This window comes from Solanum lycopersicum, chromosome 8 (genome assembly GCF_036512215.1).
Source record: "Solanum lycopersicum chromosome 8, SLM_r2.1".
Taxonomy (NCBI): domain Eukaryota; kingdom Viridiplantae; phylum Streptophyta; class Magnoliopsida; order Solanales; family Solanaceae; genus Solanum; species Solanum lycopersicum.
In genome coordinates, this window is record NC_090807.1 from 44,825,171 (window position 1) to 44,897,259 (window position 72,089).

Genomic DNA, 72,089 nt, shown 5'->3' on the forward strand with positions numbered 1-72,089 from the left:
TGTGATGCTTTTCATTTTTGATATGTTTTTGTATTATTGTAGGATAATAATGTTATATCCTATTTGTCACGCTACTTGAAGGTTCATGAGAGAAATTATCCAACACATGATTTGAAGTTGGCGGCAATGATATTTCCTTCTATGATCTGGCGGCATTATCTTTATGGTGTTATGTTTGAGGTATTTACTGATCATCATAGTTTGCAACATTTGTTCACTAAAACAGATCTGAATATGAGAAAACAAAGATAGATGGAGTCACTCAAGGATTATGGTGTGACCAGGTAAGGTTAATGTTGTGGAGGACGCTTTAAGTTGAAATATTGTTAGCATGGGTAGCTTAGCCTACTTGAGTATAACAAAGAGACCTTTGACCAAAGAAATTTAGACCGTAGAGTGAAAATTCATGCAATTGGGCATCTCAGAAAGTGGCGGGGAGTTGGCTAGTATTTAAATTAAGTCCACGTTTTTTTGAGGATATCAAGGACAAACAATTCAAGGATGAAAACATGAACAAACTCAAGGAGAAAAAGGTGAAAAATAAGGCAAAATACACAAATCTTGACAAGGTGTACTCAGCGTTACAAGGTAGGATTTTTGTTGCTCGAGTTGATGAATTGATTAAAAAATTGTTTGATTCAAAAATTTAATATATTCTATTTATTTGTGTGTGACAAAGGCGTATAGAGTTGTTAAAAAAATATTGGTGGTCGTTCAAGAAGAAAGACATACCTGTGTTTGTGTCTAAGTAACTAAATTTGTTAATAAATGAAGTTTGTGCATAAAAGGCCTGTAGGCTTACTTCCCAAAATGTCAATTCCAGATTAAAGTGGGAAATAATAGTTATAGATTATGTGGTTAGTCTTCCAATGACTTTGGGGAAGAAAGATTTTATTTGGGTATTAGTTGATACATTGACCAAGTCAGACAATTTTATTCCGGTAAGAATAGATTATAATGTTGTTGAGATTGCTAAAATTTTTGTAAAAAAAAATAGTGAGGCTTCAAGGAGTATGCCATCATATCATGTTAGATGATGGTACCCAATTCACCTCCATTTTTTTGAGGAAGTAACATGATGAATTGGACACACAACTCACTTATAGTAGAACTTTCATCTGCACACGGATAGACAATCTGAGAAGACTATTATAGTGTTGGAAGACATTTTGAGGGCATGCGTGATTTATTTTGGAGCGCATTGGGATAATTCATACATTTGTGTGAGTTGTCATATAATAGTTATCACTCAAGATTTGATATGGTTAAAACTGAGGCATTCTATGGGAGTGGATGTAGATCACCCATAGGTTGGTTTGAGTCTAGAATGTGAAACCTTTGGGGGTTGATTTAGTGAAAGATTCTCAAGATAAGTTGATAAATATTAAAGATAATTTTCTATAATCCTAGAGTAGACTACTGATGTATGCATATCATAAGGTAAGTGATATGGAATTTCATACTTGTGAAAACGTTCTTCTAAAGGTATCACCCATTAAAGGGGTGATGAGATTGGTAATAAAGGGAAGTTATGTCCGTGATATATTCGTCTATTAGAGGTTTTTAAATGTGTAGGAACAGGGGAATATTAAATCACTCTACCCCTTAATGTATTTGGTGTTCATATGGTATTTCATGTGTCTATGCTGAAGCGATATCCTGGTGGTAGAGATTATATATTTAACAGGGATAGAATTGTTATATACAAAGACCTCTAATATGAGGAGGAATTGATTACTATTCTTTATCTTTATGTTCGTGAGTGGAGGATGTAATGAGTAAGAATTTACCCCTAGGTGTCACACGGATTACTCGAGCTCTATGAGGTCTTATACAAACCCTTAGACATCTTTCAACGCATAGACATAAAATAACAGAAAAATTAAAACTCTTCCATACCATAACACAAGACTTAAAGTCATCTTATTTAAAACATTTTAAAAATACAATAGAAGTATTAAGTCCCTATGTAGCCATTACAACTCGACTACAACACAAAAGGGACACAACTCTTATAATACAAAAGCAACTACTATCTAGTACATGAACTGAAAGAAAACTCTTGACATAAAGTTCATTGAGTCTTTAAGAACACACCTGAAAATAGGAATAGTAATCCAATCTCTTCATACTATTAAAGGTCCATAAATCTCCACCACCTACACTTTGTATAAAATGATGAAGAAGAATTTTGTTAGTACAAGACTACACTAGGTATAATAAATATGCAAAAACATGCTTTAAAGAGGAAATTTAGTTGGAAATCATGTATCATGACATCATAGAAACACTTCATGAACATTGATACAATAGGAACAACACAGACCATATACATCATCATACACATGGAATCCATTTATCACATTCAAGGTATAATCAATCCACAAACATTACCTTCTTTTATATCCTAACTCCTTTCCTTAAATAAACCTCAAGTAATACTTAGTGCAATGTATAACCTTAAAGTCACAAAAGATGAAATTTCATATAGGCTTCATCAATAAAACGACATATATTTATTAAGTAATAAGAACATCATAACCTTCACATAAGAAGAATCACCTAAGACAACCCCAAATCACACTAGTGCAATTTGCAAGTAACATTCCATCATACCACTTACACCAAGTGTTCCTAGAAGCCACGCTAGACTAGGCTCATTACATTCAACAAGTCATAGCATCTTCATTTAACATTAGAAATAAAGTCAACGTACTTCATTAATGTTAACAACCCTACAAAAACATACTTGTGCAATGGACAGATGGAGTCTTATACGTCTAAATCTACTAAACAAACCTATTAGAGGTTGTAAGTGTAATTTAGATGCATAATAATAATTTGTATATTTTCATAAGGAAAGCAACCTTAACATGCATTCATATTAATAACACTTAAACTTAAGTATTTGTTTCATAAGAGACTGTAACACTATCCTCTCTTAAAGTCCAGTTTTTCTATGCATGGATAGGGTCCATAGTCCTACCTATACTACGTAAATTTCTCAAGGAGTTATGATTAGAGTTTAGATTATTATATTAGTTCATTTCTTCAGTTTCGAGCCATGTGAACTACATGGAATCGGGTGTTCTACTGCCACACTGAAAAGAGAGGGTACTACTTGACAAGGTAGGAATTTCATACATAATAGCTATCTAGTGGATCCACAAAGCTACGACCTACGAGGGAAGTTAGTAATGGAACAAGAAGATTTTTACTGGAAACATTGACTTACTAGACCTAGAGGTTTCCATCTCATGAGACAACATCTATGTTGGGAACAAGGTCTTAGTAGATGTGAAGGTTCTCTTGCGGGAATCCGGACATGCTAAATGTCAAGCTCCCAACTATCATATTTTAAGCTCTTCCGGTGCTATTATCAAACTTTGTTTTTAAGCATCTTTAAGCCTTAATATAACATTAGTTAATAAGGTAGGCTTTAGGAAATTAATTTCATATACATCATGTAGCTTAAACGTCGCTAAATGAGAATGACCTTTCATTATAGAACCTACATTTTATGAGAGTTCTCTTTTACATAATCAGTTCATATTCATAACATAGTCTACATTAAAGTAAAATTCAGGAAACTTTTCAATAGATACACTTTCACTAGATTATTGTCAACCTTATTCATTTATTCATTCTTTAGTGTGTCCATATGTGAGAAGAAAACAACTTACATAAAAACCATTGACAAGTAGTCATATACTTTTCATGCATGAGAAGGCATAAGGCACATATGAGAATTAATCTTTCAATTGACACCATAAACATATAATATTCTTAACTATGCATGAAGTGTGAGTGTGTACATATTGGTCCTGACAATGATATAATAGAAGCAACATTAGTATTGAGCGAAACGTCCCTTCAAAGGAACACAATGCAACAACAACATTGGTATTGAGCGAAACTTCGCTTCGAAGGACCACAACGCACTTACAATATCAACATGTCATGAACAACTAACGTATAGAGAATTTTTGTGCTTCTAGACCACACAGCCACATTTCATAATTCAATACAAGAGTACATTTAAACATATGAATAGATAACTTCTAACATGCAAAAAATCACATATTCACATAGGAATTATATAGGGAGGGTTAATTTTAAAAAATTACTTATCACAATGAAGCATGTAGACCTTACCTTACCCTCACATTCTCATACAAATTATACTCACATTATGAATAAATCCTAATCATGATACTAACATTAAGGTCTACATAAATAACATGCATGGCACACCTCCATACACACATGTTCATCAACATAAAAATTCACTTTAAATCTATTTCCCTCAAGGACATTATCACAACATGAGCGGATAGATAAGAAGTAAATACCGCCACCATAAGTGGATCAAACCACAAAATATTAATTCACAAATAATAGATTATAAGTTTGGCCGCTTACCAACTCTCCATGTCAAGATCAATGTAGATCAATCCTCCATAATTCATGATCAATTCATAAATATAGTAATAAAATCTAACAACCCAATCCAACCAAAGTACAATTCATTAACATAACGGTCATATTCATAAAGACCCACAACATAGGCTGAATTTCGAGAATTAGGAGGTTCACGGGATCTCCAAGAATTTCCTTAGAAAATTATCATAAAAAAAATAATTAATCATTTGTTCTTCATTACAATCACTTAGAAAATTGTTTCACAAGGAACCCATGCTTAGGTTGAAAACTGGGAATTTAAGTGTTTGAATCACTTTTGGGAATCTTTGATAGAACTCGTTGAATGTAAGTTTTTCAAGAATCAAGAGTTACCATACCTTAATAATTATATACCCATGAAAATGGGAGAATACCAGTTGAGCTTGAGTTTGGACTCCGATCGAGTTTTGAGAGAAAATTCTACTTGGAAGGGGAAGGGTTTAATTTGAATAGTGAATTCTAATATGGAGTATTTATGCTTTAACCCACTTGAAATATACTAAAATAGACAGAATAAACATTTATAATAAATCTAAAAATTAATTAAAACACCCCTAAACTTAAATTTGACTTTTAGAAATGTCCAACATGGCATTTAAATAACGCAACCGATTCCGGCACATGGTTGCGCATCATGGAGGCACTTCCCAATCTTGTTCCCGGAATTTAATTTGATGTAGAATGTTACAGTACTAGACCTCAAAGAAAATCAAAATTTTCAATGTGGGGCGCATGAAGAGCGAGCACCTCCAAAAAAGTGTTGTTGCATGCTTCCTTGACAGCCTCTTTGGCAAAGCTTTGGTCCTCCTTTAGGACCCTTTGTGGTTGTATTTGGGTAGCCTTTCCCGGACTTTTAGACCCTAAAGTCAATTATCAAGACAATAGGGTAACCTCCACTGATTTTAGACTCCAAATGACACACCAAAACAAGGAAAACATCTAGAACCTACTACCACACAAAAAACTAGTTTGTGGACATCTTTGTCGTCCCTTCACATTTGACTTCGAAGCTCTTTTATAACTAACTTCAGAAGCTATTTATCACTATTATAAAAGAATAGTTACTCATAAAACTCATGTGAGAATATAGTTCATCCTATTTCATATTGGGGGTCGTTACAATATCCCCCACTTGGGAACATTCGTGCTTGAATGACACTTAAAACACTTCCAAGGATTCAATGACCCAATTAACAGCTCACAATACACAATATTATACTGATCACACCAAACTTACAAGCAAACACCAACTTTATATTACGATGCACTCAATGCAACACAAGCAAGTAAGAACTCCATCCACAAACTCATAGTATATGCATTCTTCATCATACTTATTGTCATTTAGAGGAACTACATCTCAAACTTTAGGCATGCTTATCATTTAACCATAAGTCCCAACATGTAATAACTTTAAAATGCACACATATGCATGATCAACATTTCAACTATTGAGGAAAATAAGTAACTCATACTATATGCACATAAATCATGAGCAATGAAGATCAACTACGATATTATTATTTAGACATAATACTTTCAAGGACATACATAACATTACAATGTTATTGTTATGGTCAAGGAGGGACTACTTTCTCATCGTCACAACATATATCCATAGTATCATAAAACTCATATATTGGTATTTCACAAAGGTCGATTCATTAAAGAAGAAATTATCAAATTCAAACCAAAACATTCTCATACTTCCTTTTTCATGAAGTAAAAATGGTAGACAATACAAAACACATTACAACATTAGGAAGTTATTTCACAAAATTTCAATTTGTTGTATACACTAGTTTTCATGGACATGCATCATTTTGGAAAGTTATTACAACTCATAGGTACATAACACTAAAATTTGCAAGGTACCCCATCACTCCTTGGTAAGGTACACCATCACTCCTTAAGAGCGAGTCTATGTCAAAACTTCTTAACAACACAAAGTCACAAATTCTTAAAGGGAACTAATCTTTCTTATTTTAAGTAAGCTCAACACCGCAATATGAGGCTAAAATTCCCTTAATTAAAATGTCTAATCAAGAATATTCATTAAGTAACCTAATGATGTCAAATGTGCGCTCACCATTTTAAGATTCACAACAACACATATGAGAAACATATAATTTATCAAGAGTCCCTTTTTCATGTAACAAGAATCCTTCAAAATATGCATAACATTGTGTCATCTAAGACATTCACAAAATATGGAGAGAAAAAAACATATACTCATATGCAAGACTCAAAAATCTGAACAAGCCACTAGGAACTCTTTGGTCTAAAGCATCAGTAAGAATAAAAGGAAAAAAGAGGAATATAAACCACCTCATAATTCAACTCATCAGCCTCCAGTCTTGGTAGACCCATCTAGGAGAAACTAATTGATATGCTCAAACTTACTTCTTAAAGAAGAAGTAAAGCAGTCGTGTCAAGTAAATAACCCAACTAGTGAGGTTGGGATCGTTCCAAGGAGGAAAATAGTGTAGACTTAACTTCAACCTGTTATTACTATTGTTTGGTCAATGACTTCCTTGGAAAGTAAAAACAATAAAGGGGGGTTGCTATTTCTAAATGAGTGAAAATAAATAACGAACTTGAAAGAGACACTTAACAGCTTTGACAGTTGGATTTTAATCAATTAATCAAAGTAACTAGGGTTTACGTGTAACCCAAAGGTTCATAACTTGATAATTCTAACTATAACAATTCTTTCCTAGTATCTTGCATGCAAAGTGATAAGTTATGTATTTCTAAATCTTTGGTCCGGCATCCAGAATTTCTCAATCCGCAACTTGGTCCGGCTACGTGTGTTCTTTCCTAACCCTTATCCTTACCTCATATTAAGCATCGTATTCGATATTTGACTAAGTTATTACCACGTACAAATCAATACTAGCCTATTAGATAGTATACACTATATCTATGTTAATAATCCTTTTTCTATTATCTACCTTCTTGGTCCGGCAAGTAGCATTAAGCGAGTTTTAACGTTGGCCATCCGGTAAAAAGACTTCTAAACGAAAGAATTATTAATACATACAAGACACTATTCTAGAATTGTTATTTTAGTTAGGGTTTATCGCATTACTTGTCTATGGTTCCCACCACCGTAGTTATGGAGTTTAGTTACTCATAGCAATAAACACAATATTCAAATATATTAAATACTAATTCATGTACTTACTTCAACGAGAAAGAGTAAAATCCAAAAGCTTGCTGGATTAATATCAAAAAATCACTTGCAAGAATCTCAAAATCCAACACTAATACACAAAGTCTAAAAATCTGATGTCTAATCTCACAGAGTCTAACCTCAAAAATGGGTTTTTTCAAACTATTTATAAAAAAACAAAAACCTAATTAAACAAGGATTCTAATTGCTGGAAATCTACCAAAATGCGGCTTGTTCGACGGACCTCGCGACGGACCGTCGTGGACTCCGTCGTCCCATACTTGTGAAATTTCTTCCGCTGCTCTCTTCATTCCCCTCGACGACAAGTATGACGGACTGTCATAGGCACAACGGTCAGTCGAGGGTCTTCGTTCTAAAACACTTCAACTCTTGGAATCTGGGTACAGGGATCACTTCTTTGAACTTCACAACGAACCTGCAGGATGGACCGTCAGAGTCACGAGGACTGTCACAAGCTTCTTAATCCCACACTTGGTCAGACTTCCCCATATTCCTTCAGCAGCTGCACTACGCTGCGACCTATGGACAGTCACAAGCACGACGGACCGTCATAAGCTCCGTAGGTGGTCTCTTCTGCATTTCTTCGTTCAAAATCTCCGCATTCATCTTGGACAGATTTCCTACAAAACAAAGAGAAACTTATATTAAAATTAGAACAACAAGTTTTTTGGACACACGAAACTTCAGTAAAAAGTATTAATAATACCGTGAAACCACAATATATCAACACCCTCAACTTAAATTCGTTTTTTGTCCCTCAAGCGACACACTATGACTCACTACACAATCTTTGTACAATAGTATTCCATGTCTTATCCTTTGCAATAATTTGGCTATCAATCCTGATTAATCATATCAAATCTATGCATGCTATCACTATTAGGCTTTAATTTTCTGGGATCAGAACATGACACAAACTCACAGTGCACTAACACCTATCCTCTTCAATTTCTCACCGAGGTGCTAACAATTTTGTTATTGCAACTAGTGTCCTCACATTAAAACAAAATCCTGTTTTTTCACAAAATGATATCAGTTTGAGTATAAGGATTACTTTTCAACACTCACTCTAACAACAAAGTCACACTCATTCATACCTTTTGCCATAAGCTTACCCTTATTTTCACTACCTTACGTTCGCTATACAACCCTTAGGATCACGATAAGACTTTTTTAGATAGTAACATAGTCTCGGGGACAGGTAAGGTATATTTTGGTATACTTTACTGACTTTTTGCCCTCCATGACATATCGGCTATACCTTCTACTGTCTCTCATTTTATCTCGCCCAGTTTCTCATATTCTTTCACCTTGGTATTTTCTCTTCTTTCTTCATTTGTGTAAGTGACTCTCTTCTTTTCTTGCTTGTATTTCTTGTGTATTTTTCTTTTTCTTTACTTTTCTTTTCATCTAATTCTTGAGTCACTTTACTTTTGTTATTTATCTCTCTTTATTCTTTCAACCCCACTTTCCAAGGCATTCCTCATAGTAGCCACCCTCAACTCATGGCTTTGCCATGAGTCAAGGTACAAAATACCCTAAGTTAGGTCAGGGCCGTAATGAAGGTTGTTTATGCAATAGCCATCATCAAGTTATGCTTTTGGCATTAGCTGAGGTGCACATGTCCAAGGAGGGACCAGGGCCAACACATTGTTCATAGAAAACATTCAGTTGGGGTGAAAAAGAAAGGTCTAATTTTATACTCAGATAATTTGGATCAAAGAAGGATAAGTTTCATTTGGTTACTTTTATTTAGGCTACAAATGGGCTATATTGAATAAGGGTCTATAATCCTTTCCTAATTGTCTATTGCAACTTACTTTTAGAAGGACTAACCAGGCAAGTTCTAGCTCAGTACCAATAGTGGACTATTCAAATTTCCTCACAGTCACTTGACATCTCATCACTAAACTAGATTATCAGACACCTAGTTTCAATTTAAGACTTAGGGTAATGTAATGGTGTAACTCTATTTCATGCTTAGGGCCACACAATTATAAGTTACTATGCCTAGTCATGCATTATTTTCCAGTTTATCAGGATATAATATTAGCAATCATTCTTCAAAATTAAACTATGTACAAAATATATAAACATGCCGGTTCAACAGAAAAAGTAATCAGTCTTTTGGGGAAAAAGAACACAAGCAAGAAAGCCCCAAAAGAGGATAGTGAATTGGGATACTCAGAGTTCACCCTAACACCCATTATCCATTTACCCCACCCCCAACAAAAAAGCATGCAACTGTAATGACCTGTTTAGTCGTTTTGAGCAACAGACTTCAATTCTGGAAAAACTGGCAGAAGCGATGGACCCCACGACGAACCGTCAAGGGCACGACAGACCGTCGCAGGGTCTCGTTTCAAAACACTTAGAAAAACTGAAAATTGGGTACTGAAATCGACTCTCTGAACTTCGTAACGGAATGGCAGGACGGACCGTCACAGGTGTGACGGACCGTCACAGATTCTTCAGAGAAATTGATTCTCTGAACTCTGTGATGGGCAGCAGGACGGACCGTCGCAGGCGCGACGGGCCGTCACAGCTTGCGTAATCCCAGTTTGAGTCGGATTTTTTGTGAAGTTTTAAAGGAGCGTTTTGGACTATTCCTGCTATAATTATATATTTCGTGGGTTTATATTAATAACTCAAATTCTTGGGGGTTAAAAGAGGTAACCTTAAGTTAATTAGTGGGGTATTATTGTCATCTTTTATTCTTAATTATATACTAATTTGGGTAAAAGAAAGAGGGTTTGAATAAGAAAACAGAAAGAACAAGAAGGGAGAGAGAAAAACGATCTAGAGAAGAGGAAAGCACCAAGCTTTGAGGATTAACTTGCTTGATTTCAATTCTTCGGTTGAGGTAGGTTATGGTTTTCATGCTATTCGTAGTAAACTCTTAATAGCGAATGATATGTGTTAGTAGTACTGTAAACCTTCTATATGCTTAATTGTATGCTTGCATGAATGATGTGATTATGTAATTGTGAACAAATAAGCATGATGAAGCTATTGAATCCCAAATCTTGAAAAGAAACCCTAATCTACTTTGTTAATGATGATGCCTTGGTATAAAAGAAGGCTTGATGAACAAAAGTGGTGAGATTAGGGGATCGGGTGCCACGTTCCGGTACCAGGATAGAATATGGATCGGGTGTCACGTTCCGACACCAGGATAGAATATGGATCGGGTGCCACGTTCCGATACCAGGATAGAATATGGATCGGGTGTCACGTTCCGACACCAGGATAGAATATGGATCGAGTGCCACGTTATGGTACCAGGATAGAATATGGATTGGGTTTCACGTTTCGACACCAGGATAGAATATGGATCGGGTGCCACGTTACGGTACCAGGATAGTATATGAGGATCGGAGTGTCACGTTTCGACACCAGGATAGAATATGGATTGGGTGCCACGTTCCGGTAGCAGGATAGAATGAGGATCGGAGTGTCACGTTCCGACACCAGGATAGTATATTAAGGAGCGGAGTGTCACGTACCGACACGAGAGGAATAAAGATAATGAATCTTGAAATATGTTAATATATCCAATCTAATGAACTAAATTCCCAATGAGTATGATGAGGAGGTGTGAGTCCTCATTGATGTGCTTGGTGTTGTAACCAAGGGTTTTGGTAACTGTAAATGCTGCATGCTAAGGATATTAGTTGATTTTATGATATTGCTTAATACATACGGTTTTCTATTTTGAGTTGGCCGATGATATCTACTCAGTACCCGTGTTTTGTACTGACCCCTACTTTTATTGTTTTCTTCTTGTTTATTTGTGGAGTGCAGCAAACGTGCCGTCATCTTCGGCTCAACAGTAACTCAAGCCAGTCTTACTACATCGGAAGTTCAGGGTGAGCTAATGCTTCTAGCTTGGACTGGATCTTCTTCTTCAAGTCTTGATGCCTTGAACTTCCGGCATGGACTAGCTTCTTATGTATTTTTAGCTTCTTAGAATACTCTTAGTTTACTAATTTGATTATAGATGTTCTTGTGATGATGACTTCCAGATTTTGGGGATAATAATAGTTATTGATTTTATTAATGAGTTTAAGTTTTCCGCATTACTTTATGTTGATATTACATTGAAATGTTAAGGTTTAGATGGGTTGGCTCCCTCACATAGGAGGGTAAGTGTGGGTTCCAGTCGCGGCCCGGATTTGGGTCATGACAAACTTGGTATCAGAGCATTAGGTTCGTTGGTTTCATCACACAAGAACAGGTCTAGTAGAGTCTTAAGGAACGGTAGGGGGACGCCTTTACTTTTCCTTTAGAGGCTATAAGACTTTAGGAAAATTTCACTCTTTCATTCTTTCTTTCGTGCTACTACTTTAGTCTAATTGGTATCTAGGCGATACGAATTTGTATCTGACCATCTTCACTCTCTTTCGCAGATGGTTAGAACTAGAGCAACGACTACGCCCACACCAACACCGGCCAGACAAGAAACAACTGAGCCAGCCACTGGGGCTGTGGCTCGAGGAAGAACAGCGGCAAGGGGCCATGGTAGAGGTCGCGGGAGGACGTCCTCTAGGGGAAGAGGACGAACGCCTAGTCCATCTGATACTAGGGCAGTGACTCCTCCACCGACTGAGGAGGTAATAAGAGAAGGGGAGGATGGGGAAAATGAACAAGTGCAGAATGAGGAAATGCCACCCTAACCTACCCCAGAGATGATCGATCAGGTTCTGGCTTATCTTAGCGGGTTATCTTATCAGGGCCAGACACCCCTAGTGTTTTCTGCACCACCACCTCAGGCTCCGGAGGTACAACATGCGGCTACTATGGCTCCCCGCATGGATGTTCCATTTGAAATAGGCACGTTTCAACGTCTGACTACTGGGCCTATAATGACAAATGATCAGCATGAACTTTTCAGTATGTTCTTGAAATTAAAACCTCCAGCCTTCAAGGGTGCGGAATCTGAGGATGCTTACGATTTTCCGGTTGACTGTCATGAGCTACTACACAAGATGGGTATAGTAGAACGGTTTGGTGTTGAGTTCGTGAGTTATCAGTTTCAAGGGAATGCCAAAATGTGGTGGCGATCACATATTGAGTGTCAACCAACAGAGGCACCACCTATGACTTGGGCCTCATTCTCTAGCTTGGTTATGGAGAAGTATATCCCCCGAACTTTGAGGGAGAGGAAAAGGGATGAGTTCTTGAGCGTTGAGCAAGGCAGGATGTCGGTCAATGCATGTGAGGCTATGTTCCGTGCACTATCCAGATATGCCACACCACTTTGTTTCAGTCCACAAGAGAGGATTCGCCGGTTTGTGAAGGGGTTGAGATCAGAGTTATGGATTTCGGCCTTACAGGTAGCGGCTACAGCAAAATCCTTCCAAGAAGTGGTAGACTTCGTGATAGAGGTGGAAGGAGTGAAGCCCGATGACTTCACCTGGACATCGACATCAAAAAGGTTTCGAAAGGGAGGTGAGTTTAATGGTTCTTACTCTAGAGGAAAAGGTTACGGAGGTTACGCAGTTCGAACCATTCAGTCGTCACTACAGACTGTAGTTGGGGGTCCACCTCCGACCGGTCAACACTTCTCTGAAAGACCTATGCATGAACCCAGAGAGTGCTATGGATGTGGGGAGATTTGACATATTAAGAGATATTGTCAAAAACAGAGTTACAGACATTCAAATGTTAGAGGTAGAGGTGGTCATGGAAGAGGCCGTTATTCTGGAGGACGTGGTGGTCGAGGAAATGGTGGTCACCAAAACGGCCGAGGTGATGGGCAAACTGGAGCCACTACATCACAACATGGTAGGGGCAATGGACAGACAATCAATACGGCCCATTGTTACGCTTTCCCTGGGCGGTCTGTAGCAGAGGCATCTGATGCTGTCATCACAGGTAATCTTCTGGTTTGGGTGCAGTACTAATGCAAGAGAAGAGTATGATTGCTTATGCTTCAAGGCAATTAAAGGTGCATGAACGTAACTATCCAACTCATGATTTGGATTTGGCTACGGTAGTGTTTGCATTAAAACAATGGAGACACTATTTATATGGGGTTAAGTGTGAGGTCTACACGGATCATCGTAGCCTTCAGTATGTCTTTACTCAGAATGATTTGAACTTGAGATAGAGGAGATGGATGGAACTACTGAAGGACTACGACATCACTATTTTGTATCATCTGGGGAAGGCGAATGTTGTAGCGGATGCTTTAAGTAGAAAGGCGGGAAGCATGGGAAGTCTAGCTCACTTGCAAGCTTCTAGACGCCCACTGGCTAGAGAGGTTCAAACTCTAGCTAATGACTTGATGAGATTAGAAGTAAATGAGAAGGGAGGGTTGTTGGCTTTTGTGGAGGCATGATCTTCCTTTCTTGAAAAGATTAAGGGAAGACAGTCTGATGATGAGAAACTGCGCAGAATTCAAGATAAGGTATTGCGAGGAGAGGCTAAGGAAGCACAAATTGATGAGGAAGGTGTTTTGAGGATAAAGGGAAGGGTATGTGTACCCCGCGTTGATGGTTTGATCAACACTATTCTAATAGAGGCTCATAGTTCAAGGTATTCTATACATCCGGGCGCAACCAAGATGTATCGTGTCCTAAAGCAACACTTTTGGTGGAGTAGAATGAAGCGTGATATTGTTGACATTATTGCCAAGTGTCCAAGCTGTGAACAAGTAAAGTATGAACACCAGAGGCCCGGAGGAACACTTCAGAGAATGCCCATTCCTGAATGGAAGTGGGAGAGAATTGCAATGGACTTTGTGGTTGGTCTTCCCAAGACATTGGGAAAGTTTGATTCTATTTGGGTAATTGTTGATAGGTTAACTAAGTCTGCTCACTTCATTCCGGTCAAGGTGACTTACAATGCAGAGAAGTTAGCCAAACTTTACATCTCGGAAGTGGTGCGATTGCATGGGGTTCCACTAGCCATCATATCGGATAGAGGTACGCAGTTTACTTCTATGTTTTGGAAAACATTGCATGCGGAATTGGGTACTATGTTGGACCTTAGTACTGCGTTCCATCCTCAGACCGATGGTCAGTCCGAGAGAACGATTCAAGTGTTGGAAGATATGCTTCGTGCATTTGTGATAGAGTTTGGTGGCCATTGGGATAGCTTCCTACCCTTAGCGGAGTTTTCATACAATAATAGCTATCACTCAAGCATTGATATGGCTCCATTTGAAGCATTGTATGGTAGGAGATGTAGGTCTCCCATTGGTTGGTTTGATGCGTTCGAGGTTAGACCTTGGGGTACTGATCTCTTGAGGGATTCGATGGAAAAAGTGAAGTCTATTCAAGAAAAGCTTCTAGCGGCGCAAAGTAGACAAAAAGAATATGCAGATCGAAGGTTAGAGACTTAGAGTTCATGGAGGGTGAACAAGTCTTGTTGAAAGTTTCACCAATGAAAGGGGTGATGCGGTTTGGAAAAAGGGGTAAACTAAGTCCAAGGTACATTGGACCATTTGAAGTACTTAAGAGAGTAGGGGAGATGGCTTATAAGTTAGCCTTGCCTCCAGGGCTGTCCGGAGTTCATCCGGTATTCCATGTGTCGATGTTGAAAAGATACCATGGGGATGGAAACTACATTATCCGTTGGGATTCAGTCTGGCTTGATGAGAACTTGTCTTATGAGGAGGAGCCTGTTGCTATTCTAGATAGAGAAGTTCGCAAGTTGAGGTCAAGAGAGAATGCATCCATCAAGGTTCAATGGAAGAATCGACCGGTTGAAGAAGCCACTTGGGAGAAGGAGGCAGATATGCAAGAAAGATACCCACATCTGTTTACAGATTCAGGTACTCCTTTTCTCCCTTGTTTTCCTTCTTGTGATCGTTCGGGGACGAACGATGGGTAAATTGGTATCTATTGTAACGACCTATTTAGTCGTTTTGAGCAACAGACTTCAATTCTGGAAAAACTGGCAGAAGCGACGGACCCCACGACGGACCATCGCAGGGTCTCATTTCAAAACACTTAGAAAAACAGAAAATTGGGTACTAAAATCGACTCTCTGAACTTCGTAACGGAATGGCAGGACGGACCGTCACAGGTTTGACGGACCGTCACAGATTCTTCAGAGAAATTGAGTCTCTGAACTCTGTGACGGGCAGCAGGACGGACCGTCGCAGGCGCGACGGGCCGTCACAGCTTGCGTAATCCCAGTTGGAGTCGGATTTCTGGTGAAGTTTTAAAGGGGCATTTTGGACTATTCCTGCTATAATTATATATTTCGTAGGTTTATATTAATAACTCAAATTCTTGGAGGTTAATAGAGGTAACCTTAAGATCATTAGTGGGGTATTATTGCCATCTTTTATTCTTAATTATATACTAATTTGGGTAAAAGAAAGAGGGTTTGAATAAGAAAACAGAAAGAACAAGAAGGGAGAGAGAGAAACGATCGAGAGAAGAGGAAAGCACCAAGCTTTGAGGATTAACTTGCTTGATTTAAATTCTTCGGTGGAGGTAGGTTTTGGTTTTCATGCTATTCGTAGTAAACTCTTAATAGCGAATGATATGTGTTAGTAGTATTGTAAACCTTCTATATGCTTAATTGTATGCTTGCATGAATGATGTGATTATGTAATTGTGAATAAATAAGCATGATGAAGCTATTGAATCCCAAATCTTGAAAAGAAACCCTAATCTACTTTTTTAATGATGATGCCTTGGTATAAAAGAAGGCTTGATGAACGAAAGTGGTGAGATTAGGGGATCGGGTGCCACATTCCGGTACCAGGATAGAATATAAATCGGGTGTCACGTTCCGACACCAGGATAGAATATGGATCGGGTGCCACGTTCCGGTACTAGGATAGAATATGGATCGGGTGTCATGTTCCGACACCAGGATAGAATATGGATCGGGTGCCACGTTCCGGTACCAGGATAGAATATGGATCGGGTGTCACGTTCCGACACCAGGATAGAATATGGATCGGGTGCCACGTTCCGGTACCAGGATAGTATATGAGGATCGGAGTGTCACGTTCCGACACCAGGAAGAATATGGATCGGGTGCCACGTTCCGGTACCAGGATAGATTGAGGATCGGAGTGTCACGTTCCGACACCAGGATAGTAAATTGAGGAGCAGAGTGTCACGTACCGACACGAGGGGAATAAAGATAATGAATCTTGAAATATGTTAATATATCCAATCTAATGAACTAAGTTCTCAATGAGTATGATGAGGAGGTGTGAGTCCTCATTGATGTGCTTGGTGTTGTAACCAAGGGTTATGGTAACTGTAAATGCTGCATGCTAAGGATATTAGTTGATTTTATGATATTGCTTAATACATACGGTTTTCTATTTTGAGTTGGCCGATGATATCTACTCAGTACCCGTGTTTTGTACTGACCCCTACTTTTATTGTTTTCCTCTTGTTTATTTGTGGAGTGCAATAAACGTGCCGTCATATTCGTCTCAACAGTAACTCAAGCCAGTCTTACTACATCGGAAATTCAGGGTGAGCTAATGCTTCTAGCTTAGACTGGATCTTCTTCTTCAAGTCTTGATGCCATGAACTTCCGGCATGGACTAGCTTCTTATGTATTTTTAGCTTCTTAGAATACTCTTAGTTTAGTAATTTAATTATAGATGTTCTTGTGATGATGACTTCCAGATTTTGGGGATAATAATAGTTATTGATTTTATTGATGAGTTTAAGTCTTCCGCATTACTTTATGTTGATATTACATTGAAATGTTAAGGTTTAGATGGGTTGCTTCGCTCACATAGGAGGGTAAGTGTGGGTGCCAGTCGTGGCCCGGATTTGGGTCGTGACAGCAACTGCCCCAATGCATAAAGATCAAAATACTAAAGGGGTAGGTGAAGCAAACCTGTGGCGCAAAACGTCGTCGATTAGCAAGATGGTGGGTCCGGTTCCCCAGAACCCATGTCCTCTGCAATTCGAACACTCTCAGGGGTGTCCTCAGCAACAGCCACACCATCAATAGTGCCTCTTGCTATATCCACAGTGCGGGAGCTAGACGTCCCAGCCGCTAACTCATATGCTCTCATTCGGTGCGCCTCCTCTTCAGCAAGGGAGGCTCTCCTTGCAGCCTCTATATCTCGGCGCTCCTTCTTCCGTGCTTGCGCCTCGTCCTCTGCTCGACCCCTACGACTTTTGGCACTCTCTTGAGGGGGAGGTGGTGGAATGTCAGAAGTAGCAAAAAGGACCACCAAAACGATGTCCTCAGTAGGTGTGATAGAAGGGGCCTCAGACTCCGGCACCCTAACCTCTAAGATCGTGTCTATGTCTGCACGAAGACTGTCGAATGCAGCCTGAAGAGTCGATACATCCACCGGAGGGGCTGGTCGGGCTAGTACACGCAACTCAAAGACGTCCTAGCGCTGGTTAACCTCAGTGATCTTCCGCTCTGTAAACTGCATAATTTTCCTCTCTAGACGCTCTTCGAACTCAGTAATCGACTTCAGTATCCACGGATGGATATGATGCAGAAGAGTGGCCATTAGTGCCTCTAGTTTTTGGACCATTGCAAGCGGGACCAGTGACGGTAGAGGGACTGTGCGGGAGGAGCTCGGGGTTGTGCTACTACCTGGGATAGACTTGGCCGGGGTAGTGTAAGTTGACGCCTGTGTAGCTGTGCGGGCCTGGGCTACCATATCAGCAAGATCATCAGCAAAAGGGGGCAGCTCTGGACGGGGCCCTCTGCGTGGAGCCAACTCCTTGGCCTCGCCTCTGTTGAGGCCGATGTCAATGGTGCCCTGCGGGGTCTTAAGCTGATCTACGTGCCATACGGGCACACCTGCGGACCTGCAAAGGGCAAAGGTCATGCATGGGAAAGGGTAGGTAGCAGTGACATTGAACGCCCTCTCGTGCATGATTGCCTGGAGAAGCCATGTGAAGTCCACCTTGAATCAGGCTATCATCGCCGCCGTCAACACTGCTCGATCCCAGGTAACGATGTTATCAGCAGTTGTGGGGGAAAGGCAGTGACGGATAAGTTGCCACAAGAACTTTTCTATGAACGTGAGGTTGTCCTTCTTGATGGACCCCTTCGGCTCAGTCACCCAATCGGCATCCTCTCCATCTTTTGACAGGTGCAGGGCAATCTACCTGTTGGTGGTCTCTCTCAGTGATGGCTCGCGCAAGAACTGGCAATCCTTAACTAACTGCCAGCGGTAGTCAAACCCGGCAACGAGGGGGTCCGAGTAGCATCAACACTCTCGCCGTATAGAAACAGGCGGATGGCTGGCAAGGAAATGTCAACCTGTACACCCCGGACTCAAACCTTCTCCAGTGGAGCCTGTTTAGCAAGGGCAGCCCGCTTATCGATCTGTGATCGGAGGGTTGCTACGTAGGATGCGTAGAACTCTCGAACTATTTCTTCGCTGTATCGTCCCAACGGACGTGCTGTCCACTCCAACCGATGTCTGGTGAAGAGGTTGTGGATCTACAACATCATCGGCAGACTCCATGTAAGTACCCGCCGCTCCAAAGTGAGTGTTCAAGTCATCACTCCTTTATTAGTCAGGAACTTGGCGTCGGAGTAGACTTGAAACTGCCCGTCGACACACCGCCAGTTGGGTTGGTCAATGGCTAGAGTGGGGACTTCAGCTGGTGAGCCGGATGTAGAGTTTGAACTGTCAGCCTCGTTAGACGAGGCCGACGCTGCAGCAGTGGCGGGTGCAGGAACCTCAGCAGAGCCAGAGGCTTCCTCGGACCATGATACTTCTAAGGAGCCAGACGCTCCTTTCTCATTTGTGGCTGATTCAGAGGGTGTGTCGGTCATTGTGCGCTCTTCATACGACTAGGAGGCAGTGACTACGCCGGACACCACCTTTTTGGGTGTGGCTTTGGGAGTAGGTGCAGCACGGAAAGGTGTGGAAGTGCCTGGGGGCACATACTCAGGGTCCTGCTCATCATCAGAGCCGATAATCATGCGTGCAGATTGGGCGAAAGACTTTGATCACCCGGGTGCGTAGATGATTCGGTCTTGCTTGGGTGCCATAGTAGATAGTACCTGAAAAGGATCAATATTAGAACTAGTAGTGGCAAACAAGACAAGCGAAACCATACGAAATAAAACATTGAAAATAGTATGTTATTGCTGTAGAAATAGTGACTCACAACGGGCCTGGTGATGGCTCGTCGTGACTATGACGGATCATAGTGAGGTACATCGTGTTTTACTTAGACTATGTATATATAGAGAACCCTGAAGGAGAGTCTCTGACTAGCATGACGGTATGTGTAGAACCTACCGTCACAGGTACGACGGTCCATCGTAGATGTCCGTCATAGGACACTTGAGAAAAAAATTGAGACCCTTAGGGGAGGGGTCTCTGACCGTCATGACGGTCATGCAGAACGGACTGTTGTGAGTACGACGGTCCATCACATGTGTCCATTAAAGGACACTTGAAAAAAAATGAGAGACCCTTAGAAACAGGGTCTCTAACAACCAAAACGGTTGTGCGAGATGGAACGTTGTGAAGACAACGGTCCATCACATGTGTCCTTTGGGGAACACTTGGGAAAAAATTAGAGACCCTTAGAAACAGGGTCTCTAACTAGCATGACGGTTGTGCAGGTCGTACCATCATGAGTACGATGATACGTCACATGTGTCTGTTGGGACAGGGGTGCTAGGAATTTTGCAACGGAGCCTACGATGGTCCGCCATCGAGCTCTCATTCCTTATAACAGTGAAGGAATTGAGGGCACCCTAAGCATCCCTGATGAACCCACATCAACCTTGTAGTGTTTTGGACCTACATGTGTCTAACCCAACTACCTAGAAATCTAGCAATACAAAAGCACCTATGTCTAGGGTGGTAAACATGGCAATTTCGAAAAGTTGTAACCTAGGTTAGACCAAATCGTCTAAAGGAAACAACATACTAAGAGCAACTAAGCATAATACTAACTAGTAAACAAAAAGGAAAGATAAATGAGTATAAATTTAGAGACACATACCTTAGAAATGGAGAAAAACAAATGCACAAGTACTCGGTGGCAAGATAGACACTCACAGCAGCAGTTTCCACTAGTAGATAACACTTTAGGGAATCGGAGAATTGTGAGAGGGCAATGATCGGTGGTTGATAGAGGAATAGATTGTGTAGGTTGAGAAGGAAAGAGAAATGGGAAATAATGAAGTAATGGGGGTGAAATAAGGGGTTGGGGAGTTTATACGGTCTGATTTTGAAAAAGGGTCCAGCCACATCAGTTCGGGTATACCTCATTAATCACGCGATGGTTCCCCGACGATGGTCCATCGCAGTTGTGACGACCTGTCGTTGGTTCCATCGTGTGTTCCCTAGTTTAAAAATAACAGAAAAACATACCTGACAACGGATGCATACGACGGTCCGTTGTAGGCGCAACGGTCTGTCGATGTGTCCGTCAGTGACTGTTGCAGAGTAATTTTCTGCAGAATTTCCTGGTGATGTGCCTGCAAATTTAAAAACCCATTAGTAGAAAAATGCTACCATTACTAAAAAGACGATAAGTATTGGGTTGTCTCAACAAGCGCCTGATTTAATGTCGCGGCACTACAGGGGACCATTGATTACTTAGACTTCATCAAGATGGTATGCCTCTATCACTTCATTCCCCGATGTTTTATGCTTACAATAGAGTTTTATTCTATATCTATTCCTCTGAAACCGCATTCCCTCCTTGGCTTTTAACACAACTGCTCCATGAGGGAATACTTGGGTAATCAGGTAAGGGCCAGTGCATTTGGACTTGAGCTTGCCCGCAAGACAAGGCACCACAGAACTTTCTACAAGCACCAAATCCCCAACCATAAACTCTTGTTTTACATTTTTCTGTTCAGTCTCCTCCTTCATGTTTTCTTTGTGGGACAAACGAAATGTCATTTGTCCCTTTTCCATATCAACTAATGCTCTACCTGTAGCAAGGAATGGCCTCCCAAGAATAATAGGCACTTCAAAATCGACCTCCCAATCAAGAATATAAAAATCAGCCGGAAAGATGAATGACTCCACTTTTACTAGCACATCATGGAGTATCCCTATGGGCCGTTTCACTATCCGATCAGCCATCAGTAGATGCATCGCAGTGGGTTTTGGATCCCCCTAACCCAATTTCTTGTAAATCGAGAGGGGCATGAGATTTATGCTTGCCCCCAAATCACATAATGCTTTCGCAAAATGTAATGACCCAATTGTACAAGGAATAGTGAACGCACCCGGATCTTATTTCTTTTGTACGAGGGATCTTGTAGCAATAGCACTACAATGCTGCTGTCTATCATCATCCTCAAAAGTGACTGATCTTTTCTTGGTTAACAGATCTTTCTTAAATTTGGCATAACCGGGAATTTGCTCTAGACCTTATACCAAAGGGACACTGATAGAAAGCCGCTTCAACATTGTAATGAAACGCCGGTATTTACCATCCTCGGTCTTTTTCACTAATCTTTGAGGGAAGGGTGGTTGTTGCCTAGGTATGGGAATTACCTTTGTAGGTACTTTTGCATTTTTTCCATTAGTTCGCTCTGCTTCACCACTACCCTTTACCACATTGTCATAATCCTTTCTCCCATTTTCCCCAGTAGATGGCATAGGTGGGTCAATGGTTTGACTACCACCCCGAGTAGTGATTTCCATACAGTGCGCATCATTCTTTGGATTTTGGACAGTATTGCTAGGAAGAGTGCCCGGTTGCCGTGTCTTCACTGTCGCAGATAATTGGGCAACTTTCAATTCGATCTGTTTAATCGAAATTGCATATGTATCGATTTTTTGCCCAATACTAGCTAAATCACACCTCAACTCTTTAATGTGTTCATCACTAGTGTCGAACCTCCTCATCATTTTATGCAACATATCCTCAACTCGCGCCATACTATCTCCACCATCCCTAGGAGTAACTTCACGATTTTGAGGAGGAACATAGGGCCCATTCCTGTCGTTTCTATTAGCATAGTTACCCCTATTAATGTTGTTGTCGCGGTTGTAGTTTCCATCTTGGACATAATGACCCTCACGGTTGTAGATACCATAGTTGCGACCTTGGTTCCCTTGACCTTGGTGCCAAATATCCTTATTTGAGCCTTGGGCGCTTGGTCTGAAACCCCCCGTCTGCTCATTTACTACAAAAGTGTCCTCCGCATAATAGCACTCATCATTAGGAGGTTGTGGTTTAGCCAAGTACTTGATGGTATTTATCTTTACTGCACCACCTTTGACATGTTTTAGTACCAACCCAAGCTCAGTTCTCATCTGAGCCATTTCCTCCCGAATCTCATGTGTGGCTGGGTTGTGAGTGGACTGCACTGCAAAGGTGTTTCCCCTATATCAGACTTCCTAGTACTCCAAGCTTTGTTATTTCGGGAGATTTTCTCTAATTTTTCAGCAATCTCAGCATAAGGTTATTCTCCATAAGATCCACCTGCTATAGTGTTGGGTCCAACACTGCTTTGTTGTCATCATCCTGTCCCCGATAAAAGTATTCCTTCAGTGACTCAAATCTATATGGTGATTTGTAACACTTCTCAAGAATGAGGTGAATCTATCCGAAGAACTACTAACTAACTCTCCTTGTAGTGCCACAATGTTGTTCACTCTGTCTTTGAGGTTTAGTTTCTTGGAGACTGGATAGTAGCGTGCCAAGAAAACATCCCTTAATTGGTTCCAAGTGAAGATTAAGTTGTATGCAAGCTCAGTGAACCATATAGCAGCCTTTCCCATCAGTAAGAGAGGAAACACTCTGAGCCCTATTACATCTAGATCCAAATCAGGCCTCCCCACACAACTTTTACACACTGCCCTTACCTTAGCTATATGTGCATATGGATCCTTAGAAGGTACCCCTGAAAATAAACCTCTGGCAGTGAGCATTTGCATCAGGCTACTAGTTACCACAAAAGTGTGGCCTCTGGGTAGAGGGGGCAAGACAAGTGGCCCATCCGAGTCTGCTATGTTATCATACCCTCTATAGTATGCTTTGGGCCGTGGAGCGGGATTTGGTCCCCTCTGTTGATGTTCATCCGGAGCGTCAGGTAAGATCTGACCATGAACATCAACCGATGCTAGGATGTTCTGCTTCGGATCCTCATCATTTATTCCCAAGTTTCGATTTATATTGCGCAGTGTACGCTCTAACTCGTGATCATAGGGAAACAAGGTTTGTCTTCCCTTCCGTGTATTTGGCATACAAGGAGGATAGTTCTGAAAAGAAATTAAAAACAATAAAACAAAGTAAAATCAAGCAAATATTAACTAAGCTATAGTAATAGGTTCAAGTTAATCTAAAGTTATAATCCCCGGCTGCGGCACCAAAATTTGATACGCTCAAACTTACTTCTGAAATAAGAAGTAAAGCGGTCGTGTCAAGTAAATAACCCAACTAGTGAGGTTGGGATCGTTCCCATGAGGAAAATAGTTTAGACTTAACTTCAACCTGTTATTACTATTGTTTTGTCAATGATTTCCATAGAAAGTAAAAACAATAAAAGGGGGTTTCTATTTCTAAATGAGTGAAAATAAAAAACGAACTTAAAAGAGAAACTTAACATCTTTGACAGTTGGATTTTAATCAATTAATCAAAGTTACTAGGGTTTACATGTTCCCCACAGGTTCCTAAAGTGATAATTCTAACTATAACAATTCTTTCCTAGTATCTTGCATGCAAAGTGATAAGTTATGTATTTCTAAATCCTTGGTCCGGCATCCAGAAAATCTCACTCCGCACCTTGGTCCGGCTACGTGTGTTGCTATCTGAACCCATATCCGTACCTCATATTAAGCATCGTATTCGATATTTGACTAAGTTATTACCTCATACCAATCAATACTAGCCTACTATATAGTATACACTAAATCTATGTTAATAATTCTTTTTCAATTATCTACCTCCTTGGTCCGGCAAGTAGCATTAAGGCAAGTTCTAATGTTGGCCATCCGTTAAAAAGACTTCTAAACGAATGAATTATTAATACATGCAAGACACTATTCTAGAATTGTTATTTTAGTTAGGGTTTATCTCATTATTTGCATATGGTTCCCACAACCCTAGTTATGGAGTTTAGTTACTCATAGCCATAAACACAATATTCAAATATATTAAATACGAATTCATGTACTTACTTTAATGAGAAAGAGTAAAATCAAAAAGTTTGCTTGATTAATATCGAAAAATCACTTGCAAGAATCTAAAAATCCAACACTAATACACAAAGTCTAAAAATCTGATGTCTAATCTCATAGAGTCTAACCTCAAAAACGAGGTTTTTCGAACTATTTATAAAAAAACAAAAACCTAATTAAAAAAGGATTCGAATTGCTAGAAATCTGCCAAAACGCAGCTGGGTCGATGGACCTCACGACGGACCGTCATGGACTCCGTCGTCCCATACTTGTGCAATTTCTTCTGCTGCTCTCTTCATTCCCCTCGACGGCAAGTATGACGGACCGTAATAGACACAATGGTCCGTCGAGGGTCTTCGTTCTAAAACACTTCAACTCTTTGAATCTGGGTACTGGGATCACTTCTCTGAACTTCACAACAAACCTGCAGGACGTACCGTCAGAGCCACGACGGACCGTCACAAGCTTCGTAATCCCACACTTGGTCAAACTTCCCCATCTTCCTTCAACAGCTGCACTACGCTGCCACCTACGGACCGTCACAAGCACGTCAGACCGTCAAAAGCTCCGTAGGTGGTCTCTTCTGCATTTCTTCGCTCAAAATCTCCTCATTCAGCTTTGGACAGATTTCCTGCAAAACAAAGAGAAACTTACATAAAAATTAGAACAAAAAGGCTTTTGGACACACTAAACTTAAGGAAAAAGTATTAATAATACCGTGAAACCACGGTATATCACTTATCTTATCCAAAAGAACTTTAGCTTACCAATATTACAAATCAATCACAACATCCACCTTTGTAGATCACGTTTATGCAAACCTTCTTAAGCATCACATCACTCCATTCTGAGGGACGTACAATTTCTCACTAAATTTTCACTAAACTACATTAGATCAGGATTTCAAGAATCCCAAAAATGTGTATCTATCTAACTCGACATCATATCAATCAACTAAGGTATTCATCATCATAGAGAAACTCAAGGATGTTCAATGTAGGAATATTAAGGTCACGCAAAATATTACAATCTAGGCACATTATCCTCCCCGCCCCTCACTTTGGGTGAGCTTAATAAACTCTTTATCACATTATATCCTTATCATCACCCTTGTTAGAATTTTGTAACGAACCATCCGCAGGTATCATCTGAGCACTATCTTCGAATGACCATCTTAGGATCAATCATAGTAGACATCTAACTTATTTAAAGTTGATCAACATAAATTCTTTTCTTGTCCCTATGAACTAAGGGGTACATGCATCTCTCTAAGTCAATCCTTAAAGAAAAACACAATCCCCACTTATGGAATAAAACTCCTTCTTCCATTTTCCTACTGTTAGGATAGGTTCATATGGAAAGTAATCAATTAGTCATACGGGTTCTTCAACTAACTAGCATACTTCACAATTACCTTTCAAGGTAAACACACTATCTTCCCTTCTTAGGGGTAAGCCCTACACAATAACTCCTATCCAACATAAGGACAACTATTTAGCATTACTCATATAAAAAGAGAAACTTTCAAATTTTACCATACATATATATAAAAATACTCAAATACTCCTCAAGTCTACAACATAACTTTCTACTATCATTGTGCATAAACATAAAGTAACCCATCATCCCAAGAACGATTTTATCTCACTATAACAACCCTTATCATTCTAGAACTGCATCATAACACAATTTCTCAACATAATACCTTAAAACTCATAAGTCACATATAGCCATAATTTAAATAAGCATAATATCTTCCAAATAAAACTTCACATGTACTCATTTAGTCAGAAAACCATAATAAGCATCAATAACTCACTTTTGTCTCCCTCAAGAATTGCAACATTACCCCATCAAAGCAATCACATCTAGAAGTTCACCAGAAAAGGGAAATAAGATGGACATCTTAAACAAGCCTTTAGATATCTTTTATCGCATAGACATAAAATAGCGGAAAACATAAAACTTTTTCAAACCCTAACACATTATTGAAATTCATCTTATTTAAAACCTTTTTAAAAATAAAATGGAAGTTCTAAGTCTTGATGTAGCCATCTTACAACAAGACTAAAACACAATAGGGGCACGACCCTTATAATGCGTAAGTAACTACTATATTGTACATGCACTTAATGAAAATTTTTTAGATAAAGGTCCTTGAATATTTAAAGACAAACCCAAATATGGAAATAGTAATCCTAGATTTTCATTCTATGAAATGACCATAAGCCAGCACCATCTACACCTTTTGTAAAAAAAATGAAAATAATGTTCTTAGTATAAAAATGCACTAAATATGATAACCATGCAAAAACATGATTTAAAGAGGACAGTTAGTTGGAAAACATGCATCATGACATCTTAGAAAACTTCATCAACATTGACACAAAAGGCAAAATGTAGGTCACATACATCTGCATACACATTTGAGGTATATTCAATATATACCAGACATTACCTTCCTTTTTATCTTAACTCCTTTCCTTAAATAACCCTAAAGTAATACTAAATAAAATATATTAATCCAACAACATATATTCATAAATTAATAAGCACATCATAACCTTCTGCCATGGCCCACAATTACACCGTAGAAGTTAGAGTGTCCTTGTGTCGCCACACTGCAAATGAGACTTCAAGAATTCTCATTTAAGCCTCTCATATTATTCATTGAATAATATACACCCTAAAATGAGTAAAAATTTCTAACTTTCTTTTTACAGAAAGAACTCTTCTAATAATAATTACGCAAGTGGATGACTTTCAATTAAAACATTAAAACCTTTACAACATATTCTTGAACAATATAAACCTTAGAGAATACAATACTTGGGACTAATGTCATACAATACAATAAAAATAAAGACTATTACATAAGAAACATTTGGATATTGTCCTCGAATCAATGAGGACTCACCAATACTTCTTCTTCAAGCCTTAGAAACCTATCCATCCTCGATGGTACATGAAGAATTCCATTCCCCACACTTCAGTCAAAAAGGGAAAAGAAGGGGTTAGCACATTAGGTGCACTAAGTATGAAAGTCGTGCAAAAACCAGGAAAAATAGACATTCAATAAATAGCATACTTTTCATGAATTTTGATTACAACATCATACTATATTCATAAGAACGACATTTAAAAACTTAGAAACACAGAAGAAATAATATAAGCAAATAATCAAATTTTTAGGAAATTTTACAGTGAACTTACTTCACTATATAGTAAACTCAATTCATTATAACAGTGAAGTTCTTTAGCTTCACTTTGCACACCAATTAGAATATAACTCCTTCACTAAAAACTATCGTAAGACTCACTTATGTAATACAACGAGAGACCTCCAATACACCCTCTTTAAGAACACTTAAATGATCCTTAAGACCACCCATAATGAGATCAACATACATTTACAAGACATCAACCATATCAAAATGTGAGATCCTCCTACCAAAGGTGACTCTAAGGTTCACTTGAGTGAGTTGTGAAGTGACTGCCCAAACAATCCCTTACACACACACTTAACAAAACCCTTTAGAGTACCTATGATAGAGTCATTCTCACTTAATAAATCAACACGTAAGTAATATGGCATTCTCCTTCCTAAGCCTATCAAATGACTTACATAAGTAAATAAGGAAGAGAACGTCCATGATTGACCTCTTTAAAATTACCTATGTAATCCTTAATAATACCAATGTTTTGATCATGTAACCATAAAAATTCATCTTCCCCAACTAGAGTCATTCTTAAGACTTGTCTAGGTAAGATAAGAAGTGACCATTCCTATGCACCCTTTACACCTTAACAAGATAACCCTTAACTACACTAGATAATATTTATTAAATTAGCATACTTTCTTAACCTAAGTCATTAAATTCGTTGGTTCATTAAGAGACATTCATATGATAATGGACATTCAAGTAATGTTCTTGGACAATACATAGGGACTCCCCTAACACCTTCAAAGCCTATTGTGCAATGTCTAGATATCGTCCCATACCACAACCTTTAACATCATAGAAATTATCTATTTCTTGTAGGAACACCATATGATTAGAATAGGAAATAAATGACATAGACTATTATAGAAAAGCATGGAATCCTGAGTTCTAACCTACTCCGAATAGGGTGTTCTACTTGCCAATTGTAGAACTTGGACACATCCCATGTAACATATGGTTATGAAATATGAACTACTTCCCTTACCATACTCAGTTGGTGCTAGACTTTGTTCTCATTGAGTAATTCGCATTTAAGGTTCATATAAAATGGTTCCATATCAAGTTCATAATCAAATCACATTTACCCTAACAAGTAAAGGTCCACTAGGGCTACCTCACGGTGGCGACAAGAAGTTCATCATGACTTTACTAAGGACTAATTATGATGTTATTCCAGCCAATTAACCTTAAGTATATCATTCCTTTACTTTTAAGCATACCATTACAACTTACAACTTCAACATTCATAACCTCACCACTAAGTTCAACGTTTCACATCAAGACCCTCTTAACATCATTCAAGGTAACATATCACTTACAAGACTAAGAGGATTTAGCATCCTACGTAAAGGCATAACATATTCACCTTCATAAATACATCAAGCAAGGGACACAAGTCAACTAAGAAAAAACACCACATACTTCACTTCAACTCATAATACATGTCATTCTTTAAGCCACTTAGGAATAAACATTATCATCTTTAATTCATCCTAAACACTACAATGTCATCATCAATATACCATTATAGACTCATATAGTCAAGTAGGAACAACCATGCATCAACTCTAATACTACACTTATAAGCACATAGTTATAGTCTACATGATTTCCTAACATACATTACAAGAACATATATATATATATATATATATATATAACATACAGTACGAGAACATATATATATATATATATATATGCTCATAATTCACATATATCAACTATACAAATCATCACAATACTTCAAGTTTCCTACAAAGTCATGATCATCATTTTGTATAAATAAACACCGACAAGGCCACATCAATTTCAAGAAAAGAACATAACACAACCACCATAAGTGGACCATAAAAATCACAACATAATTGAGGTCTAATAAACATAAAATAAAGTAAATAGGTCAGCTTACCACCACTCCCTTCTCAATACCTCAAACTAATGCCAAATCACCCAATTCCATATCACAAGGCCCTTACCCATGGCAATAACCAACAATTCAACATAATTATAACAATATTCATGAAAATAAGTCAATTTAATACATATACATCAATCTAATGAAACCTAGATATCATTATACTATAATTAATACATCAATCAAAAGCTTATGTGAAACTACATTAGAATTGTTAAACCTTAAGTCAATAACAATTTAATAAGCTTAATATTCAATTTATATAAGCATACACAATATTAAATTGATCAAATTGGAAAATCCTATAAACCAATAAATAATAATCTATACATAAAACAAAAGCCCATAACAATCTACACATGATTTCATCAATATCAGAGCATGATCACATAATCCATATTTTAGTTAAATTGAGAGATTTGTGAAGGTCAAGGTTTTATGGATAATTTCATTGGGAAACATCCATTATAAATCAATAATATCATATATTAATGTTTGAAAACTTTCACTTAGAGTAGAAATTGGACTTTGATCTTTTTGAAATCAATGAAAATCATCTTTGAAATTTTCTCTAAGGTGATCGCAAGCCTTACATGAAGAGCTCACATAACTTATTACAAAAACCCAATGATAATTGAATAAAAAACTCCATTGAAGAACCATCTTCAAGCTCCATCTTCACCCCGAACTCTAATTGAGGTTTTTTAAGAAACTTTGGGAGGGAATATGTTTTGATTTAGGTGTTCGGGTTTAAATGAGAGTTTACTGACTAATATACTCTTAATATACCCATAAACACTCAAAACAACATTCCTCCTATTTTATAAGATTGTATGAATTTTCCCAGGAAAAAACAAGCCTTAAAGAAACGGGCAGGAAACTCATAGAACCACCAACGCCCAACAGCGACTGTCTGTCGTCTCACACACGCCCTGTCAATGGGGTTTTGTGGTTTGTTCCTGAAGACTCTCCATCTTCATAATTTCAGGCTCCATCAACACCCCAAGTCGATCAGCCTTCGTTTCATTGATTGGACATCGTTTGGGTCGTCGTTTGGCACTGCATGAAGGCTGCCATGCAACTTCAAGTCTTAAGTTGTAGGGTCCTCCTCTAGGGCCCCTTGTGGGTCCTACATGGAGCCGTACCTGGACATTTCCAATCAAAATATGTTTGTATACAATTTTAGGACCTACCACACAAATTTCATCAATAAAAAACACGTAAAAATTGACTACACATGAATAGATATAGAAGGTCATTTAAGGGCAAACCTTTTGAACTTCATGGAAGTTTGTCCTCAAAACTTGACAAAACATTACACAATGCCTATATACACAATGATAACTCTTATAATGACCATATAACATCATTAATCACCCATAAACACTTAAAACCACATATGAGGTACATAGGTGAATTAGTCATTGAACGTCTTTGTCGTCCCTTGGCGTTTGACTTCCAATTAACCTAAACACTTATACACTGCCTCAAAACCACATTATATACTACTTAAGGAGGTTATTCAATCATGACAATCATTTTAGGTTGTAGCTTCATCTAAGTCATTTTCAGGGTCTTACACTTTCACATAAGAATCAACACCTAAGACAACCCCCAAGTCACACTAGTGCAATTTTCAAGTAACATTTCCGTCATACCAGTCACACCAAGTGTTCCTTGGAAGCCACCATAGACTAGTTACATCACATTAAACAAGTCATAACATCTTCATTTAAAATAAGAAAAAAAAATCAACTTACATAATAAATGTTCACATAAGAACTCATTCGTTCAGTTAATCATATTCTCAATTTATTTAGTTTATATCATAGGTACACTCCCCTTAACCCCTTCAAAATCTTACTTGTGCAATGTACACATTGAGTCTCGTAGTTCCAGATATATTACGTGTAATTCACAAATCATATTTTCACATAAGAAAAGTAAACCTTAAAATGCATTCATACTAATCATAGTACACCTGTGCAATACATGGGCAAAGTACATAGTCCTACCTATACTATGTAAATTTCTCAACTAGTTATCACTAGTGTTCATATTATCATCTTAGTTCATTTCATAACTTTTGGGAGACATAGCCATAACCCACATAGACCATGTGACCTACATGTAATTCGGTATTCTAATCAAACACCGAAAAGAAAGGGTATTACGTGTAAAGATAGGACCTTTATACATAATAGTTATCTAGTGGATCTACTAAGCTAAGACCGATCTGGCACTAAGTCATGGAAAAAGGAGAATTCTACTAGAAAGCATGATTTCTAGATGTGGAGGTTTCCATCTTATGAGACAACATCTATGTTCGGAATAAGGACTTGCTAAATTTGAATGTTATCTTGTGGGAAGCCGGACATACTAAACATGAAGCGCCAACACTCTTATTTCATGTTCACTCGGTGCTAAGCTTAAACTCTATTTTAAACATCTTTTAGCCTTTATTTAACATTATTTCATAAGGTAGGCTTTAGGGACTTAATTCCTCATACATTATATAGCTCACAGGTCGCTAAGATGAGAATGACCTTTCATCATAGAACCTCATTATGTGAGAATGTTCTTTCAAATAATCATATCATATTCATAACATAATCTATTTTAAAATATAATTGAGTAAATATTTCAAGAGACTTACTTTCAGTAGATTATCCTAAACCTTATTTATTCATACATTCATGTGTGTTTATACATATATTACTAAACGTTTCACATACACACAATTAGAAACATATGTTCATAATTAACTAGTCATATGCTTTTCATACATAAGAAGACATACAGGTGCATATGATAATTAACCTTTCCATTAACGCCATAGACATCTCATATTCCAAAATATGCATAGAGTGTGTGTGTGTGTGTGTGCACATATTGGTTCTCATAGGAAATAATTATATACCGTGGTTTTATGGTATTTTTAATGTTTTTTCCTTACATTTAGTGTGTGTCCAAAAGCCTTTTTGTGTTGATTTTTATGTAAGTTTCTCTTTATTTGCAGGAAATCTGTCTTAAGATTAACGTGAATGTTTTTGAGAAAGAGATGAAAAAAGGTTACCACCTATGGGGCTTGTGACGGTCCGTCGAGCTTGTGACGGCCCCTAGGTGGCATCGTAGTGAAGCTGGTAAAGGAAGATGGGGAAGTCTAACCTAAGTGTGGTGATGATCAGAGAGTAGTCCCAGTAGAAAAATTCCAAGAAGTTTAAGTGTTATGGAACGGAGACCCTCGACGGACCGTCGTGTTTGAAACGGTCTGTCATACCTGTTCGTCGAGGGTAATACACAAAGTAGCAGAAGGATTTGTAAAATATAGGATGATGGAAACCATGACGGCCCATCGTGACCATGAAGGCCCAGCGTGACCACAACAGCCCGTCACGAGATCCGTCGACTCAGACGCATTATGATAGATTTTCAGCAATTAGAGTCCTTCTTTTATTAGGTTTTTGTTTTTTTATAAGTTGTTGGAATAACCTCATTTTCGGGGTTAGACTTTTTGTTAGTAGAATCTTGGATATTAAACTTTGTAATTGTAATTGGAGAATCTTTAGTCCTCGATTAATTTCAGTAATTGATACACTTTATCTGGAATTAATTGTTCGTGTGTTTGTTGATTAATCAAGTGAACTTCTGGATTTTATTCTTTCCCATTGAAGTAAGTGCATGAATTCATATATTACGTACATGAATATTTTGATTATGACTATGGGTAACTAAACTCCACAACTAGGGTTGTGGAAACCATGGGTGAATAATGAGGAAAAATCTAACTAAAATAACAATTCTAGAATAGTGTCTTGCATGTATTGATAATTCTTTCGCTTAGAAGTCTTTTTAAAAGATGGCCAAAGTTAGAACTCTCCTTAATGCTACTTATCGGACGAAGGAGGTACATAATAGGAAAGGAATTATCAACATATATTTAGTGTATACTATCTTATAGGCTAGTATTGATTGGTACGAGGTAACAACTTAGTCAAATATCGAATACAATGCTTACTATGAGGTAAAGTTAAGGGTTAGTATAGCAACACACATAGTCGGACCAAGGTGTGGAGTGAAATTTTTTAGATGTCGGACAAAGGAATTAGAAATACATAACATATTACTTTGCATACAAGAAACTAGGAAAGAATTGTTATAGTTAGAATTATAATGTTAGGAACTGGTGGGGAACACTTAAACCCTAATTACTTTTATTAATTGATTAAACTCCAACATTTGAATATGTTAGTTTTTTATTTTGATTAAGTTAGTTATTTTCACTCATTTAGAAATAAATTCTCTCCTTTATTGTCTTTGTTTTTTAAGGAAATAATTAACTAAATAATAGTAATAATACATTAAAGTCAAGTCTGAACTATTTTCCTCATTTGAACGATCCCAACATCATTAGTTGGGTTCTTTACTTGACAAGGCCTCTTTATTTCTTATTCAAGAAGTATGTTTGAGCGTATCAAATTTTGGCACCGCTGCCGGGGATAATATCTTTTAGATTAACTTAAACTTATTACTAAAGTTTAGTCAATATTTTCTTGATTTTGCTTTTTTATTGTTTTTGATTCTGGCACAACTATCTTCCTTGTATGCCAAATACACAGAGAGGAAGAGAACCCTTGTTTCCCTATGATCACAAATTAGAGAGTACACTACGCAATATGAATCAAAACTTGGGTATTAATGATGATGATCCAAACAAGAACATCCTAGCTTTGGTTAATGTTCATGGTCAGTTATTACTTGATGATCCGGGTGAATATCAACAAAGGTACAGAATCCCACTCCACGCCCTTTGGAATACTATAGAGGCTACGATAACATAGAAGACTCTGATGGGCCACTTGTCTTTCCCCCCTACGACTAGGCCACACCTTTGTGGTAACTAGTAGTCTGATGCAAATGCTCATTGCCAGAGGTTTGTTTTCAGGGCTAATTTTTGAGGATCAAAATGCCCATATAGCTAAGGTAAGGGAAGTGTGTAAAAGGTGTGTCGGGAGGCTTAATTTGGATTTGGATGTAATAGGTCTAAGAGTCCTTTCCTCTCTCACTGATGGGAGAGACTGCTATTTGGTTCACTGAGCTCATTTATAATTCGATTTTAACTTGGACCGAACTAAGGGACGTTTTCTTAGCACGCTAATACTCGGTCTAAAAAACTATACCACAAAGATAGAGTGAACAACTTTGTGGCACTACCAGGAGAGTCAGTTAGTAGTTCCTGTGATAAATTCACCTTATTTTTGAGAAGCGTCCCCAATCACCGCATAGATTATGTGTCACTAAAGAAATACTTCTATCGGAGGTAAGATGATGATAATAAAGCAGGGTTGGATACTATAGCGTGTGGTTCTTATGGGGAGTGTCCTTATGATGAGATTTCCAAAAAGTTAGAGAAAATATCCCGGAACAATAAAGCTTGGAGTACTAGGAAGTCAGATACTGGGAGAAATACCTTCGCAGTGCAATCCATTCTCAACCCAGCCACAGATGAGATTCGTGAAGAGATGGCTCAGATGAGAACTGAGCCTGGGTTTGAATTAAAACATATTACTTGGAATGCATAAATGATAAATGGAGTTAAAAACTTGTCTAAACCACCACCACCAAATGATAAATGCTATTATAAGGAGAATTCCTATGTGGTAAATGAACAGATAGGGGGTTTCCGACCGAGTGCCCAAGTCTCAAATTAGGAGAATTGACGCCAAGGTGAAGGAAACCAAGGTCGGATCTATGGTAACCATAACCGTGGGGGTCATTATGTCAAAGATGGAAACTACAACCGTGACAACAACTTCAACAAGGGTAACTATTGTTGCAGAAATGACAAGAATGGGCCCTATGTCCCTCCTAAACATCGTGAAGTTACTCCTAGGGATGGTGGAGATAGTATGGCGCGAGTCGAAGATATGTTGCACAAAATGAAGAGGAGGTTCAATGCTAGTTATGAGTACATTAAAGAGTTAAGGAGTGATTTAGTGGGTATTGAGTAGAAAGTTGATAAACATGCAATATCGATTAAGCACATTGAGTTGCAAACGGCCCAATTATCTGTGACTGTGAACACACGGCAACCGGGCACTCTTCCTAGCAGCACTGTCCAAAATCGAAAAAATGAGGGACACTGTATGGTAATAACTACTCGAGGTGGTAAGCAGACCATTGACCCACATATGCCTTCTAAGGAAGAAAAGGTGATAAAATATAATGATAAGGTTGTAGAGGGTAGTGGTGAAGTAGAATATAACACTGGAAAAGATGATGAAGTGCCTACAAAGGTAATTCCCATGCCTAGACCACCATTACCTCTTTCCTAAAAACATAGTGAAAAACACCGAGGTTGGTAAATATCTGCAATTTATAGCAATGTTGAAGCAGATTTCTATCAATATACCTTTGGTAGACGCTCTAGAACAAATGAACGGTTATGCCAAGTTTATGAAAGATCTCGTTACAAAGAAAAGATTGGTAATTTTTGAGAATGATGATAGAATGTAGCATCGTAGATTTATTGCTACATGATCTCTCGTACATAAGAAAGAAGATCCGGGTGCGTTAACTATTACTTGAATATTCTAGGTCATTACATTTTGCAAAAGCATTTTATGATCTTGGGGCAATCATAAATCTCATTTCCCTCTCAATTTACAAGAAGTTTGGTTTGGGTGACCCAAAGCTTACTGCGTTGCAACTACTGATGGCCGATCGAACCGTTAAAAGACCTATAGGGATACTCAAACATGTGCTAGTAAAAGTGGAGTCGATCATATTTTCGACAGATTTTGTTATTCTTGATTGTGAAGTCAATTTTGAAGTTCCTATTATTCTTGGGACACAATTCCTTGTTACGAGTAAAGCCTTAGTTGATATGGAAAAGGGGCAGATGAAATTTCGGTTGAACAATGAAGAAGAAACCTTCAACATTTGTAGGTCCAAGAGGAAGAGTGGTGATATCCAATCGGTATCTGCTATATCCTACAAAGAAAAGATGAAGAAGAACCACGACCTAAAAAGTGAAAAACGAGAGTTTATGGTGGGGATTTTGTGCTTTTATATAATTCTAGGTAGCGTTGGTTTCCGGGCAAGCTCAAGTCTAAATGAACTGGACCTTATTTGATTACCCAAATATTCCCTCATGGAGCATTTGAGTTAGAAACCAAGGAGGGTGTGTGCTTGAAGGTAAATGGACAACGAATAAAACTCTATATTGGGCATGCTGAATTAGAGAATGAGGTTATCGAGGTATACCATCTTGATGAACGCTGAGTAATCAAGTGTCCTCAGTCGTGCCACAAGATTAAATTAGGCGCTGGTTGTGAGGCAACCCAATAGTTATAGTTTTTCTTTCTATTGATGGTTTAATTTTCTACTAATGGGTTTTAAATTTGTTGGCACATCACAAGGAAATTATGCAGAAAATCACACTGCAACAGTCACTGACGGATACATCGACGAACCGTCACGCTTGCGATGGACTGTCGCATGAATCCGTCAATCCAGGTATGTCTTTCATTTATTTATAAAACTATGGCACACGTGAAAGAACTAATGACGGACCGTTGCATCTGCAACAGACCGTCATCAGGGATTCATTGCATCATTAATGAACGTACCAGACCTGACCCGGTTGGGGGTAATTTAAAAAATTGGTAACATTTAAAAAACCCACCTGTTCATTTCACCCATTTCCTTCCCTCTTTATCCCATTTCCCTCCCTTTTGAACTTCACACTTCCTACCTCTCTTCTCTATCAGCTGATACTTCCCCACATTCCACAATTCCAGATATCTCATTTCTACTGGTCAGAGTCATCTTCTGTAGTTCTTTTCTTGATCACCAACTACAATCCTTGCATGTTTTCTCCACTCCTCAGGTATGAGTATCTGATCTCTACCCATTTATATTGCATTTTTTTGATTCATATTAGCCTATTTCTTTTTGGTGGGTCTTCATTCTTTGATACAATGTTTTCTAACCTAGGTTGATAATCCTCAAATTGCATTATTAAAACTCTAGAAATAGGTGCTTTAGCATAGCTAGTTTTGTAGGTATTTGGGTAAGAAACATGTAGGTTGACACTAAGAGTTCCATTTCAGCCATAGGGAATAATGTGGCATCCTCAGTTCTACCACTGAATGAAAGAATGAAACCCTGATGACGCACCGTCGTACCCACGAAGGACCGTCATAGGGTCTGTTCCAACACCCCATCGTTTATTTTCTCTATGTGTCCACCAACAGATACATGCGATGGACCATCGTTCTCACGACGGTCTGTCCTGCACAACCGTTCTGGTTTTTAGAGACCCTTTTCTTAAGGGTCTTCAACTTTTTCTAAGTATCCTCTTACAGATATCTAAGATCGATCGTCATACCCTCGACGGTCCATACTTCAAAACTGTCATGACTGTCAGAGACCCATCTCCAGAGGGTGTCCATAGTTTTTCTAAGTGTCCTCTGACGGACATCTACGATGGACCGTTGTCGCCAAGACGGTCTGTAGTCAACTCCTGGGGCATCTAGCTCCAGAGATTTGGCAATAGCGAGAGGCACTGCTAATAGTTTTGTTGCTGATGAGGACACTACTGAGGGTGTCCAGACTACAGAGGTAGTGGGTTCCGGTGAACCGAACCCACAAACATGCTGATCGTCGGCGCTTTGCGCCCTAGGTTTTCTTCACCTACCACTCTCGTATTCCAATTTTTTTATGAATTGGAGACAATTGCATGTCTTTTTTTTGGGGGTGGGTAAATGGAAAGTGAGTAGGGTGAAGTCTGAGTAGCCCAATTAACTATCCTCTTTAGGGGTTTTCTTTCTTGTGTTCTTTTTTCCCAAGAGACTGATTATTTTTATTGTTGAACCAACATGTCTATATCTTGTGTACATAGTTTAATCTAAAGCATGATGGCTAAAATTATATCCCGATGAAACGAAAATGATGCATGACTAGGCATAACAATTGACAAATGTGTGACTCTAAGCATTACATAGAGATACACCACTTCATGACCCTAAGTCTAAAATTCGAACTAGGTGTCTCATAATTTGGTAGAGTAATGAGATGTCAAGTCAGTGTGAGTAAGATTTGTATAGTCCAGTATTTGTACTGAGCTAGAACTTGCCTAGTTAGTCCTTCTAAAAGTACATTGTAATAGACAATTAGGAAACGATCATAGACACTTGTTCAATATAGACGACTTCTAGCCTAAAAAAACAAAAAAATGAATGAAATTAATCCCTCTTTGATCCAAATTATTTGAGCTTAAAATAGACATTTCTTTTTCACCCCAACTAATCTTTTCTAGGAATAATGTATTGGCCCTAGTCCCTCCTTGGACATGTGCACCTCAGCTTATGCAAAGAGCATAAGTTGAGGGTGGCTAATGCAGTAAACAATCTTTTCGTGGCCCTGAACTAACTTTGGGTATTGTGTACTTTGACTCATACAAAACCCATGAGTTGAGGGTGGCTCTTATGAGGGATACTCTTGAAAGTGGGGTTGAAAGAACAAAGAATGAAAAAGAGGAACCAGTTGAAAGAAAAGTGAAATAAAAAAATACAATAAGTACAACAAATAAAAGAAGAGAGTCACTTTAACAAATGAATAAAGAAGGGAAAATAGCAAGGTGAAAGCATATGAGAAATTGGGGTGAAATAAAAAAATAAAAAGTGGTATGTTTAGACAATATGTCAAGGAGGACAAAAAGTCACTTTGGATATGTCAAGGAGGGCAAAAAGTCACTAAAGTATACCTATATATACCCTACCTGACCCAGAGCCTATGTTTCAAGCTAAAAAAGTCCTATCGTGATCCTAAGAGTTGTATGACGAACATAAAGCAGTGAAAATAAGGGCAAGCTTATAGCAATATGATGAATGAGTTATGAATTTGTTTAACGAGTAAGTGTTGAAAAGTAATCCTTCTACTCAAACTGAAATCATTGTGTGAAAAAATGGGGATGTTGTTTTGAAGTGAGGACAATAGTTGCAATACTGGGAATATTAGCACCTCGGTGGTAAAATTGAAGAGGATAGGTGTAGTGTGTGGTGAGTCTGTGTCATGGTCTGATTTCACATAATTCAAGCCTTATAGTGATAACATGCATAAATATGATGAGACTGATCGGGATTGATAGCCAAATGATTGTGAAAGCTAAAACATGGATACTATTGTACAAAGATTTTGTAGTGAGTCATAGTGTGTTGCTTGAGGACAAACAACAAATTTAAGTTGAGGATGGTTATATACCGTGGTTTCACGATATTTTTAATGCTTTTTCCTTAAGGTTAGTGTGTTTGCAAATACCTTTCTGTATTGATTTTTATATAAGTGTCTCTTTATTTGCAGAAAAATCCGTCTAAAGATGAACGCGAAAGTTTTTGAGCAAGAAATGCAGAAAAATTAGCACCTACGGGGCCTGTGACGTCCCGTAGGTGGCATCGTAGTGAAGGTGCTGAAGGAAGATGGGGAAGTCTTACCTAAGTGCGGGATGACAAAGTTCATAGCAGACCATAATAGCCATAACGGTCCGTCCTGCTGGTTCCTTGTGATGATCAGAGAGTAGTCGCAGTACCAAAATTCCATGAAGTTTAAGTGTTATGGAACGGAGACCCTCAACAAATTGTCGTGCTTGGAACGGTCCGTCATACCTGTTCATCGAGGGTAATTAAGAAAGCAGCAGAAGGACTTGTAAAGTATATGATGATCAAGTCTATGACGGCCCGTCGTGACCACAATGGTCTGTCACGAGGTCCGTCGACTCAGACACGTTTTGACAGATTTTCAGCAACTAGAGTCCTTTTTTTATTAGGTTTTTGTGATTAATAAAGAGTTGGAAAACCTCATTTTTGGGGTTAGACTTTTTGTTAGTAGACTCTTGGATATTAGACTTTGTAATTGTTATAATTTTTGAGAATCTTTAGTCCTCGATTAATTTCAATAATTGATACACTTTTTATGAAATTGATTGTTGGTGTGTTTGTTGATTAATCAGGTGAACTTCTAGATTTTATTCTTTCTCATTGAAATAAGTGCATGAATTCTTATATTACATAAATGAATATTTTGATTATGACTATGGATAACTAAACTCCATAACTAGGGTTGTACGAACCATGGGTGAATAATGAGGTAAAATCTAACTAAAATAACAATTCTAGAATAGTGTCTTGCATGTATTGACAATTCTTTCGCATAGAAGTCTTTTTAACAGATGGCCAACGTTAGAGCTCAGCTTATTGCTACTTTTCGGACCAAGGAGGTAGATAATAGGAAAAGAATTATCAACATAGATTTAGTGTATACTATCTGATAGACTAGTATTGATTGGTACGAGGTAATAACGTAGTCAAATATCGAGTATAGTTCTTTATATGAGGTAAAGGTAAGGTTAGTATAACAACACACGTAGCCGGACCAAGATGTAGAGTGAAATTTTTTAGATGCCGGACCAAGGATGTAGAAATACATAACTTATCAGTTTGCATGTAAAATACTAGGAATGAATTGTTATAGTTAGAATTATCAAGTTAGGAACCTGTGTGGAACACTTATACCCTAGTTACTTTTATTATTTGATTAAACTCCAAAATTTGAATCTGTTAGTTGTTTACTATATTTAGTTAGTTATTTTCATTCATTAAGAAATAAAATCCCATCTTTTATTGTCTTTTTTTCAAAGGAAATGATTGACTAAATAAAAGTAATAATAGATTAAAGTTAATTCTGAACTATTTTCCTCATGGGAACGATCCCAACCTCATTAGTTGGGTTCTTTGCTTGATACGACCGCTTTACATATTATTTGAGAAGTAAGTTTGAGCGTATCACATAATAGCAACCACATTGGTATTCAGGGGAAAATGATGACAAAAACCTTACAATATCCCTCAAAGACATGAAAAACTCACATATATTGCATTTTATGGATTCTAGACCACACACCCACATTTAATCATTAAAGAAAAGAGCACATTAAACATTTGAATAGGTAACTTCATACATGCATAATATCACACACACACACATATATACGGATCATATAGGTAGGGTTCATTCCACACTAGTACTTATCACAATCAAGCATGTATACCTTACGTTACCCTAACATTCTCATACACATTTTACTCAAATTATAAACTATACCATAATAACATTGAGGATTTCATACGTAACCTGCATGGAACCCCTTTATACTCATGTTCATCATTATAAAAATTCAATTTACATTTGTTTCAACATCAATTCGCGTATTATAGACTAGAAGTTAGGCCACTTACCAACTCATCAAGCCATGATCAACGTACATCAATCCTCAATAATTCATGATTAATGGATATATATAGTAATAAAATATGATCAGAAAATCAAATCCAAACTAATAAAAGTACAATTGATTAACATAACAATCATATTCATTAAGATTCACATCACAAGCCAAATTTCAAGTATTAAGAGGATCATGGGTTATCTAATAATTTCCTAAGGAAATTATCATTAAAATACTAATTCATAATTGATTAATCATTCCAATGACTTAGAAATTCGTTTGACATAGAGACCATGCTTAGATTTAAAATTGGGAATTTGGGTCTTTCAATAACATTTGAAAATCTTTCATAGAATTCCTTGAATAAAAGGTCATTCATGAATCAAGAGTTAGCATACCTTAATGATTGAAGACCCATAAAACTAGAAAAGAATCAGTTGAAAACCCATCTTTCACCTTGAGCTTGAGGATGGTGTCTGATGAAGTTTTGACATAAAATTATATATGGGAGGGAAGGGTTTAATTTGAAGAATGAATTCTAATTTGAGGTTTCTATGCTTTACCCAATTAAAATATCCTAAGGTAGCCACAATAACGATTTATTATCGATCTCCAAAATACCCTTAACATTTCTATACTTAAATTATTCAGTTAGCAACGTCCAACCTTACTTTTAAACGACGCTACAAAATGTGGGTCATGGTTGCGCATCGCGGAGGCACTTCCAAATTTTGTAATATAATTTTTGGTAGAAGTTCGTTACAACGCGTGATTCAAGGAGCCTATATTCCTTTAAAGTGTGGTGTGCATAACGCACCAACACCTCCAAAAAGGTCCTTTATGCACACTGCCTGAGCAGACTCTTTGCCAAAGCTTGGGTCCTCCTCAAGAACCCTTAGGTCGGTCCTTCGGGAGTTGTGTTCGGACGTTTTGACCTTAAATTCAATTACTAAGACACTAGGGTAATCTTCACTGATTTTAGACTCCAAATTACACACCAAAACAAGTAAAACATGCTAGAACACACCAGCACACAAGCGACTAGTTTCTAGACGTCTTGGTCGTCCTTTGATATTTGACTTACAAACACTTGCAAACTTACTTCAAAAACTATTCTTCATTATTGCAACAGATTATTAACTCATAAAACTCATGGGATGCTCTATTTCATTTTGGGGGTCGTTACAAAGGACCAAGGAGATTAAGTCCGTGAAAGTTCAATGGAAGCAGTGCCTAGTTGAGGAATCTACTTGGGAATATTAGAGGGACATAGGGGTCTAATAACTTACTATATCTTTATTTCCTTAGCCTCTATTTCCTATGTTTTGTCACTAAGGGATCAGTGATGTGTAATTTTATATCTATTGTAACAAAAAAATTTCGTCGTTATAGAAATTCTGAAAGAGGAAAATTTTTATTTAGAAAAGCATTTTCTTATTATTTGGATTTTCTCAACCTTCTCCAGATTTGGGAGAAATTGGAGTTACCAAGGTGTAGGAAAAATTTGGTATAAATTGGGTAGATAATTTATAATTTTGATGTCATTGATAGTTATGTAACTCGTTAAGCAATCCACACGGTTTTACATAATTGAATTTTCAGGAGAATATCTTTTTGAATTGATCTTTGTGTGAAAAGTATTTTCATAGCATCGTGGCTTAGAAGTGTGTTGTTGAATAAGGTTTTGAATTATTTAAAAATAGCATTTTTTTTGTTTTATCCACTTTGACACATGTTGGGCCGCTATAGCGTGATATAGGGCTTTGCGAACAATACAACGAGACTTAAAATCGAAGATGAAAAATGAATAAGTCACTTGTTTGAGAATGAAACTCTGGCGGAATTTGGGTGGCTCTAGCGCCGCTGCTATAGCGGAAAGAGGGTCATTGTGCAAAGCCAGACGCGACTTAATGTCATTAATAAACCCTTAAACAACCTTATTTTGCACTTTTTGACTTTTAGAGCTAAGGAACAAACCCCAAGCATTTCTACTGGTTTTTTAGCCATTTTTGAGGCTAAGGGTATTCTTTTCTTTCCTTGAATCCATTTTTATCCATAGAACATAACAGAATAAATGAATATTTATGGGGAAGGGATTGGTTATATATTTTATAGTGAAAACAACCCTAAATTTGTTAGTTGGGATCATAGGTTTGATGTGAGGTTCAGAAATTTGTTATATTTTTGGGCAATTATGAAATATTTTTTGATTATTATGTTATTGTTATTGTTTGTAAACCAAGAGCAATAATAAAAAAATACGAAAAGAGATGATTGTCTTAGGGTTTCAAGCTCGTTTCGAGGTAGGTGATACTTATAATTTTATGATTGTGTGATGTATGCTTGTTCTTTCGTCATTATGATACTTGTATATGTATGAACGTTTCAATTTTAATCAGAATTATTGTAAATGAGATAGATGAATAATTATTACCGTAAAATCATGACCTAAACATACGATCTTGAGGCTATACTTATGTTTGTAATTTTTATGTGTGAGTGGGTTCAGATTGTCATATTCTAGGATAACTAACTTTTATTGAATTGCCAAGTTCCGGCATAAATATGGGATCAAAATTACATGTTCCGACATAAATATGGGATTAGATTATCGTCTTCAGCCATATTACTAACTATTTAAATTAGGTTCTGTGCGAGGACCAATGATGTGAAGATAAATCTGCAACAAAAAAAACGTGTGTATATATATATTTATATTATATATATTACATATATATATATATTTCATCTTTCTTCATCATTTCTTCACAGAGATATTTGTTTTAGTTGGATGATTAGTTCATTAGTTGGGGATGTATTCCTTGTTGTTTAGACATCGATCATTTATTTATGTTGTTTAGTACATTGCTTTCAGGTTCTAGGTCTATCTTCCTCATTGTTAGATATTATAACAATTGTTAAAGTTAATGATACTTCATTAATTAGTCTTATTCTATTTTTGTAGTTTAAAGACCTTAGTTTTTTTAAATTAGTTTCTTGTTTGGAGATGTTGTAATGGTTCTCTAACCAGAGGGTTAGTGTGTGCACAAATCCCGACTGTTTGGGTCGCAACATCTCCTAGATGAGATCTCCCAAACGCCGCCCTAATATGCCCCAAAGGTAAATGCTTTTAATTTTAGTAGATATTGTGTCTTTCATCCCTTTCACTAAAAGAAAAAGTTTAAAAATCACAAATTTTTACCTTTAGCATCATTTCAAAAGGTCTAAAAATTTCCCTAGAGATGAATTTGTATAACATAAATTGTATAGGAATTAAGATTCGTATCTCAATAAAAAATAATATCAAAGTTCAAACTAACAAGAAACATATGAATGATATTAAAGACAAATATTTGACAAAATAAATCACTGAGAAGTGAATATGGATACGTTCATATTACACCTTCACTAACAAGTATAAGAGGTCGTTGTCATATAAATAACTCACCTTGTAGGTCAATGTTGATCCATAAGGAATACAGTTCAAACTTAAACTTAACGAAAAATTATCTCATTTTATTCAAATTATTTCCAATAAAAGTAAATATGTGAGAATTTATAACTAAAGTAACAATTTTTTATTAAGTGACCAGTAAAGAAGAATCAAAACTTGAATTGTCAATATGAGATGAAAACTAGGGTATATGTGTTAACCACAAGCTCTTAACGGATTACTCTTAATAATAGTAATATTTTCCATGTTTTTGACCTGCAAAGGTTGAAACTTAAGTATCCATAAGTTATTGGTCCTCCAAGTACAAAATTTCACCATGCAACTTTGTCCATCTATGGGTGTATATTTTACTAGCCTTTACCTTTACCCTAGATTACTCTTCATATGAATGTAGTTTAGTTTTCCCCCCTACTTTTACTCGAAATTAGACAATTAGATAGAATCCACTAAATCTGTATTGTTTAATCCTTTTTTCATTCACTACATCCTTGATCTAGCTAGTATGAACGAGGCGAGTTCTAACGTTGCGCATCGCTAGGAAGACTTTTATACAAAAGTATTAATAGTACATGCATAAAACTATTCAAGAATTACTTGAATATTATTCATGCATTGTTAATTTCTCACGGGGATGATGGTGATTAAGGTGGTGGTTCAACATGTATTAGAGTTGAATAAGTTCAAGTTAGTACTGAGACAACAAGAGATAGAAGCAACGGGAGTGCAAGAGAAGTGGATGAACTCTTTAATTCACTACTATCACTGCTTTTACCTCGAGGAGTCTCAATAGTAATTTGAACTTGTTCCACAATAATATTTGTTCCACCACAATCACCATCATTATTACAACCGCGCCCAACAGGAGGTTGTTGATGAGGACTATTTGTTTCTTTCTTCTTTCTTCCACATCATCTATTATTTGAAGAACATTTTCTTTCTTAATTTTTTGTTTCATAACTTTTTACGAAGTTACATACACATAATCTTATTCATCATCATCATTCTCCCCTTATTTTGATAATTATCAAGATTGACTACTGGATTACTGATGACTTTTAGAATTTGATATTTTCAATTGTTTAAGGTGTCACCTTTTGTTACCAATTTGTTCAATGGTTCACATAATTCATTATCTAATCGAATGGTTCAATACTTTTGTTTTTCTTTGAGATACGAACCTTGTATAATTTTAGACACAATGGTTTATGCTAATTGTCTTTCTTTTGTTTACATGTATCACTAGTCTTCAATGTTTCTGTAGTTCACTTTTCAATGTATATTGAATCATTTCAATCTCACTCGTAATCCTACTACGAGTAAAATGATCCACGTAGATACTTTGGCGTCCAACTAATGGATTTTTGGTCTGTGTTGAATTAATTTATTAAAGCTAACCATTTATTTCCTTTGGCTTATTTGTTTTGTTTCGTTGTCTATATATGTCGTGCTTCTTTTGAACCTACTTTAAAGTTATGGGATGTTGAACAAGGTAATCTTCTTCAAAACATGAACGGACACATGTAACGAATATGGACCCATTATGTCTACTTGGACACAAGATATAAAAATAGGTCATCTTAATAAAAATTATACTTTTTAATTGTCAAATATATGATCAAGTATTATGTTGTTTGTTTACTCGTATTCAATTTATATATCAATAACTTATATACTTATTCCTTTTATTATAGTGGGGATGTGAGGTGAGGGGACTAAGAATAAGTTAACTGTATCGTTCTTTACAAATGTTTTTATATTTTACTGAGTAGGTTCTTTTCCATTTTGAAACCAGGGAAGGTGTTTACTCTCTTGCATTTAGTCTTAATGAAGAATAAACGGGAAGTGGTTTACTGGATAAATGCGTAAATATATGGTCAGTGAAGGAGGCCATAGTTGTAAAAACTTACAATAGAGGTGAGAGATTCTTTATCTTTGTTGGAATAATGAAGGGAACAAGGTCGCACTTTGTTTTGCAAACAAAAAAGATTGTGTGTTTGATATTCCATTGTAAAAATTCAAGAATAACTTTAAGAGGTTGGGAACTTAGAGGAAGGAAGTTCACTATTCGAGAAACTCTACATTTTTGAAATGCAGATTATAGATAAGTATTCTTTTATTTGTCACCGATGTTAAGTCTAGTGACATTGTCAATTCCTTGATTGAATTTGAGCGCAAAAAACCTAGGGGTATTTTGGTTTGCAAACAAGTTATAGTGGATTATTGTCAAGGAATTATAATATAATATAAGACTTAAAATATCTTACTTGATTTCTTTTTTTTTTTAATAATAGGCGCATGCATATCTCGTCATTATTTTTTCCTAACGCATCTACATGCATGTACTTAATCTCCTTTTGAATAGTACAAAGTTTCTACCTTCAAGTATATATTCTACCTTAGGTTTCTCTTTAATTACTAATATCATTTATCATCACTGTGTTGAAATTATTATATTTTGATTTATGCAGGTATTGGGACATGTGGTGTAAGAATATTTTTGGTCTCATGCTTTCATTCCTTGCTTTTAGGGGTGTAAGAAAATGGTCTGATTCTTGTAATTGAGGCTTACATGCCCAAAATGCACATTAAAATTTTTAAGTGTGTATTTACTACAATTGTTTATAATTACAAGTGACAACTTACTAAAGGAATGATACAACTGCTTCATAAGATATAGACAGAGTTCATTTGTTAATGTCTAAGGAAACTAATAAAACTAACGAATTCATACGATTTTGTAAAAATCAAAAAGTTAATTACATCAATTTCCTTAAATTACGCAATTATGAAATACATCATTTCCAAAGTATAATCCAAGTCATAAGTATTGTGAGTGAAGTACGTTCTACCACAAGATAGCTCATATTTGTTTGTTTCGCACTTTTGTTTTTTATTTGCTACACTTTCATTGATAAAGACGATAAAACAATATTTTCTCATGTCTTTGTGCTTCTTGTTTTATGTATGTCAATTGATTTGTGTTTGATAAACTACATAGACTAAGTCTATGTATTTTCCATTTGTCTATAAACATGTACACATATAATAGTAATTCCACATACGCACGTAGATCAACCATATAGTAATTTCATGAATTTCTATTAACTTTTTTCATCAGTGTGAAAACTGAATTAAAAAATAAAAGAAATGAACCAACTAGGATTTTAAAAATATTATGATGACGTATTATAGTTATGGGTATCAATGTTTTTTTCAAAATTATTGATTTACTGCTCAAATTGAACCAATTATTCAATTTTTTAAATAAAATAGAAAGTTTTATTTTATATAAATTTATAATTGTATAGAATAAATTTTATATTTATAAAAATAAGTAAAAAAATTGAATCGTATTGCATCAGTTTAAAGATAATTTTAAGGAAATATACAATTAATTAGAATATAATCTATGTTTGAATAAATTGAGTATAGTAAATTTCATGCATTTGTGCATGGTTATAAATAATCATATCATATATTATTTGTGTAAAATTCAAATTTTAAAGAAGTGAATAATGTAAAAAAAAACAAAAAACAAGAGAGGGTTGGTTAGATGGTAATTTGATGCTCTTCCTCTAAGGGGTTGTTGTGTAACAATCGCATAATGTCCACTGGAATGGCCCCCAAGAAAGCATAATGTGCCAGCTCTTGGCCAAGGGTTAAAAAAATAGAGCTACCAGATATATGAATAACATGTATATCATAGGAAAATTAATCCGTTTACAATAATAAATTTATTCCTAGTGAAGAGCAAAAAAACTTTTTGTTTATAAAATATAGTAATTAGTGATGAGATTTTGTCAACCACAAAACGCACATAATTTTAAAGACAATTGATTTTTTCACTGATTAAAGTAAACTAATTAGAAATAATATAATTTTATATGTAGTAATAACGTTTTTAGTGACAAAGAATACTATTAACTACAAAAAAAATCTCTTTACGACAAATAAAATTGTCACAAATGTTTAAGCATTTAGGGATGATTTTTCTTTTTGTAGTTAAACTAATACATTTAGTGAGAAAGAACTAAATAGTCTTTGCATACTTTTAGAGACACACATTAGTGACGACTGAGTGAAAAATTAATTTTCGTCTCATATGATTTTTACTGACGAAAATTGTTTTATTAATCACAAAATAATTTATCCCACATAATCGAATTTGTTTTAGTATTGATGAATTGATGAAAGAATAATGGCGTAACTCGTTTTGGCATTTTTCTTTTGAATAAGTCATGGTTTTTGGTATTTAGTTTTGATAATTTTTAATATATTTTAGTATAAAATTTGGGCTAGAATGGTGGATTTAGGCTGGACCTCTTGGCCTTTTCCTTTTTTTATTTATGTAAATTTTTGCTACAAACTTGATATCTAATCTGGAATATGTCAAAATATGACAACTACTAAGTTTCATAATAAGTATGAAACATGATAAATAAGTATGAAAGTTTAAATAAAGAACTAAAAAATATCTTTTATGAAAAGAAGGTATAACAGGTGATAATACAATTTTAAGATCAAAACGTACAAATTCAATATTAATTATGGAAGTGTGAGATAACGATAACAATAGTAATGATAAATAGTCGTAGTAGTAAAAATAGTTTTTAAAAAAGGAATATTTGTCACGTTATTAATTTAGAAGCTCGAATAAAATAAATTAGAAAAAAGGAGGGTCAAAATAGGTTTTTAACAATCCCTACAACCTGAAAGTTATTGTACCAAAACGTGCAATCTAACGGTCTTAGATAAGAGGGTTGAATCTATAAGACAACTGTAAGGACTTGTTAGTCGTTTTGAGCAGTAGAGTTTATTTTTGGTAAAAATTGTCTGGGTCGACGGATCCCACAACAGACCGTCATGGGCACGACGAACCGTCGAGGGGGTCTCGTTCCAAAACACTTAGACTTTGGAAATTTGGGTACTGAGAACAACTATCTGAACTTTGCGACGGAAGAGCAGGACGGACCGTCGTAGGCATGACGGACCGTCACAGGGTCTTAAATAAAAATTGAGTCTCTAAACTCTATGACGACTCAGCAGAACGGACCGTCACAGACTGCATAACCCTGACTGGGTTGGATTTCTGTTAAAAGTTTTAAGGGGCATTTTGGAATATTCCTGCTTATAATTATAAAGTTAGTGGTTTAATGTTAATAATTCAATTACTTGGGGGTTAAAGGAGATAACCTTGGAATAAATAGTGGGTTACTTTTAGCATCTTTTATACTTAATTATATGGTAATTAGGGTAAAACAAAAGAGTTTGAATAAGGAAAAATAGAGAGAACAGAAGAGAGGGACGAACGAGCGAGAGAAGAGAGAACGAAGAGGAAAGCAAAGACCTTGAGGAGTAGCTTGCGTGATCACAAATTCTTCAGTGGAGGTAGTTTATGGTCTATGCTATTTCAAAGTAAACTCTTAATAGAAAATGATATGTATTGGGTAGTATTGTAAAGTCTTCTATTTTCTTAATTGTATGCTTGCATGATGTGATTATGTAATTGTAATGGGTTGGAAAGATGAGGTTGTGAATCTTAAACCTTAAACCCTCTATGTTAATGATGATGCCTTAGTATAAAAGAAGGATTAATGAACTAAATGAATGAGGTTAATGGATCGGGTGTCACGTTCCGACACTAGGATAGTAATAGCGGATAGGGTGTCACGTTCCGACACCAGGATACTAATAGTGGATTGGGTGTCACGTTCTGACACCAGGATAGTAATAATGGATCGGGTGTCACGTTCCGACACCAGGATAGTAATAGTGGATCAGGTGTCAAGTTCCGACACCAGGATAGTAATAATGGATCGGGTGTCACGTTCTGACACCAGGATAGTAGTAGTGGATCGGGTGTCACGGTCCGACACCAGGATAGTAATAGTGGATTGGGTGTCACGTTCTGACACCAGGATAGTAATAATAGATCGGGTGTCACGTTCCGACACCAGGATAGTAATAGTGGATCGGGTGTCACGTTCCGACATCAGAATAGTAATAATGGATCGGGTGTCACGTTCCGATACCAGGATAGTAATAGTGGATAGGGTGTCACGTTCCGACACCAGGATAGTAATAGTGGATTGGGTGTCACGTTCCGACACCAGGATAGTAGTAGTGGATCGGGTGTCACGTTCCGACCCCAGGATAGTAGTAATAAATCGGGTGTCACGTTCCGATACCAAGATAGTAATAATTGATCGGGAGTCAAATTCCGACACTAGGATAGTAGTAGAGGATCAAGTGTCACGTTCCGACAACAGAATAGTAGTAGAGGATCGGAGTGTCACGTTCCGACACCAGGATAACTAAAGGAATGAATCTCAAATTATATTAATATACTTAGGTTTAAAGAACCTATTTCCCAAACGAGTATGGTGTGGAGGTGTGAGTCCTCATATATGTGATTGGGTTGTGTCCAATGATTATGGTACTTGTTGTTGTTATCTGTTGAGTATGGTAGTCAATTTTATGTTACTATCTGATATATATTGCTTTCTATTTAGAGTTGGCCGATGATACCTACTCAGTACTTGTGCCTTGTGCTGACCCCTACTTGTTTGTTTCTTTCTTTGTTATTTGTGGAGTGCATCAAACGTGCCATCGTCTTCGAGTTAACCGCAACTCTAGCAAGACTTCAACATAATCAGATTTGAGAGTGAGCTATTGTTCCTAGCTCGGACTGGATTCTCTCTCATTCATATCTTGATGTCTTGAAGTTCGGACATGGACCATCTCTTTTACTTATTTTAGCTTCTTAGATACTCTTAGATTTAGTAATTTGAGGATAGATGTTCTTGTGATGATGACTTCCAGGTTTTGGGGATAGTAATTGATAAATTTTAGAAGTTATTTAATTGATTTCGTTAATGAGTTTTAAGTCTTCCGCATTATATTCTGTTTATTATGGTTGAAATGTTGGGATTTAGATTGGTTGGTTCGCTCACATAGTAGGGTAAGTGTGGGTGCCACTCGCGGCTTGTTTTGGGTCGTGACAAACTTGGTATCAGAGCATTCGGTTCGTTGGTCTCATCACACAAGAACGGGTCTAGTAGAGTCTTGAGGAACGGTAGGGGGACGCCTTTACTTTTATTTGAGAGGCTATAAGACTTTAGGAAAATTCCATTTTTTCCTTCTTTCGTGCTATTACTTGGATCCAATTGGTATCTACGTGATACAAATTGGTATCTGACCATCATCACTCTATTTCGAAGATGGTTAGAACTAGAGCAGCAACCGCGCCAACACCAACACGGGCAAGACAAGATGCGTCTAAGCCAGCCACTGGGGCTGGGGCTCGAAGAGAAGAAGTAGCAAGAGGCCGCGGTAGAGGTCGCAGGAGGACGTCCTATAGAGGAAGAGGACAAGCATCTGGCCCATCTAGTACTAGGGCGGTGACTCCTCCACTGACTGAGGAAGTAGTATAAGAGGGTGAGGAAGGGGAGAATGAGCAAGTGCAGAATGAAGAATAACCACCCCAACCTACCCCTGAGATTATTGACCAGGTTCTTGCTTATCTTAGCGGGTTATCTGATCAGGGCCAGACACCTCCACGGTTTTCTACACCAGCACCTCAGGTCCCGGGAGTACAACATGCAGCTGTTGTGGCTCCCCGCATCGATGCCTCATTGGAAATAGGCACGTTTCCTCGCTTGACTACAGGGCCTATAATGACAAGTGATCAACATTAACTTTTCAGTAAGTTCTTGAAATTGAAACCTCCAGTCTTCAAGGGTGCTGAATGTGAGGATGCCTATGATTTTCTTGTTGATTGTCATGAACTACTAAACAAAATGGGCATAGTAGAACGATTTGGCGTTGAGTTTGTGACCTATCAATTTCAGGGGAATGCCAAAATGTGGTGGCGATCGTATGTTGAGTGTCAACCAGCACAAGCACCACCTTTGACTTGGGCATCATTCTCTAGCTTGTTTATGGAGAAGTATATACCCCGGACTTTGAGGGATAGGAGGAGACATGAGTTCCTGAGCCTAGAGCAAGGCAGGATGTCGGTTACTGCGTATGAGGATAAGTTTCGTGCATTATCTAGGTATGCCACCCAACTTTGCTTCAGTCCAAAAGAGCGGATTCGCCGTTTTCGTGAAAGTGTTGAGGTCAGACTTGCGGATTTCAGCCTTACAGGTAGCTGCTGCAGCAAAATCCTTTCAGGAGGTGGTAGATTTCGTGATAGAAGTGGAAGGAGTGAAGCCAGACGACTTCACCATGGCATGGACATCTAAGAAGTTTTGTAAAAGAGGTGAGTTTAATGGTTCTTACTCCAGAGGGCAGGGTTCAGGAGGTTACCCAGCCTGACGTATTCAGTCTTCGCTGCAAGCTGTAGCTTGGGGTCCACCGCAGACCTCAACATTTCTCTGAGTTTGGAGGATATCCCCAGACACCGTCGTTCTCACAGACACCTATGCTTGAACCTAGAGAGTGTTATGGATGTGGGGAAATTGGACATATTAAAAGATATTTTCCAAAACAGAGTTACAGACCCCCAATAGTTAGAGGTAGAGGTGGTCATGGAAGAGGCCGCCATTCTGGAGGACGTGGTGGTCACCAAACCAACCGGGGTGGCGGACAAGGCAGAGCGACTGCACCACAACATGGTAGGGGCAACGGACAAACAGGTGATAGGACCCATTATATGCTTTCCCTGGAAGATCTGTTGCGGACACATCTGATGTTGTCATCACATGTAATCTTTTAGTTTGTGATTGCATGGCTTCTGTATTGTTTGATCCAGGATCCACATTTTCATATGTATCTTCCTCATTTGCTACTGGTCTTGATTTACATTGTGAATTGCTTGACATACCTATTCGTGTTTCTACTCCAGTGGGTGAGTCTGTGATAGTTGAAAAGGTGTATAGGTCTTGTCTTTTGACTTTTATAGTGAGCAATACTCATGTAGACTTGGTTATCTTAGAAATGGTTGATTTCGATGTAATTCTGGGTATGACTTGGCTTTCTCCAAACTTTGCAATCTTAGATTGTAATGCCAAAACTGTGACATTGGCCAATTTTGGGACAGATCCATTAGTGTGGGAGGGTGACTACACTTCCACTCCAGTTCGTATAATCTCCTTTCTTCGTGCTAAGAGAATGGTTAGTAAGGGTTGTTTAGCTTTCTTGGCACACCTCAGGGATGATACTACTCAAGTACCTTCAATTGAGTCGGTTTGGATAGATTCCGTGTGCTTCTTGGGGCATTTGGTTTCTAAGGATGGAGTGATGGTGGATCCTTCCAAGATTGAAGCAGTTAAGAATTGGGTAAGACCTACTAACGTTACAGAGGTAAGGTTCTTTGTTGGTCTAGGTAGCTACTACCGTTGATTTGTCAAGGGATTTTCTTCGGTTGCTTCCCAACTGACAAATTTTACTAAGCAGAGAGTTCCATTGATATGGTCGGACGAGTGTGAAGGAAAACTTTCAGAAGCTCAAGACTTTGTTGACTACTGCACCAATTCTTACCCTGCCAGTGGAAGGTAAGAATTTCATTGTTTATTGTGATGCATCCTATTCGGGATTGGGTGAAGTGCTAATGCAAGAGAAGAATGTAATTGCTTATGCTTCGAGGCAATTAAAGGTGCATGAACATAATTATCCGACCCATGATTTGTAGTTGGCTGCAGTAGTGTTTGCATTAAAGTAATGGAGGACATTATCTATATGGGGTTAAGTGTGAAGTCTATGCAGATCATCGTAGTTTACAATATGTCTTTACTCATAAAGATTTGAATTTGAGACAGAGGAGGTGGATGGAACTACTAAAGGACTATGATATCACTATCTTGTATCATCCGGGAAAAGCTAATGTTGTGGCAGATGCTTTAAGTAGAAAGGCAGGGAGCATGGGAAGTCTAGCCCACTTGCAGGTTTCTAGACGCCCATTTGCTAGAGAGGTTCAGACTCTGGCTAATGACCTTATGAGGCTAGAAGTAAATGAGAAGGGAGGATTTTTGGCCTGTGTGGAGGCAAAATCTTCCTTCCTTGATAGGATTAAAGGAAAGCAGTTTACCGATGAGAAACTGATCCGGATATGAGATAAGGTGTTGCGAGGAGAGGCTAAAGAAGCAAAAATCAAAGAGGAAGGTGTTTTGAGAATTAAGGGAAGGGTATGTGCACCCCGCGTCGATTATTTGATTCACACTATTCTTACAGAGGCTCATAGTTCAAGGTATTCTATACATTCTGGTGCAACCAAGATGTATGGTGATCTAAAGCAACATTTTTTGTGGAGTAGGATGAAGCGTGACATTGTTGGTTTTTTGCTCAATGCCCGAATTGTCAGCATGCAAAGTACGAGCAACAGCGGCCTGGAGGGACACTTCAGAGAATGCCCATTCCTGAATGGAAGTGGGAGAGAACTGCAATGGATTTCGTGGTTGGTCTTCCAAAGACAATGGGTAAGTATGACTCAATTTGGGTAATTGTTGACAGATTAACTAAGTCTGCTCATTTCATTCCGGTCAAGGTGACTTATAATGCAGAGAAGTTAACCAAACTTTACATCTCAGAAATTGTTCGATTACATGGAGTTCCACTTTACATTATATCAGATAGAGGTACGCAATTTACTTCTATGTTTTACAAAACATTGCATGCTGAATTAGGTACTAGGTTGGATCTTAGTACTGCATTTCACCCTCAGATTGATGGTCAGTCTGAGCGAACGATTCATGTTTTTGAGGATATGCTTCGTGCATGTGTGATAGAGTTTGGTGGTCATTGGGATAACTTCTTACTCTTATAAGAGTTCTCATACAACAATAGCTATCACTCAAGTATTGATATGGCCCCATTTGAGGCACTGTATGGGAGAAGATGTAGGTCTCCCATTGGGTGGTTTGATGCATTTGAGGTTAGACCTTGGAGTACAGACCTTCTGAGGGAATTGTTAGATAAAGTGAAATGCATTAAAGAAAAGCTTTTAGCGGCTCAAAGTAGGCAGAAAGAATATGCAGATCGAAAGGTTAGAGACTTGGAGTTTATGGAGGATGAACAAGTCTTGCTGATTCACCCATGGAAGGGGTGATGCGGTTCGGTAAGCGAGGTAAGCTTAGTCCGAGGTACATTGGTCCATTTGATGTTCTGAAGCGCGTGGGGGAGGTAGCTTATGAATTAACCTTGCCCCCAGGACACTCAGGAGTGCACCCGGTATTTCATGTGTCTATGCTGAAAAGATACCATGGTGATGGAAACTACATCATTCTTTGGGATTCAATCCTTCTTGATGAAAATTTGTATTATGAGAAGGAGCCTGTTGCTATTTTAGATAGAGAAGTCAACAAGTTGAAGTCAAGGGAGATTGCATCCATCATGGTTCAATGGAAGAATCGACCAATTGAAGAGTCCACCTGGGTGAAGGAGGCTGATATGCAAGAAAAATACCCACACCTGTTTACAGATTCAGGTACTCCTTTTCGCCTTTGTGTTACATCTTGTGATCATTCGAGGACGAACGATGGGTAAATTGGTATATATTGTAACGACGTGTTAGTCGTTTTGAGCAGTGGAGTTTATTTTAGGTAATAACTGTCTGGGTCGACGGATCCCACGATAGACCGTCATGAGCCGGACAGACCGTCGAGGGGGTCTCGTTCAAAAACACTTAGACTCTGGAAATTTGGGTACTGAGAACAACTCTCTGAACTTCGCGATGGAAGAGAATGATGGACCGTCGTAGGCACGACGGACCATCACAGGGTCTTAAATAAAAATTGTGTCTCTGAATTATGTGACGACTCAGTAGGACGGACCGTCGCAGGCACAACGGACCATCACAGACTGCGTAACCCTGACTGGGTGGGATTTCTGTTTAATGTTTTAAGTGGCGTTTTTGACTATTTCTGCTTATAATTATAAAGTTAGTTGTTTAATGTTAATAATTCAATTACTTGGGGGTTAAAGGAGATAACCGTAGAATAAAAAGTGGGTTACTTTTAGCATCTTTTATACTTAATTATATGGTAATTAGGGTAAACGAAAAGAGTTTGAATACGGAAAAATAGAGAGAACAGAAGAGAGGGACGAACGAGCGAGAGAAGAGAGAACAAACAGGAAAGCAAAGACCTTGAGGAGTAGTTTGCGTGATCACGAATTCTTCGGTGGAGGTAGGTTATGGTTTATGCTATTTCATAGTAAACTCTTAATAGCAAATGATATTTATTGGGTAATATTGCAAAGTCTTCTATATGCTTAATTGTATTCTTGCATGATGTGATTATGTAATTGTAATGGGTTGGAAAGATGAGGTTGTAAATCTTAAACCTTAAATCCTCTCTTTTTATGATGATGCCTTAGTATAAAAGAAGGCTTGATGAACTAAAAGAATGAGGTTAATGGATCGGGTGTCACGTTCCGACACCAGGATAGTAATAGTGGATAGGGTGTCACGTTTCAACACCAGGGTAGTAATAGTGGATCAGGTGTCACGTTCTAACACCAGGATAGTAATAATGGATCGGGTGTCACGTTCTGATACCAGGATAGTAATAGTGGATCGGGTGTCACGTTCCGACACCAGGATAGTAATAATGGATCGGGTGTCACGTTCCGACACCAGGATAGTAGTAGTGGATCGGGTGTCACGTTCTGACACCAGGATAGTAATAATGGATCGGGTGTCACGTTCCGATACCAGGATAGTAATAGTGGATCGGGTGTCACGTTCCGACACCAGGATAGTAATAGTGGATCGGGTGTCATATTCTGACACCAGGATAGTAATACGGGATCGGGTGTCACGTTCCGACACCAGGATAGTAATCATGGATCGGGTGTCATGTTCCGACACCAGGATAGTAGTAGAGGATCTGGTGTCACGTTCTGACAAAAGGATAGTAGTAGAGGATCGGAGTGTCACATTCCGACACCAAGATAGCTAAAAGAATGAATCTCGAATTACGTTAATATTCTCAGGTTTAAAGAACCTATTTCCAAAACGAGTATGGTGTGGAGGCGTGAGTCCTCATAAATGTGCTTGGGTACTGGCCAATGGTTATGGTACTTGTTGTTGTTATCTGTTGAGTATGGTAGTCGATTTTATGTTATTATGTGATATATATTACTTTCTATTTTTAGTTGGCCGATGATACCTACTAAGTACTTGTGCTTTGTGCTGACCCCGACTTGTATGTTTCTTTCTTTGTTATTTGTGGAGTGCAGCAAATGTGCCATCGACTTTGACTCAACCGCAACTCTTGCCAGACTTCAGCATAATCAGATTTCAGGGTGAGCTATTGTTCCTAGCTCGGACTGGATTCTCTCTCATTCATGTCTTGATGTCTTGAAGTTCGGACATGGACCATCTTTTTTACTTATTTTAGCTTCTTAGATACTCTTAGATTTAGTAATATGAGGGTAGATGTTCTTGTGATGATGACTTCCAGGTTTTGGGGATAGTAATTGATAAACTTTAGAAGTTATTTAATTGATTTCGTTAATTAGATTTAAGTCTTCCTTATTATATTCTATTTATTATGGTTTATATGTTGGGATTTAGATTGGTTGGTTCGCTCACATAGTAGGGTAAGTGTGGGTGCCACTCACGGCTCGTTTTGGGTCGTGACAACAACTAAACATAATGTAAAGAGTATGAAAGGTGTATGTCCAAAGGAAATGGACTAAGATCGTAAATGAATCAATGGTAGATTAATTAACTTTTTCACCCTTGAATTTGACAAGTTAGTGATCTCTTGGACATACCTAACTAACCTAAACAACCCATACTCACTATCTTCTAGTTTAATGAGTTTTCCACCACAATTGGATTACCTGGATGATATTGTATGCTTACATCATAATCTTTAAGTAACTCGATCCGTCTTTGATGTCTCAAGTTCAAGTCTTTCGTAGTGAACATGTGTTGTAGGCTGTGATGATCAATGAACACTTCACACTTGACTCTATAGAGAAATGTCACAAAATATTAAGATCAATCACTACCACTGCCAACTTCCAATTATGTGTCAGGTACTTCCTCTAATGAATCTTTAGCTGTCAGTCATAAGCTACAACATTCTTATCTTGTATCAACACAAAACCAAAGCTCAAACATAAATCATCACAATAAACAATGAAATCCTTACCTTCCATTAGAAATGTCGGAATATGTGTTGTGGTTAAAAGAGTCTTGAGATTTTGGAAGAGCTAGTCATCCTTGACGAGTGTGTGGTGGTAAAGGAAAAATTCATCATTAACGGTAACTAATAGTAGTTGTAAAGCCCCACAAAACTCCTAACCTTCGTGATAAAACTAAGAGAAACCTAGTTGATTACTACATCAATCTTCTAGGGATCTACCATTAACCGTTCTTTTGAAACTATAAGCCCCAAGAAGCAAATAAAGGACAACAAAAATTTACACTTAGAAAATATTGCATACAAATTTTGTTTTCGCAAGGGTACTTAAAAAAATACAAAGATGATGTACATATTGTTCCTTACTCTTTGAATAGACCAAAATATCATGAATAAAGACATTACAAAGGAATTCATTAATGGTTTGAACACACCATTCATCAAACTCATGAAGGTTTTCGGTGCATATATTAACCTAACCAACATAACAATTAACTCGTAATGCCCATAAAAAGTCCTCAAAACTATCTCAAACATACTCGGAAATAGTCTTTAATTGATGAGTTAGAAGTAGTTCTTGTTCTGATTTCAAATCCCTTGGAAATATATCACTTTTGTAAAGTAAAGGGAAAATCTCAAAAATTTAAAAAGTAAGTTTTGGTCATTTTCAGATATCCATAACTTTTACCTCAGGATGAGTTAGAGGTAGTTTTTATTATTATTTCAAATCCCTTGGAAATATATTTCGAATAAAGCCTAGTTTGTGCGATTTCAATATTATCTAAGGGAGATATGCCATTCGGAAGTCGAGTCATTGAGTTAAGGAAAGTCCAATCCAGATTTAAAGAAGGGAAAACTAATCCTTTTACTTACCTATATCCTAATCCGTTTAAGGGATTTTTACCAGGGTAAAAATAAGTTTTAGTTCAGAATAGAAAAGTTATTTCACGCTTAGGGCTTGGGAAAAAAGAAAAGAAAAGAAGAATGGAAAATATTCTAGATTTCTCCAAGGGATTCTAGTGAAAATTCGTCGAGGGTGATCCCTATTAATAAGGTGTCTCAGATCTTTCAGGTTGGATCAATTCATCAACACACTAATCTTGCTTCAGTTTTGTAGTTTTTGAGTTTTGTACATTATTAGAAGTGAGTTCTTGATAATTCTTGTTGAATCCCTTTTGATTGAGTTAATTGAATATCAACTGATAGTTATTAGTATTTCTGATATTTTTTTTGAGTTAGATATGTTGGGCATTGATTTTACTAATGATCTTAGGGTTTTTGGAATAGAATTATAGAAGTTAGGTGAATTAAGATCAGAAGATGAAAAGAGATGTTTGCCAACAATACCTTGGCAACACAAGGCGCGACACAACCCATCTCCGCCAGGGTGCTTGGGGAGAAGAATAAGGATGGATCCTATGGCCATGAGGCCTTGCACGGCGCTTCCCAAATGCTCCCAACCCGGCGTTTTTTGTCTAATTTTCATAGTATAATTATAATTACTTCAAATGGTTTCTAAACACCAATATATCATTAAAGAAATCAAAAAATAACCTTGAATCCATAATTAAAATCAAGGAAAGTTAAGATCAAAGCAAAGGAATTTAAGAGTCCAGTCTAAATTTAAGAAGTAAGTTAAACTAAAGTTCCTAATGGTTTTCAAGAGTATTATTTAAAATCATTTACTTTGATTTAAGACCTAAATTTTAAACTAAAGTAAAGAGTTACGTTGACGTTCTTTTCTTCAAGGGTATATGCGGACTAAGTATTCACAATGATACTTTAAGTATTTTTTTTCCATTTACACTAGTAAGGAAACTTTGATTTAAAAGTATCCTTAGGGAGAGTTTTTAAGAAACAACTATAGCTTTTTAAATGAAGCAAGATGGCAAACTAGGATTTCTAAAATTGCCTTTGAGCTAAGTATTATTGAGAACTAGTCTGAAACCCCAGAATAAGTATGTTTTTTTAAAACAATAAGAATCAACATATTTTTTGGAGTAGTATTGACTAGCGATCTAGGGGAGAGTTTAGACAACTCAAAGCTCCCATAAACAAGGTAGCCACCATGGGTAGTAAAGTGGTAATACATTTTGGAAGAACCCTTTTCTTAATATACTGGTGGATTGATTAGGAAGTTTAGGTATTATAACTTGGTCGGGTATAAGATGCGCTGGCACCATGAGGTAGATCATTATATAATCATTGTAGCTCTTAAGTGATGGATGTCGGTTTGAAGAAATCCCATAGTGGTTATTGTAATGTTATATACATTAGTTTACTCATATTTTACATACATTCTAGAGTTAATTGTATATTTGTTTACATTAGGATTTTGAATCATGTTTCAGATAGTTTTTTTTTTATTGCACCTGCTTTTAAATTCTGTTAGCTTGAGATGAGTTAGTTATTCTTAAATTGAGCAGAGCCAAGGTAAGTGTTCCTTCATACTCTTTTTCAAGCGTAAGTGTTGTTAGCATTCCAACTCGCATACTTGTACATTTAATGTACGAATGTCAGTTGACCTGCATCGTATCATGATGCATACGCACGTAACAAGGATCAACATTCGGCCTATCATTGATCCAGTGAGCAGCTCAGAGTCAGTTGGTGAGACTCCCTTCATTTAATAGGACATATTTAGCATTCACTTATTGTTTTAGTTTTCAGTTGTTAGGATTATTGGTGGTGCTGTCCCAACATCCCTCGTTATTTTTGATGATTCATAGAAAGATGAGATTAGTTTTCTTTGTCTTTTCTTTCACTCATAATAGACTACGACATAGGTTACCACTTTGGTTAAATATTATCATTAAAGCTATTTCTTGAGTTACTTCTTATGTTTTAGTCTACCGTTGAGTTAAGTAAGTCAAACCAAGGGTCCACTTAAAGGCCAACAATGGTAAAAATAATAGTATTACAATTAAGTACAACATCATAGGGGGAGAACTAAGTCATGTATAATATCACATCAAAGTAAGTCATATCTAAAATAACCAATTCATTCCAAGTCTGTAAACCTATAAATATGACAAAACAAGCACGATCGACATGGGTCACTACAAGAGACTCTCCAAATGGGGTAGGAACATATATAGGGGCGTAAAGACCATTAAAAATCACATTAAATCTAAAGGAAAAAGGTATTGATACATAGGAGTAAGTAGAACTCAAACTAAACAAAATAATAGATATCTGTTAAAAGACAACAATAGTACAGTAATCCCTACATCATATGCAATTCCCTCGGTTTTGTATGGAAAGGCTGAAAAGTGAGCGCAATTATTGTGGTGAGAAACCTTCTGGACGTCCTCTACAATTATTGTCTCTTAGTAAAATACTCTAGTATTATCATGTATGGTTCATTCATGTGTGGGTGGAAACAATATCTCCTAATGTGTTTTTGTTCTCCACATATATAACAACACCGGTTAGAAGACTAACTTCTTATTGGTACAAAATAGGAGTCAATTATAGTAGGAATCTATTGCATAAGTCTTGTGTAACCACCTGTAGAAGAGGGCATATTTGAATAAATTAGACGAGCTATAATTGAGATCAAACATAAAATTCTTAAGTAGGAACCATTAATGTTACATGTATTCTTATTCCTCTTAGCAAAAACCTTGGCCTACCCGTCAAGTCGACCTCCTTCTACCTTTTTTACAAAATCTATCATTTCATTAAAGCTTTTACTTGCAGAGTTTATGTGAACATGTAACACATGCAACTTGTGATTCAATACGTTGATGAATAAATGGATCCTCTCTTCTTCTATAGTCACCAACTGCACCACATATCTGGACAAGGCGGGGAACTTATCTTGATAGCATCTACAATAATACCACCCCCCGAAGACATGAACTCATCCTACTTGGGGTCTGTTAATCCATGGAACATACTTCTCCAGAAACAATACATTGAACTGTACCCATGTAAGTGGAGACAAGACTTGACATAAACATTCCACAAAAAATCTCTCAGCTACTGAATAGCCTTACCTTGAAGTTGAATGGTCATGAACTCAACAACATGTTTGTTCATAATGCCCAACTTGAAAAGTCACTCATAGAAATCTAGGATGAAGTCATAGGGATCCTAACCATCAAAACTATTGAACACTAACATCTTTAAGTTAAAAAACATTGTAAGCATCTCTTGCTCATTATCAGTCATCACAGGGCCCAAAAGTAGATGGTAGAAGGTATCATCACCCCACACTCCATAAATCTTAAGGACTATATCAACAACGGGACAGATGAATGGAGGTTGAGTAGATTTAACCAAGAAAATTCAAAATATGATGAGCTATATCTAGATCAAAAGGGGGAAGTCGTGAAGTCCCAACTTGTGCATCCTTGTATTTTTCAACATCTATGCAACCTTGATCTCCACATTATTTTTGTAGAACATATTTAGGTGAGGAAGGGGCCTCTTCCCTAGGTACATTCGTAGATTTGGCTTCATCCCTTGCGGGTGATACCTTTTCTTAGCCTCTGTACCTTCCTTTTTCTCTGCCCCTTCTTCAGCCACGTCCTCTCGATACGGTTTCCTTTCTTGGCTGATTGATTGGGAGCTACTAGCGTAACTCCTTGGATTCAAATGTTAACTATTTGTGGATCTAAGAGTTGAAGATATTAGATTCTAATTTGGGTAACTATGTTCCAATTGAAATCAAGTTACAAAATGTGGGGAGAAGAAGAAAGAGAGGGTTTCCTACAATCTTGTAGCCTCTCAAAGAAAATTATAGACATCTCAAGAACATTCTGCAAAACTCTAATAGACTTATTTTGGTACAACCATATCAACAAATATATGGCTTTTATACAATCTTTATCACTACCCAAACCCTGATGATTTGCACTCATACTAATCCACTAGTCAGAGAACCATTACTACAACCCAACTAAATGATACAAAGAAAAAGAAAAGCATTAGAAGGCTTAGAAAAATGTTTAAATAATAACTTCAAAATCTGAGATCCCATAAAGTGAATAATATATTTGAAGCAAATATAACGAAGAGGAAATTCAACCGATGGAACCTAAAAATGTCATTGAACCAAAATATTTACGAAGGAAATGAACTAAGTTCACTGATGAATCTATTGTTTCTTGAACGAACTGGCTCACCATTGAATTCAACAAACTAGTGATATCCTAGCTAAGATCTCCCAAACAACTGCATGAATATCCCCTAAAGGTAAATGCATCTAATTTTTAGTGTTTTTTGGGTATTATATCCCTCTCCCTAAAAAAAACATTAAAATCCCAACTTTTAATGCATAGAGGAAATTATTTGAAATAAATCATATAGGAATTAATATTCATAACTGAATAAGCAAAAAACTTCAAAGTTCAAACTAACAGAATAATATACGAAAAATACTAATGAGAAATAATTTGCAGAGGAAGTCTTGGAGAAATGAATACAAACAAAATACATTTAAAAAATTATAAGTACTAATAAAATTAGGATTTTGATTTAAAATTATATACTTCCATAAAACGATATATATCTTGTAACTTCAAGACCTGAAAAACCAATAAATTGAACATAAGAATATTAAATATACTAGATAAAGATCCCGCGCTTCACTCAGGTTGTAATTTTTTGTTTATGAAGAATATATTTTGTTTTTGGTATATATATTGGCCTATTTTTTTTCAAACTGATGCGTTTATTTGTATGCATCATATGCTCGTAATGGAATGTATACACAATGCAGAATAGTATGCACATTTTGTATTTTTTTTGTTTAAACTATTATTTACATGGTTATTGAAATAAATTAATTCATGCATATATTAGTGTGTGTCACGACCCAAAATCGAACCGCGATTGGCACCCAAACTTACCCTCCTATGTGAGCGAACCAACCAATCTAAACCTTAACATTTCAATGTAATATCAACATAAAGTAATGCGGAAGACATAAACTCATCAATAAAAACCAATTCAATATCTATTATTTCCCAAAATCTGCAAGTCATCATCACAAGAACATCTACTTCAAATTACTAAATCTAAGAGTTTCTAAGAAGCTAAAAATACATAAAAGCTAGTCCATGCCAGAAATTCAAGGCATCAGGACATGAAGAGGAAGATCCAGTCCAAGCTAGAAGCATTAGCTCACCCTGATATCCGGAGTAATGAAGACTGGCTAGAGTTACTGTTGAGTCGAAGATGACGACACGTTTGCTGCACTTCACAAATAAACAAGAAGAAAACATAAAAGTAGGAGTTAGTACAAAACACGGGTACTGAGTAGATATCATCGGCCAACTCAAAATAGAAATCAATATATATCAAGTAATATCATAAAATCAACTATGATACTCCACATGTAGCAACAACAATTACTATATCATTAACAATTACCGTCAAGTTCACACATGAGGACTCAAGACTCAATACCATACTCATTTGGGAATTATGTTCATTAGATTGAGTATATTAACATCTTTCAAGATTCATTATCTATATTTCTCTTGTGTCGTTACGTGACACTCCGCTCCCTCATATTCATTAATCCTCTTGTGTCGGTACGTGACACTCCGATCCCCTACTATTATGTGTCGGAATGTGACACTCCGATCCCCTAAATCTACGTGTCGGTTTGTGAAACCCGATCCCCTAAACCTACGTGTCGGTTCGTGACACCCGATCCCCTAAATCTACATGTCGGTTCGTGACACCCGATCCCCTAAATCTACGTATCGGTTCGTGACACCCTATCCCCTAAATCTACGTGTCGGTTCGTGACACCCGATCCCCTAATCTCCTTCTATCAATTCATCAAGTCTTCCTTCTTACCAAGGCATCATCAATCTCATTATTTTAGTTCATCACGCCTTCTTTTATACCAAGGCCTCATCATTAACAAAGAGATTAGGGTTTTGTAAAATTTGGGATTCAATAACTTCATCATGCTTAAATAAGCATAAATATATAATTACATTAATGCAAGCATACAATTAAGCACATAGCAGGGTTTACAATATTATCAATACATATCATTCGCAATTAAGAGTTTACTACGAACATCGTAAGAGAAACCATAACCTACCTCCACCAAAGATTCGTGATCAAGCAAGCGATTTCCCAAGCTTTGTGTTTTTCATCTCGTTCGATCCTTTCTCTATCGTTTCTCTTTCCTTCTCTTTGTTCTTTCTATTTTCTTTATTCAAACCCTCTTTCTTTTACCCTAATTAGTATATAATTAAGAAAAAAACATGGCAATAATAACCCACTAATTAACATAAGGTTACCTCTTTTAACCCCCAAGTAATTAGACTTATTAACATTAACCCACTAACTTTATAATTAAAGTAGGAATAGTCAAAAACGTCCCTTAAAACGTATAAAGAAATCCGACCCAGACTGGGATTACGCATCCTGCGACGGCCCATCGCGCCTGCGACGGTGCGTTCTGCTGCTCCGTCACAGACTTCAGAGACTCAATTTCTCTGAATAGTCTGTGACGGTCCGTTACACCTATGACGGTCCGTCCTGCCATTCCATTACGAAGTTCAGAGAGTCGATTTTAGTACCCAATTTTATGATTTTCTAATTGTTTTGAAACGAGAGCCTACGACGATCCGTCGTGGGTTCCGTCACCTCAGCCTGTTTTTCCAGAAATAAAATCTGCTGTTCAAAACCACTAAACAGGTCGTTATAATAGATACCAATTTACCCATTGTTCGTCCCCAAACGATCACAAGAAGGAAAACAAGGGCGAAAAGGAGTACCTGAATCTGTAAACAGATATGGGTATCTTTCTTGCATATCTACCTCCTTCTCCCAAGTGGCTTCTTCAACGGGTGGATTCTTCCATTAAACTTTGATGGATGCAATCTCCCTTGATCTCAACTTGCGAATTTCTCTATCTAGAATGGCAACAGGTTCCTGCTCATAAGACAAATTCTCATCAAGCAAAACTGAATCCCAACGGATAATGTAGTTTCCATCCCCGTGGTATCTTTTTAACATCGACACATGGAATACCGGATGCACTCCGGACAGTCCTGGAGGCAAGGCTAACTCATAAGCCACCTCCCCTACTCGCTTAAGTACTTCAAATGGACCAATATACCTTGGGCTAAGTTTACCTCGCTTACAAAATCACATCACCCCTTTCATTGGTGAACCTTAAACAAGACTTGTTCACCCTCCATGAACTCCAAGTCTCTAACCTTTCGATCTGCATAATCTTTCTGTCTACTTTGAACCGCTAACAACTTTTCTTGAATAGATTTCACTTTATCTAACGATTCTCTCAGAAGGTCAGTACCCCAAGGTCTAACCTGAAATGCATCAAACCACCCAATGGGAGACCTATATCTTCTCTCATATAGTGCCTCAAATGGGGCCATATCAATGCTTGAGTGATAGCTATTGTTGTAGGAGAACTCTGCTAAGGGTAAGAAGCTATCCCACTGACTACCAAATTCTATCACACATGCACGAAACATATCCTCCAACACTTGAATCGTTCGCTCAGACTGACCATCGGTCTGAGGATAGAATGCAGTACTAAGGTCCAACCTAGTACCCAATTCAGCATGCAATGTTTTCCACAACTTACAAGTAAACTGCGTACCTCTATATGATATAATGGAGAGTGTAACCCCATGCAATCGCACCACTTCCGAAATGTAAAGTTTGGCTAACTTCTCTGCATTGTAAGTCACCTTGACCGGAATGAAGTGAGCAAACTTTGTTAACCTATCAACAATTACCCAAATAGAATCAAACTTTCCCAATGTCTTTGGAAGACCAACCACGAAATCCATTGCAATCCTTTCCCACTTCCATTCAGGAATGGCATTCTCTAAAGTGTTCCTCCGGGCCTTTGGTGTTCATACTTTACTTGTTGACAGTTTGGACATTTGGCAAAAAAATCCACCATATCACGCTTCATTCTACTCCACCAAAAGTGTTGCTTTAGGTCACGGTACATCTTAGTTGCACCCGGATGTATCGAATACCTTGAACTATGAGCCTCTGTCAGAATAGTGTTGATCAAATCATCGACGCGGGGTACACATACCCTTCCCTTAATCCTCAAAACACCTTCCTCATCGATTGTCTCTTCTTTAGCCTCTCCTTGCAACACTTTATCTCGGATCCGGATCAATTTTTCATGATTAAACTGCTTTCAAGGAAGGAATATCTTGCCTCCACACAAGCTAAAAATCCTCCCTTCTCATTTACTTCTAATCTCATAAGGTCGTTTGCCAGAATCTGAACTTCTCTAGCCAATGGGCATCTAGAAGCTTGCAAGTGAGCTTGACTTCCCATGCTTCCCGCCTTTCTACTTAAAGCATCCGCTACAACATTCGCCTTCCCCGGATGATACAAAATAGTGATGTCGTAGTCCTTCCGTAGTTCCATCCATCTCCCCTGTTTCAAGTTCAAATCTTTCTGAGTAAAGACATACTATAGGCTACGATGATCCGTATATACCTCACACTTTACCCAATATAAATAGTGTCTCCATTGCTTTAATGCAAACACTACCGCGGCCAATTCCAAATCATGAGTTGGATAGTTACGTTCATGCACTTTTAATTGTCTTGAAGCATAAGCAATCACATTCTTCTCTTGCTTTAGCAATGCACCCAAACTCAAATAGGATGCATCACAATAGACAATGAAATTCTTACCTTTTACTTCATTCTTAAGTCATCTATCCAAATTTGAGCAATCTAACCCCATGCAAAATTCTAAATTCTTCATGCCTCATTGTTTGCAATCCAAATCAAAACTCAATATTTATAAAAGTCGATGATAAATTCTAGTAAATCTATATCGAACTACTTCACATTTCACAGTCATATCTAAAATAATAAGCAAAACTCAATACAACCATCAACTACAACCCATAGGTTTATACGAGAGGTCTTATTCCTTCACTTCTCTCAAATTCTTTTCAATAGCTTTTAACCAAGCTGATTAACCTGTTATGCTAATACCTTACCAAAACAAAATAGATAAATTATGCATTTCTGAACCCAATTTTCACACCCCTTCGATGATACGTTTTAGTTCTTACAATTAGAGAAAATATTCCTTCTCTCACTTATTTTCTTAAGGCTACACATCCCACAAGTTTTATCTCATTTTAATTATGATTCCAGCTCCTTTAAATTATATTCGAGCGTTGACCCAACATCTCTTAAAACTTTTCATACACCCACATTACTCACAAAATAGTAGGAAATCACAACCTTAGAAACTCACAAGTCTTTATTACATACAAAATTTATTTAACCAACAAATCCTAATTATATGATTTCATCCCAATTACAATTTCTTACGAACTTTTATTTTTCCATCATGCTAAGTTAACCCTTTTATCACCATGAAGTGAACCTTTTCCTTTAAAATAATGCTGAACCACTAAAATTTTCCTTCAAAATAATGTTGAACCACTAAAATTTTCCTTCAAAATAATGCTCAATCTAAGTTCCAGTAGTAATAAACTAGTTGGTTTCTCAACATACGATCGCCACCACATTTTGGCATTTCCCTAAAACTGATAGGTTACAAACTCACCACCGAATCGTTCCACTATGCCCATCTTATGAAGCAGCTCATGACAATCAACCAGAAAATCATAGGCATCCTCAGATTCAGCACCCTTGAACACTGGAGGTTTCAATTTGAAGAACATACTGAAAATTTCATGCAGATCACTTTTCATTATAGGCCCTATAGTCAACCGCGGAGACGTGCTTATTTCCAATGAGGCATCCATGTAGGGAGCCACAACAGCTGCATGTTGTACTCCCGGAACCTGAGGTGCTGGTGCAAAAAACACTGGAGGTGTCAGGACCTGATCAGATAACCCACTAAGATAAGAAAGAACATGATTAATCATCTCTGGGGTAGGTTGGGGTGGTAATTCCTCATTCTGCACTTGCTCATTCTCCCCTTTCTCCCCCTTTCTTACTACTTCCTCAGTCGGTGGAGGATTCACCGCCCTAGTACTAGATAGGCCAGGTGCTTGTCCTCTTGCTCTAGAGGACGTCCTCCCGCGACCTCTACCATGGCCCCTTGTCACTGCCCCTATTCAAGCTACAGCCCCAGTGGCTGGCTCAGACGCATCTTGTCTTGCCGGTGTGGTGTTGGCGCGGTTGTTGCTCTAGTTCTAACCATCTACGAAATAGAGTGAGGATGGTCAGATACCAATTTGTATCACCTAGATACCAATTGGACCCAAGTAATAGCACGGAAGAAAGAAAGAACAGAATTTTCCTAATGTCTTGTAGCCTCTCAAAGAAAAGTAAAGGCGTCCCCGTACCGTTCCTCATGACTCTACTAGACTTGTTCTTATGTGATGAGACCAATAAACCTAATGCATTGATACCAAATTGGTCACGACCCAAAACCGAGCCGCGACTGGCACCCACACTTACCCTCCTATGTGAGCGAACCAACCAATCTAAACCTTAACATTTCAATGTAATATCAACATAAAGTAATACGGAAGACTTAAACTCATTAATAAAAACCAATTCAATAACTATTATTTCCCAAAATCTGGAAGTCATCATCACAAGAACATCTACTTCAAATTACTAAATCTAAGATTTTCTAAGAAGCTAAAAATACATAAAAGCTAGTCCATGCCGGAACTTCAAGGCATCAAGACATGAAGAGGAAGATCCAGTCCAAGCTAGAAGCAATAGCTCACCCTGATATCCGGAGTAATGAAGACTTGCTAGAGTTATTGTTGAGTCGAAGATGACGGCACGTTTGCTGCACTCCACTAATAAACAAGAAGAGAAAATAAAAGTAGGATTCAGTACAAAACACGGGTACTGAGTAGATATCATCGGCCAACTCAAAATAGAAATCAATATATACCAAGAAGTATCATAAAATCAACTATGATACTCCACATGTAGCAACAGCAAGTACTATATCATTAACAATTACCATCAAGTTCACACATGAGGACTCAAGCCTCAATACCATACTCATTTGTGAATTATGTTTATTAGATTGAGTATAGTATCATCTTTCAAGAATCATTATCTTCATTTCTCTTGTGTCGGTACGTGACACTCTGCTCCCTCATATTCATTAATCCTCTTGTGTTGGTACGGGACACTCCGATCCCCTACTACTATGTGTCGGAACGTGACACTCTGATCCCCTAAATCTACGTGTCGGTTCGTGACACCGGATCCCCTAAATCTACGTGTCGGTTCGTGACACCCGATCCCCAAAATTTACGTGTCAGTTCGTGACACCCGATCCCCTAAATCTACGTGTCGGTTCGTGACACCCTATCCCCTAAATCTACGTGTCGGTTCGTGACACCCGATCCCCTAATCTCCTTCTATCAATTCATCAAGCCTTCCTTCTTACCAAG

At 37.5% G+C, this 72,089-nt stretch overlaps 1 protein-coding gene across 1 annotated transcript; it reads left to right on the plus strand.

The window, feature by feature from the left end:
• The first annotated feature begins 34,547 nt into the window (after positions 1-34,547).
• Positions 34,548-40,294, plus strand: LOC138337968 (uncharacterized). The gene is made up of 7 exons (XM_069288415.1): positions 34,548-34,657; positions 34,803-34,854; positions 35,883-36,167; positions 36,268-36,383; positions 36,469-36,850; positions 37,674-37,762; positions 40,237-40,294. Exons 1-7 carry the CDS (start codon positions 34,548-34,550, stop codon positions 40,292-40,294), a joined length of 1,092 nt encoding a protein of 363 aa, XP_069144516.1.
• The last annotated feature ends 31,795 nt before the right edge of the window (positions 40,295-72,089 follow it).

Excerpts from the sequence above, each read along its gene's own strand:
- LOC138337968 (XM_069288415.1), top strand. The coding sequence starts at position 34,548 with ATGAATCAAAACTTGGGTATTAATGATGATGATCCAAACAAGAACATC. Across the intron at positions 36,384-36,468 it reads TTTGAGAATGATGATAGAAT|GTCATTACATTTTGCAAAAG; the intron begins GTAGCATCGTAG and ends TGAATATTCTAG. Across the intron at positions 36,851-37,673 it reads AGAGTGGTGATATCCAATCG|ATATCTCATTTCTACTGGTC; the intron begins GTATCTGCTATA and ends CCACAATTCCAG.